Genomic DNA, 72,089 nt, shown 5'->3' on the forward strand with positions numbered 1-72,089 from the left:
TGCGATAATCATATGGTTTTTCTTCTGCAGTCTGTTAATGTAGTGTATTACGTTGATTGTTTTGCGAATGTTGAACCATCCCTGCATACGAGGGATAAATCCCACTTGGTCTGAGTGGATGATCTTTCTGATGTGTTGTTGCATTCTATTGGCCAGAATTTTATTGAGTATTTTTGCATCTATGTTCATCAGGGATATTGGTCTGTAATTCTCTTTCAATGCTTCATCTTTATCCGGCTTAGGAATTAAGGTGATACTGGCTTCATAGAAAAAATTTGGGAGGATTCCCTCTCTTTCTGTTGTTCTGAGTAGTTTGAGAAGAATTGGAGTTAGTTCTTCTTTAAATGTCTGGTAGAACTCAGCAGTGAGTCCATCTGGTCCCGGGGTTTTCTTTGTTGGGAGTGCGTTTATTACTGTTTCACTTTCTGTCTAAGTTATGGGTCTGTTTAGGTTTTCTATGTCTTCCTGGTTCAACTTAGGTAGGTTGCATGTGTCCCGGAATCTATCCATTTCTGATAGATTTCCCTGTCCGCTGGCATACAAGTCCTTGTAGTAATTTCTGATGATTCTTTTTATCTCTGTGGTGTCTGTTGTTACGTTTCCTTTTTCATCTCTGATTTTATTGATTTGGGTCTTTTCTTTTTTTAGTTAGTTGGGCCAATGGTGTGTCAATTTTGTTTATTTTTTCAAAAAAAACAACTGCTTGTTTGGCTGATTTTTTGTAATTTTTTTTCGGATTCAATCCTGTTGATTTCTTTTCTGATTTTAATTATTTCTCTTCTCCTACTAGATTTGGGGCTGGTTTTGCTGAAGATTTTCTAGATCCTTGAGATGAATTGAAAGCTCATTTATTTGGTACCTTTCCAATTTCTTGATCTAGGCACATAATGCTATAAACTTTCCTCTCAACACTGCTTTTGCTGTATCCCATAAGTTTTGGTATATTTTGCTATTATCTTCATCCACTTCCAGAAATTTTTTTGATTTCTCTTTTGATTTCTTCTCCTAGAGAAGATTCCATGTACTGCTGAGAAGAATGTAAATTCTTTATGTGTAGGATGAAAAGTTCTGTAGATATCTGTTAGATCCATTTGGGCTATAATGTCATTTAAATCTACTTTCTCCTTGTTGATCTTCTCTCCTGTTGATCTGTCTATTTCTGAGAGTGGAGTATTGAAGTCCCCCAGTTCCTTTGTATTGGAGTCTAAGTCTCCCTTTATGTCCCTTAACAAATCTTTTAAATAAATTAGTGCCCTCTAATTAGGTGCATATACATTGATAATAATTATATCTTCCTATAGAATTGATCCCTTAATCATTATTAAGTGTAGCTCTTTGTCTCTCTTAACAGTTTTTGTGTTAAAGTTTATTTTGTCTGATATTCAGATGGCTACACCCACTCTTTTTTCATTTCTGTTGGCATGGAATATCTTTTTCCAGCCTTTCACTTTTAGTCTGTATGCATCCTTGTTGGAAAGATGTGTTTCTTGTAAGCAGCAAATAGATGGGCTTTGTTCCTTAACCCAATCAGCCAATCGGAGTCTTTTTATTGAGATTTGAGTCCATTAACTTTCAATGTGACTATTGATAAGTAGCAACTTTGCCCTGTCATTTTCCCAAAGATATTTTCTAACATATGGTTTGAGATTCCTGTGATCTTTTGCTGTGAGGTTTCCTTCCTTTACCTTCTTTCATATTGATGACAGTGTTTCTGTGTTTCTGTGTGTAACACATTTTAAGCATTTTTTGCACGGCAGGATGAGTGGCATCAAATTCTTTCAATTTCTGTTTGCTATGAAAGGGGTCTTTATTTCACCTTCATTCACAAATGAGAGCTTTGCAGGATATAGTATTCTGGGCTGGCAGTTTTTCTCTCTTAGTACCTGGCCTATGTCTTGCCATTCTCCTCTAGCCTGTAGGGTTTCTGATGAGAAGTCTGCTGTGAGTCTAATTGGGGATCCTCTTTCAGTAATCTGATGTTTCTCTCTTGCACATTTTAGAATCTTTTCTTTATGTTTCACTGTGGTGAGTTTTATTACAACATGTCGTGGTGAGGATCTCTTTTGGTCATGTTTATTAGGGGTTCTATGAGCTTCCTGTACTAAGATGTCTCTGTCCTTCTCCAAACCTGGGAAATTTTCTGCTAGTATCTCACTAAAAAGGTCTTATAATCCTTTCTCTCTGTCCATTTCTCCAGGAACTCCCACAACCCAAATGTTGGGTTTTTTAATAGTATCCTGTTGATTCCCAACAATATTTTTTTACATTTCCAATTTCCTCTTCTTTTATTTGGTTTCACTGTATATTTTTCTGTGCTCTGTCTTCTAATTCCGAGATTCTCACTTCTGTTTCACTGACTCTTTTTTTTTTTTTTTAGGCTCTCTAATATGTTTGTCATTTGATCTATTGAGTTCTTCATTTCATTTTGATTTCTCTTCACTATCACACTTTCCTGTTCTACTAGTTACTGTGTTTGATTTTGATTCCTCCTTAAGATTTCATTTTCACGAATGAGATTTTCTATCCTGTCCAGTAAGGATTTCCATAGCTCAAGCATCTGTTTTTGAAAACTTCTTAATGTTCTTATCATAAATTTTTGAAATCCATATCTTGCATTTCTTCTATCTCATCATCTTAATAATCTTGGCTTGGGGTGTCTTGTTCATTTGGGGGTGTCATAATGTCTTCCTTGTTCTTGTTTCCTTGGTTTCTGCATTTGTTGCTTGGAATTGTGGAGATATTCTTTGGATTCTTCTTCCCTCGCTGTGTTGTTTTTTTCTTGTTATACTGTGACTGTATTAAGTGGACTGTCTGCTTTCAGTGGAGTCTTAGAGGCTTGAGATGGTTGTGGCCTGAGAAATCTGTTTGGTTCCTCAATGTTAAGGGTGTGCCAAAGGTGACACTCCCAGGTTAGGCGTGGTAAATCTCTCTCTCTCTCTCTCTCTCTCTCTCTCTCTCTCTCTCTTTTTTATTCAGAAGGGAAGTAATTCCACACAGATGAGCAGAATTGAAGGTAGTTAGTATGCAAATGATATAACCACAGGAGCTAGAGATCAGGAGGTCCTTTCCAAGGACCACACAGGGAATCTGTGCTGCCCTCATTGTGGGCTCAAATTCTCTTGCAGTCTCCCACTGGGTTTCCAAGGTTACCAAATTTTAGCATCTATGGACAGTACTCACGTGAATTCTGTGAGTTCTCTCCCCCACCGTCTCTTTTTTCACAGTCTCAGTTCATTAGCTCCACATATTGACTAGTTCCTAATCTCCTGTTATTTCACCCCCCACCCAAGAGTCAGATTTTTCTGCTTGGCTGAGGGTGGGTGCAGACCTGAGGTCATGCCACTTAGTACATATGTCTAAAATGGCGCCTGCTCTTTGTCTTGCTCACATTTGAGAGGTGAGCGGAGAGAGAGAAACTCGAATCCATACCGATCACCTTTTTTTTTTTTTTCCGTCTGTCTTCTAGTTAGCCTGATGAACTTCCCCCCCCCTGGGGTTTCAAGCCTAGTTCCCTCTAGTCTCCTCTTTCCGCTTTCCCACCAGTGTATCGGGTTATTGAGGTTCAGCTCACCTCACATTCCAGCGCTGGTGCGTTGATTCTTCCACTGGTGTCCCGAGCCGTGGGCTCCCACACCCTCCACACAGGTCCACCATGAATCACTAGTTCCGGAAGAGTTTCCTCTGCTTTTTCTTCCCCTACTCTTCCTTGAACCTGCAGTATCTCCACTTTTATTAAACTGTTTCTTCCCGGCCTATCAGCGTGCTCCCTTCCTATTCCGCCATCTTGCCGCTCTAGATTTATTTACTTGTTTTAAAGACAGAGAGGCAAAGAGAGAAAGACAGAAACAGAATCCCTCCATCTGTTGGTTCACTCCCCAAATGGCTACAACAGGAAAATCTAGTCCATGTCAAACCAGGAGCCAGGAACTGCATGCATGTGCCCCACGTGAGCAGCAGAGGCCCAAGTACTTGGCAATCACTTGCTACCTTGCCAGATGCATTATCAATAAGCTAAATAGGAAAAGCAGCAGGGACTCAAACCTGCACTTCCATAAGGAATGTTAGTGTTGCAATCAGTTGCCTGATACACTGCCATGATATCAGTCCCACCCCAAAAATATATGTTTTAATATTTGGTTGAGATTATGGAGAGAGTTTAGGTCAAAAATCAGGTAAAATGAAAGGGTTTACAATATTAGTAGAAGATAGAAAACTTGTTCCTAGTCATTGTTTAAGCCTAGAAGAAATGATAAGTAAGCCAAGCTGTCAACCACCAGTCATCTATCACTATAGTTCTGTAAATCAGTGATTATAATTGAAAACAAATGTCTGGAGATCATGAGTTCTCAGACAGAATATAAAATTTGTTTTCATGAAAATAGAAATAAAAGACAATTAGATTACATTTCTGATGTAGAATATCAGAACAGAGAACATTAGAATAATCTAGTCAGGGCTTATAAAAGGTACCAATAGTAAGCATTTACAGTATTTTTTTAAAAAAAAGATTTATTATTGGCTGGCACAGTGGCTTAACAGGCTAATCCTCCGCCTTGCAGCGCTGGCACACTGGGTTCTAGTCCCGGTCGGGGCGCTGGATTCTATCCTTGTTGCCCCTCTTCCAGGCCAGCTCTCTGCTATGGCCCGGGAGTGCAGTGGAGGATGGCCCAAGCCCTTGGGCCCTGCACCCGCATGGGAGACCAGGAGAAGCACCTGGCTCCTGGCTTCAGATCAGCGAGATGCGCCAGCCGCAGCGGCCATTGGAGGGTGAACCAACGGCAAAAAGGAAGACCTTTCTCTCTGTCTCTCTCTCTCACTATCCACTCTGCCTGTTAAAAAAAAATAAAAATAAAAAAAGATTTATTATTTATTTGAAAGGCAGAATTACAGAGGCAGAGGCAGAGGCAGAGGCAGAGGTAGAGGTAGAGGTAGAGGTAGAGGCTGAGAGAGAGAGAAATCGAATAGCCTCCATCAGATGATTCATTCCTCAGATGTCTGCAAAGGCCAGAGCTGTGCCAATTTGAAGCCAGGAGCCAGGAGCTTCTTCCAGTTCTGCAATGTGAGTGCAGGGGACCAAGGACTTCTACCATCTTCTACTGCCTTCCTAGGCCATAGCAGAGAGCTGATTCAGAATTGGAGCTGCCAGGACTCAAAACAGTGCCCATATGGAATAGTGGCACTGCAGGTGGTAACTTTACCTGCTACTACACAGTGCTGGACCCACTTTACCTGCTATGCCACAGTGCTGGCCCCAACATTTAAAGGTTTAAAGACAGCTACCTTGTTATTATAGTGCAAAAGCAGTCAAAGAAAATAATGTGTGTAATTATGTCCTAGTAAAATTTACTTTTAAAAAAAATCAGGCCATATTTGACCCAGAGAAAGAAATTTTCTGATTCTTGATCTAGCCCAAACCTGTCTTATTGAACTAAGAAAAGATAAATTGATGTTATAATTAAATGTCAAATAGCTGAAATTTACAGAGACATGAGTAAAATGCCACTCTTCAGAACCCTAAATTGATAGATCTACTCATCTTATCTCTCAAAATATAATGTCTCTGTTTTTGTGAAGACAGTTATTATAAGCTAGCAATCATAGTTCTAACAATTATTTTGTTTTCTTCCCATATTTACTGAGGTATGGTTGAAAAAAAGCTATATATTTTGGGCATATAATGTGATGTGTTTATATACATATCCTTTGTGGAATTATTATATTATAGTTAACATTTATTCTTTGTAAATTTTGGTGAGAGTAAGAATATTTGTGATTTACTTTCAACAAATTTGAAATATATAAGATATTATTTTTGACTAAAGTGACTCTGTGGTACATTGACTCTCCAATTTTTACTGAACTTAAAAATGAAGATTTGTATCCTTAGCCAATATTTTCCTTTTCCTATCACCAAAACAGCAAATACTAACAACTATTCTACTTTCTGTTTCTTTGGATTCAATCTTTTTTTTAGATTCCATATGTAATATCATAAGATATTTGTCTTCTTGTGTCTAGCTTGTATTACTTGTGATAATTTCTCAAGATTCATCCATGGTGCTACAAATAATTGTTCCTCTTAAATGGGGGAATATATATAGATATAACATTTACATATATATAGTGCATATGTGTGTGTATGTGTGTGTGTGAATACTTTTTGGAATGGGCAGTATTTGGGCACAATGGCTAAGATGTTGGTTACGATGCTCATATTTCAGAGTACTTCAATTTGATCCCCGCTTTGGCTCCTGAATCCAGGTTCCAGCAAGTTTGCACCTTGGGGAGCAGATAAAATGGCCCAACTAATCCACATGGGAGATCTTGATTGAGTTCCTCTACTTGGATTTGATTCTGACCTGCTTCTGGCTATTCAGGGTATATGGGGAATGAACCAATGTATGATAGAAATCTCTCTCTAACTCTCTCTATCCATCTCTTTATATATAATATTTATCTCTCAGATACAATTTTAATTGATATTCATTGAACATTGTAGTACATATACATAACTTACATTTCTCAATATGACTTGCATAAAACTTAACAACTTTATTAAAGATTTATTTATTTATTTGAAAAACAGAGTTACAGAGAGGCAGAGGTAGAGAGAGAGAGGTCTTCCGTCCGATGTTTCATTTCCCAGATGGCTGCAATGGCCAGAGCTGTGCTGATCCGAAGCCAGGAGCCAGGAGCCAGAAGCTTCCTCCAAGTCTCCCACACAGATGCAGAGGCCCAAGGACTTCAGCCATCTTTTACTGCTTTCAGAGGCCAAAACAGAGAACTGGATCAGAAGTGGAGCAGCAGGGACTTAAATGGTGCCCGTATGGGATGCCGGCACTGCAGGTAGTAGCTTTACCCGCTATGTCACAGCTCTGGCCCAAAATTCAACAATTTTATAAGTGAATATACAAGCCCTTTAGTCCATCCCTAAAGATCTGACAGTACCAGGAATTTAACTACACTAATTTAGTATTTTTTACCTTATTAAGAAAAATTGATGCCCATTAAATTTTTTTTAAAAGACTAAAAAACAAAGGAGATAAAGAATCAAACCAGGACTGTAAACTCCATACGTAATGACTTTGCATGAAAACTGCCATAAAAATACCCTTGCTTGATGACAGGAATGAGTAGGGTGCAGATTTCTCAGGTATTTTTCTGCCATGGCTTGGTTAACTCTAAAAATATTCTCCTAGTAAGCAGATGTTACCATACTTTGCCATCCAGAAAGTCAAAGAAAATGCTTTGACAGCCCCCTCAAACAAAACAAAACAAGTAAAAAAAATAAGCTATTGCCATGAACTTTGACCATGAACTATTAAACATGTGTTTTGCTTTGTTATACAATATCCATCTCTTGGTATCCACTGTTTGATTATCTTGTGTTTGCAGCACAGAACTGGTAAATTCAAGTTTCATCTCTCATTCCAATTCTTTAAAGATACACCTTAACATCTTCATCTCATTTGTTCTAAGTTTCCATTGAAAGCTCTACTATGCGGCTGCTCTGGGTGAAATATTTTTGGTACCCATTGATTATAAAATCAGTTACACTTTAATTTTTTTAATCTTAATTGTGTAAGTTAAACTGTTTTGACTATTATTTCTGCTATTAATCATCACTGTTCCCCAACTAGGATGCAAAGAAGATTAATTTTTCCATTGCAAACTTTTTGGATGGTCTGTTGCTATGGGTTCATCTTCAATATTGTCCTATCCATTCTTAAAACAAGTTATCTCTTTGTAAACTGCTGATTGTTTTTGCCCTTCTTAAATGCAGTCTTCATCATCAATTTCATGTTTGCTTATTCTTTAGATTTAGCATAAATCATGTTGATCCTATAGGTGCTATTTTCAAACTGATATGTTTTGTTCTGTAGTGCCTCAAACTCTCAAACTAGATCCTGTTCAGATGTAATTACAGATTACTCAGGTTTGTTTTTTTGGTGCAAAATATTTTTAGAGGTTTATTTCTTTATCTGAAAGAATGAACAGAGTGAGAAAGGAGAGAAAGAGAGTGAGAGCGAGAGTGAGAGCGAGAGCGAGAGAGAATCTTTCTTTTGCTGTGTTACTCCTCAAATATCCACAATTACTGGGATTCAGCCAGGCTAAAGTCAGGGGCCTAGAACATCATCTAACTCTCCTATATTGTTGGCACGATCCCAAGTGTTGAACAAACTTATGATGTGTTTTCTGTCACTTTAGCAGGAAGCTGGAACTGAAGTGGAGCAGCTGAGACTCAGAATAGGGCTCTGATAAAGGTTGCTGGTGGCCCCTCAATGCTGTTCCTAGAAAATATGTTTGAAATCTTTACATAATTTTTTATCATCTGCATTTTCCATGAACTTTTAAAAACCTGATGTATATTTGTATATACATATCTGTCAATTAACTCATAAATTACTTAAGTTGCAATAATAGTGAACAATGCTGCAACAACATAGAAGTGATGGTGTCTCCTAAGAATAGTGATTTTGCTTCATTTCAACATATACTCAGATCTAAGGTTACTGTATTATATACTAGCTCTGCATTTCATTTCTGAAGAAATTCCATACCATTTTCCACAATGAATGACTAAATTTACATTCCCCCAACAAAGTACAAAAATTCATTTTCTCCTTATTCTCATGAACATTTGATAGATATATTGTGACGTTTTTGGTAATAAGTATACTAATAGATATGAAGCTATACCACATTGTGGTTTTTGCTTTGTATGTCCTTGATTAGTGGTACTGAATGTCTATTTGTACTTGTTGGCCATTTGTATGTCTTCTTTGAAAAAAAAAATCTATTTGGTCTTTTGTATTGTTTTCCATGTAATGTGAAATTGAATAATTCCTTTACTAAAATTATTTCATTTAATTCCCATAATTTGTTTTTAAAAGAATGGCATAAAATTATCCTTATTCTGTAGAACAGAAATGAGTAGCTACAACTCAGACATCTTCAAGGCATTATCCCAAGTCATATGTCAAGTAAGTTGTAGAGATAGCCTTAACACCAGACAAATTTTTAAGAATCATGTATCTAAGTGTTTATTTGTTAAGATTTTTGTATTGATTGAAAAGCAGAGAGACAAAAGAGAGAGAAAAAAACGGAATGAGGAAGATAGAGAGAACTTTCATCCACTGGTTTGCTCCACAAATGGTACAGGAACTCCATGCAGTTGTCTCTTGTGAGTGGCAGTAGTTCCAGTACTTGACCTATTTTCTGCTGCTGATGCTCTGATAATGGATGACAGTATAGTAATCCATGGCTTAACCCACTGTGCTTCAACTCCAGCCCATGTCTAAATTTTAACATATTATACCTTCCAGTATTGAGTATCTTAGAGAATCAATTATACATAAACATACACACATACATTTAAATGGGGGATATATTTAAGATCATTTTGAAATTTAAAAAATGTCAAAGTGATACTACCAAGTATAAATAATCTTGGTTAACACCAATTGAGATGTCATTTAGAGATACTTTACACTACATTAAGGGAAGACAATATAAATAATATTTATTCTTTATAATTCTTGATAATGAAATATTGACTATTTTAACCAACACATCATTTTGAGGGGCTGATAAACTTTAATTAATAAAAGCAAGAAATAATTAAAAAGAAAAGATTTTAAGTAAATCCCTGTTATAAATATAGATACAATAATTTAAGTAATTTCAAACTAAATCCTTCAATGAAAAGAATATCACATAAATATTATCAGTATTATCACAAAGCAAAAAAACCTAAAACAACCTCATTAATTATATTAATAATTTTATCAAAAATCATAATATCACCCTGTTGGTGATTCTAAAGAATTTATTATTAAAGGAAATGTAGCAAAGATGTTTTCTATCTTTGCCTTGGAAATGGTTATAGGGAGTTTCCTCAGCAGCATTAGAAGAAAAAAAAAAGCAGTAAGATGTAAAGAAAATGAAGGAAATACATTAAATTGTTTCTATCTGCAGATAAAATGACAATATCCATGAGAGTCAACAAAAATTAAGACAGAGAAAATTTAAAGGTAAATAAGTATGGTATATAAATATTTGAATAATTTTCAGAAATAAATAGTGTTTCTATAAGTCAGAAGTACTTTGAAAAACTGCCTATATTCATGCAGGATGTCAGTTTAACGTTCTCCTTTATATTTCTCTGGTTTTGGAATTAAGGTCACGCTGGCTTCATAGAAGGAGTTTGGGAGGATTCCCTCTATTTAAATTGTTTTCAATAGTTTGGCAAGAATTGGGCTTATTTATTCTTTAAATGGCTGGTAGAATTCAGCAGTGAAGCTATCTGGCCCTGAGCTTTTCTTTGTTGGGAGGGTATTTATTACTGATTTGATCCACGTTTTGGTTATTGGTCGATTTAGGTTTTCTATGTCTTTCTGACTCAATTTTGATAGATTGTATGTGTCCAGAAATCTACCCATTTCTTGTGGATTTTCCTTCTTGTTGTCTATAGCTCTTGTAATTCCTGATAATTTTTTTTCTTTGTATCCATTGTAAAATCTTCTTTTTCATCTCCAAGTTTATGAATTTGAGTCTTCTCCTCTCTTTTTTGGTTAGTTGGACCAATAATGTATCAACCTTCTGTATTTTTTAACAGCTCTTTATTTTGCTGATATTGTGTGCCTTTTTTTCTTGATTTTATTTATTCTCTCATTTTCATTTTTTCTCTCCTCCTAACAATTTTGAATTTTTGTTTTGTTTTGATTTTCTAGGTTCTTGAGATGCAGTGTTAGGTCATTTATTTGATGTATTTCCAATTCCGTGATTTAAGCACTAATTGCTATAAACTTCCCTCTTTGCACTGCCGGAATTTTGCTATTTAAATACCTTTTACGACCCTTGTAACTACTGTTGTGAAACAGTGTTTTTGTGTTTTTTTTTTTTGTTGTTGTTGTTGTTGTTGCCTTCTTTCTATTTGTTGAATCTTCTACTTAGTGGAAGGTTAAACATATGACTATAAAATGAACTGAAAGTATGTTATTGTAAAAATTAAAAGAAAAAAAGAATGGAAGGAGGAAAGAAGGTGGTAGCATGGGCAAAAGGAAGGGTAAAGTGGGAAACCACATGAAATTTGTTCACCTTATATAAAATAAAATAAAATAAAATAAAAAAAATAAAATCATCCAAAAGTTTTCACATTTCTTTCAGAAGCAACTTTAAAGAGATTATAGATATCTTTGCAATAGGAATATATTATCTCTTAGAAATGTTTCAGGGTTTTTGAAGACATTTTCTTAATTTTTTTGTTAATTTTTTTAAAATACTTATTTATTTGAAAGACAGAGTGACATGGAGTATCAAAGAGATAGAGACCTTCCAAACCTGGTTCACTCCACAAATGCTTCATGTTACTGAGGCTGGACCATCCCAGAGCCAGAAGCCCAGATTCCATCTGAGTCAACGTCCATGGACAGCAGGTTACCTAAGCACTTGGTCATCAGTAGTTGCCTTCAAGGTGCATTTGCAGAAGGTTGGATGGGAATTGTAGGAGGAAGAACTCAAACCAGTGTTACAATAGGGGACTTGGGGATAATCCAAGTGACAGCTTAAGCTACTTCACTACAATAACCACCCCTTAATGTTTGTTTTACAGTTATGTGCTTTCTGAGTGTCTAATATATCTGACAATTTAAATGTTGACCATGAAACCATGTTTTATATAATATTGTACTTAGTGAAATATGTGTTTACCCTCCCAAAATTACTTCTATGAAGAATGCAGTGCTCTCTTTGAAATCATTGTTTTAGTCTCTGTTTTTTTTTTTCTTTTTACATTTACTCACCATACAATAATGCTTCATGAATTCTACCTTATTCAATACATAACAGAAAAATGTGAGACTGAAAATTAAGTCCATGATCAACTTTTATACTTTTAGGGAAAGTTGCACAACAAAATTCATTTAGGTAGGAGAGACTCAAAAGCAGTTTGTAATCAGTTTCAGTTTAAAATATTTGAAAAATATTTAATCTATTCTGTTAATTAATCTTAATGTGGCAAAAATATATCCACAAGAAACAAATGAATCATTTACCATTGAAGAAAGTTTAATATATCTTCCAAATTGAAGGACTCATTAAAATTTCATAACCAGCATCATCCATAGAATGAATCTTTTTCCTTTTGTCTCATGAAATTACTTAATGCAGTTCTCAAAATGAATATGTTAGACTTCTCTCCAATTAACTGCATGATTGCCTATGCTTTCTTGGAACATTAAGTAAAACAAATATTTTTCAGATTTACTTACTTATGCTTTAAATGTTTGATAGTGGTAAAATAAAACATGTTGCACTAAATGTAATGGATTTCATTATGTAAAAAATTAGTAATTGAGCCAGTGATGGAGACACAAGTATATATAAGTCAGTTGCCATACTGAGTTAGTAAAAAGAATACTTTATCACTACAGTAGATAAACATTTCCATTGAAATATCAAAGCAGTAAATACAAATTAATATAATTATAGAACAAATTATCCTAATTATCCAGGAATTCTATCTAGGTCTCCCATTTGAGTGACAGAGGCCCAAGTATCTGAGCCATCATGACTATCTTGCCAGGTGCATTAGCTGGAAGCTGGATTGGAAATGGAGCAGCAAGGATTGAAACTGGCACTCCTATTTGGAATGACAGAATTGCAAGCAGAGACTTAACTCACTGCACCACAACACTGACTCTGAGGAAAAGTTTAAGAAAACTAAAATGGTTGAGCAATAAAAAATTTCTCATTTTGACTTTATGCATATACAAGACCTAAAGGGAAATAAACTAAAATTACAGCCACATACCAATTAACAACATACATCAAATATTCCTCTATCATTAAAAAAATAAAAACAGAGAGAGAATGAAAAATCATCCATCTGGTGTTTTGAACTTTGTGCTTGCCAATGCAGGTGAGTAGAATAGCTTAAAAAGATTGATAGTTGATTAATGTCATGACACATAATCTCAATATTTAGTGTGTGTTTGAAGTGCTTGATATACAGCCACACAGATAGTAGGAAACACATAGTATTTTAAAGTAAGATAGTCACACTCCCTTAGATTCATCACTTTGAAAACATTCCACAGACATAATGTCTAAATATTTGGATAAATGTCAAGTACTCAACTTTAAATAGTTAAAGTGGAATATATATTCCCTCTATATTTCTAGGAAAGGTGAGCCATCATTCCTCTTTCACACATAAGAGTGGCCAGATTCCAATACTTTCAGTTCAAAAATAGCAACTATGTTATTATTATTTTTATTTATTTATTTATTTTTTTTTGACAGGCAGAGTGGACAGTGAGAGAGAGAGAGAGACAGAGAGAAAGGTCTTCCTTTTTGCCATTGGTTCACCCTCTAATGGCCGCCGCGGTAGCGCGCTGCGGCCGGCGCACCGCGCTGATCCAATGGCAGGAGCCAGGTGCTTCTCCTGGTCTCCCATGGGGTGCAGAGCCCAAACACTTGGGCTGTCCTCCACTGCACTCCCTGGCCACAGCAGAGAGCTGGCCTGGAAGAGGGGCAACCGGGACAGGATCGGTGCCCCGACCGGGACTAGAACCCGGTGTGCCGGCGCCGCAAGGCGGAGGATTAGCCTGTTGAGCCATGGCGCCGGCCTATGTTATTATTTTTATACCCACAGAAATCATATCTATCCATAATAGAATTATTTCCCATTCTAGGTAGATCTGTTGCAAAAATCATTCTCAGTACATTTTAGGTAGCTGATACAATACATCCTAGTTTTTAACATGTTGAATGGACTTGATCATTTCATTTAAAGTGAAGGAGGTCTAGACATTGTAGTAGAGAATTTGTAGGTTAAGGAGAATAGCTGTACATGGCTATAGTTAAAAATTGTTCTACAAGGGACCTCTTAATGATTTTAGGGTATTTTCTTATGTTTATAAACTTGTATTTGATATTTCATTTAAGTAATTGCTTAAAAAGTGGAGAGAATTGATATAATCTATCACTCTAACAATTCAGAAATTATGTATCATTGGGCTTAAATATGCACATCACACACTTGTTACTACTCTGTTACTGGTTAAAATGACAGTCACCCTTTAGGTCCAATTATGTTTCCAATTTTATGTCATAAATTTCATGCAATATTTCATTCATGGGTTGCTATCACTTTGCCATAAACACCAGTGATTGCCTGTCCTGGTGCTTTGCTCATAATTTATAATTCCTTTATGCTCATATACAAGGCTTAAAATTTTATTACACTTTGAAAATTAAATTTAAATGTTAATGACAATTGAATAATTTCTCATAAGACCCTCTTCATCTTTAAACTGTTACTCCTTTAAAATTTGCATAAAGTGTTATATCTATTTTGTTATTCTATTGACAGCATCCATCATGTTATGCAATATGTTTTTCCACATTACAATATAATTTCCAAATGGGAATATTCTCACTAATTTGATATTCTGTTTTCCAGGTTTCCTGTTGAATCGCAGTGAAGATAGCAGTATGAATAAAGTAACAATTATAAATAAATGCATGCTTACAAATATTAATATGTATACATAATAAAATACTATTAAAGCAAAAATGAACCTGGACATGACTACCTTGATATGTTCTGTATAGTTTACTTGGTTTATATTCAATTTCAGCAGATTATCACAGCAAAATTTTCCAAAAAAAATCTCTAAACTTTCTTAATTTAATTTATTCAACAAAATCCCCTACTCTGCTTTCTTACCTTTCATGCCCATTTACCCATCTGTTGATTCCTATAAATTCTTTCTCTTTCTGCCATTTTCTATGTCTTTGTTGCAATCACTAACACGGATGCATACTCCAAAGGAGGAAATTCTAAAAGGACACATGAAGAGAAGACAGTTCCTTAGGGGTAGACCACAAGTAGCTTTCCTCTTCAATTTGTACACTGATTATAACACAGAAAACAAGAGTACCTCAATAGTGGAAAAGAAAATATTTTACAAAATCTGACACTCATTCATGACTTAAAAACAAACTACAAGCTATGGAAATAAAAACAAATTTCTATGAATTAATAAGAATGTGTGAAGAAAATCAACAGCTCAAGTATAATTATTACTAAAAGAAATGTGTTTTCTAAGATTGTGATAAGAAAATGTTGTTTGCTGATACTTCATCTGCTCAACACTATACTTGAGGATCTAGACAAGAAAATTAGGAAAGAAAAAATTAAAATGCATTAATTTTTGCTTAAAAATGAAATTTTACATATTAAAATGACTTTGCAAATAAAAAACCCTAAAACTTCAAAGAAAACATAACAACAATAGCAAAACACATTCACTTAAATAAGAATAGAGGGGCCAGCATGGCGGGTTAGGCCGCCGCCTGCAGTGCCGACATACCATGTGGGCACCAGGTCAAGTCCCAACTGCTCTGCTACCTATCCAGCTCTCTGATGTGGCCTGGGAGAGCAGTGGAGGATGGCTCAAGTCATTGGGCCCCTGCACCCATGGGGCTCCTGGCTTTGGATCAGTGCAGCTCTGGCTGTTGTGGCCAGTTGGGGAGTCAACCAGCGGATGGAAGACCTCTCTCTCTCTCTCTCTGTCTCTCCTTCTCTATGTAACTCTGACCTTCAAATAAATAAATAAATCTTTAAAAAAAGTAAGTATAGACAAATAGGAGACAAGATCAGTATAAAACATCAATTGTAATTTAATGAAAAATCATCCTGAAAACTAAATCGACCAACTGGTGTTATTCGTAATATCATCAGATTGAGGAGTTAAATATAAATTTGAAAGAATATAGCAAAACTTGTACACTTTAAACCCATAAATACTGCAAAGGTAGACAAAATGAGACCCAAACAATCTTATTGAGATGTCATGAAATTACTAAAATATTCTAAATTTTGTTTGTAAATAATTTCCTTAACTTTTCTGCAGACTGTTAGTAAAACATTAGTGTGTATTCAGCATAAGGATAAACATATAAATCAACGAAAGTCAGTAAGTCATTTATTATTATTTTTTTGACAGGCAGAGTGGACAGTGAGAGAGAAAGACAGAGAGAAAGGTCTTCCTTTTCCATTGGTTCACCTCCCAATGGCAGCTGAGGCCAGCGCACTGTGGCCAGCGCACTGCGCGGATCCAAAGCCAGAAGCCAGGTGCTTCTTCCTGGTCTCCCATGCAGGTGCAGGGCCCAAGAACTTGGGCCATCCTCCACCGCACTCTCGGGCCAGAGCAGAGAGCTAGACTGGAAAAGGAGCAACAGGGTCAGAATCTGGCGCCCCGACCAGGACTAGAACCTGGGGTGCAAGCACAGCAGGCGGAGAATTAGTCTATTGAGCCACGGCGCTGGCCAAGTCATTTATTTTTGACAGAGATTTTGAGCTAATTCAATGAAAAGGAAGTCTTTTCTCAAAAAATATGTTGGAGCACTTGGATATCAATATAGGAGACAATGCAAAAACTCTCATAGATCTTCAAATAAAATCATACAAAATATCCCACATATGAATAATACATCTAAACATGAGAACTAAACTAATAGATTGAAAAATGAAAGAGTAGAAAAACTTTGAAATAAAATTGGGAAAATCTTTCTTATATATGACATCAAAAATATAAAATTAAAATTTGTTTATAAAAGTATCAATAAGTTGATAATTTGGACTTCAATAAAATTAGCAACTTTCATTTAAGTCATTGATTAAGAGAACACATTTTCAAATCCATATTGATAGAAGAATTGCATCTAGAATACATTCTTAAAAATTAGTAGTCAATAATAAATGGCAAACTATTTCTTTTAATTTGAAGGTCCAAGCATTTAGCCTAGTGGCTAATATACTTACAATCCACATCAAAGTATTTGGGTTTGATTCCCAGTTTTGGCTGCTGACTTCAGCTTCTTAGTAATGCAAACTATGTAGAGGCAGCAGTCATGGCTCAATTAATTGGATATCTGTTACCCACATGATCTATTTGGTCTGTGTTTGCAGCTCCCAGTTTTGACCCAAACCACTGGGTGTGTTTGGAGAGTAGAGATGCAAATAAAGGTTCTCTCTTTGGGCCTGTTTGGCCTTCTATCTGAAATCTATTAAAGTGTTTAAAATAAAGTTTACAATGGGCAAGATTTTAAAAAATACTCCAACAGAAATGATAATCATATGACATATAGGGCATAAAATACATATAACATCATTCATTATTAGGAAAATAAAAATTATATATCATCATGTACCCTCTGAAATGACTAAAATAAAAAAGCTTAATACCATTTAAAGCCAGGATCTAGGAACCATACTTCAGTCTCCACATGGGTGGCTTAAAGACAAGTAATTTTTAGCTCTCTTCCCAGTAGCATTAGCAGGAAGCTGAATCAGAAGTTCAGCAGCCAGGACTCTTAAATCCAGTACATAACATTGCTGGCCTGTCTCCCTCACTTTTTTACATATGTCCAATCCTTTCTTTATATCATTATGCAATCTCAAATAATCATTTATTTTATACTTTGGATAAATATAAAATTATTAATTGAAAGTTATTTTTTCTTCTCTCTCTCACCCCCCCCCCCCATTTCTCATAGGTCTTCTAATAATCACCTATATATATTTTAAGCTAAATATGAATTAGGACTGATGCCTTGCACGGTAACTGATTCCAACATTTTTTTTTTAATTTTTCTTCTTTGCTTTATCAATGAATTCACAGTCATGTAATTACAATTTGTATGTATGATTGCATGCAAATTGTTAAAACTTATCCTGTTGGAGAAAACTTTATCAAACAGGGATGTATACTTCCTTTTTTCCTAGTCTTAGACTGCAGTCATTCCACAGTCACCTTTCTGTCCCTTACCCAACACCACTCCTTAATGGTTAATGCATTTTCAGTATGCTTAGATTCTTTTGTGAAAGTCTTCATCCTATCCAAGGGCACAAAACTTTTCTTAAACATTTTAAGGTTCACTTTTTGGGTTATAAAGTTCTACAAGGTTGGGGAAATGCAAAATTTCATGTGTCAGCATTTTAAAATCATGTAGACTAGTTTCATTTCTCCAAGCTAAAACTCGCATAATCATTTATTTCCTTCCCCTTCTCCCCCCAACTCTTAACCACTGGACTTTTCCTCATTTCTAATGCTTGTCTATTCCAGGATTGAGCATTTTGGCACAGTGGTTGAGAGGTTACTTGGGGTACCTGCATCCCATATAAGACTGCTGGAGTTTGGGTACCACCTCTGATTCCTGCTTATTAATGTATTCACTCATGGATAGTGCTTTTGTTGTTATATCTATGAGGTCATTGCCATACTCAAAGGTATCCACATTTTCTCCCATGTTATCTCCTAGATATCTTACAGTTTATATTTAGACTGTGACCGTGTGTGTTTGTGTGTGTGTGTGTGTGTGTGTAGAGGGGTAGGGTATAAAGCCTCTGTATTTAATCATTTTTTTAGCTGCAGATGTCCAGTCACGGTACCACTTATTGATACAACTATCTTTGTTTCATTGTATTATCTATTCTTTTTCTAAAACCAGTTGACTATACTTATTTATATCTGTTTTTGGGATCTCTATTCTATTCTATTAATCTACTTAACTATTCATTCATCAATGTAATATATTCTTAATTACTGTATGTATCTATTTAGTAAGTCATGTAGACAGGTAATGTCAGCCTCCAGTTTCAGCCTCTTTCAATTTTGTGTTGATTATTCTGGACTTTGTCTCTATGTAAATTATTGTATCAGTTTACATGAAATCAATTAAATACTTTGTTGGAATTTGTATTAGAATCAGATTGAATGTATGTATTATTTTGGAAAGAACTGATATCTTAACAATATTGTCTTTCTGTCCAGTGAAAATTAATCTCCCCATATAGTTTTTTTTATTTTTTCATTAAATTTTTATAGTTTTATCTATGTAGTTTTTATGTATTTGTGCTAGATTAACACTTTTTTTTTTATTTTGAGGGTGCAATTACATTTGTTTTAGGGAAGTTATTAATTATCGATTCAGTGTTTAAATTAGATATCAGACTATGCATTGATATAGTACACTCTGTGTGAGTTTTGGCAGTCCTTGTCTTCCAAAACTGGTCCATTTCAACCAGTTTATTTAACTTGAGTGCATACAATATTTCAGAGTATTCCACTATGATCCTTATAATATCCATGAGAATGAAATGATGACTCCTTTTTTACTTACACTCTTGATATTCTGTGCAAATTTATTTTTTTTTCTTGATTTGGAATGCAGGTTTATCAGTTTATGTTAAAAAAAAGACTAATATTTCACTATTATTTTTAAAATATTTAATTTAGGGGCCTGCACTGTGGTGCAGTGGGTTAACACCCTGGCCTACAGTGTTGGCATCCTATATGGGTGCTGGTTCGAGACATGGCTGCTCCACTTCCTATCCAGCTCTCTGCTATGGCCTGGGAAATCAGTGGAAGATGGCCTAAGGCCTTGGGCCTCTGTACCCACGTGGGAGACCCGGAAGAAGCTCCTGGCTCCTGACTTTGGATAGGTGCAGCTCCGGCCATTGCGGCCAATTGGGGAGTGAACCAGCAGATGGAAGACCTCTCTCTTTTCTTTATCTGCCTCTCCTCTCTCTATGTAACTCTGACTTTCAAATCAATAAATAAATCTTTAAAAAATAAAAATAAAAAAATTTAATTTATTTGTTTGAAAAGGACAGTGATAGCGATAGAGGGAGAGACACAGAAATGACTCCAATAGCCAAATTTGAACCAGACCAAAGACTGGAGTCAAGAACTCAATACTGGTCTTTCACGTGTGGCAAAGCCCCAAGTATTTGTGTCATCTTCCAATGAGCTCCCAAGGACTTTAGTGGGAAGCTGAATAGGAAGTGGAGGGTACAAGATTGAAACCATCACTTTGATATAGGATGCCAGTGTTGCAAGTAGCATCTGGACTCATTCAACCACAATGCCAGTCCCAATATTTTTCTTGGTTTTTATGTTTTTGATTTCTTCTGTTTCATTATTTCTTTTCCCCTCGTTGCCTAGGACTTGTTTGATCTTGATTATTTATTTTGGAAAGTTAAAAACATAGCTTATTTACTTTAGATCATGTCTTTTTTTTTTTCATGACAAGTGTTTGTACATTGTGCTCTAAAGTTTCCTGTAAGTATATCTTGTTGTATGTTGCAAGAATTGATCAGCTGTGTTTCTATTTTTATGTATTTCAAAGAGTCTTAAGTTTCTTAAGAGATTTCTTCATTGATGTATGCATTATTTACAGGGACATTGTTTTATCTACAAATACTTGAGGATTTTCCAGCTCTTTCTGTTATTGATTTTTACTTTAACTCTGTTTCTGTTTGAATTCTATAGTTTAAATTGATTAAAGGCTGTTTTAGGACACAGAGTATGGTGTATACTGTTAAATGTCTGATGTAAACTCGAGAATTTGTGAACTTTATTGTTGTAGGATGGGTTATTGTGTAAATGTCAATTGTATCCAGTTGATTGATAGTGCTGTTCTGGTCAACTATATCCTTATTGATTTTCTTCCTCCTTGATCTATCAATCGCTTATGAAGAGTGTTGTTGTCTACTGCAATAATGGATTTGTCTTTCTTATTTGCTAATCTATCAGTTTTTCCTTACATAATTATACCTTTTTGTTATACCATATATATTTACAATTTTTATGTATTGTATTTCTGACCCATTAGTTATTTTTTGTTATTTTTTGTTTTGTTTTTTCAATTCCTGTTTATTTTTGGCTCTTGGGGCAATGTCATCTTTTCAATACAAAAAAAAAAAGCAAGTTCAACACAAAATTGAAATCTGAAGTGTGGGACAAAACTAAAGGAACAGAGGAAAGAATAGCCAAGGAAGGGCTGAGATGTCGCCAACAGGAGGCTCACCTGTCCCCTTTGCTCTGGGGAGCAGACTCACTCCTGCAAGGGGCAGAGCGAACCTCTCATGCACGGCAGGGATGGATGGGGGGTGGGGGTGGGAAAAGGCAGGAAGGCTTTCTGGAGGCTCAGGGACCACGGCTGGCCTTTCTCCTTGCATCCCCTTCCTTTCATCAGGGGAAAGGCAGGAATGGAGCATGTGAGACAGGGAGAGCAAGCTCAAGACAGAGCCTGGAGGGATACTGGGAGTGGAGATAATACTGTTAACACCCCCAAAGCTGAGACGGATCCTGAGATCCCTGAAGCGAAGATTTCCTCCCTGGCAGGGGCTCTGACCTCTTTTCTTTCTTGTCTGGTACTTGGGCTTGCGGAGAATTATTTTGGAAACAGAAGGGAAATATTAACTGGTCAGATGGGAGCAGTGGGCACCAGAAAGAAACACATGGCAGGATTTCGGTTTCCCAGAGCGGAGAGAGAGAGAAGATATTCAACAAACAAAAATTTATTGAGCTCCTACTATATTCCAGGCACTGTTCTAGATCCCCCTCCCCACAAAGGAAAAACAGAGAGAGAGAGAGAGGCAGCAACACAAATTCTGAGGGAGAAGACAGGGCAGCTGTCCTCAGGACAGGGCCAGGACGCCTGAGGCAACATTATTTATTCATGTATTTAGTTAAAGGGAAGGCTTACAGAAATGGAAAGAGACAGACAGAAAGATCTTTCAACCACTGATTCATTTCCCAAATACTCAAAGCATATAAAGATTTCCAGGAAATAGCCAGGAACCAGGGGTCCCATACAGGTATTTCCTGTGGGTGGCAGGGACCAAGAAATTGGGCCATCATCCACTGCTTTCCCATGTGCACTGGAAGTAAGCTGGATTAGTAACAGAGTAGCTGGGTCTTGAACTGACACTCTGATGTGGGGTGTTGGCACTGCGATACCAGATGCTAAGCAATGACCCTTTAATCACATATGCTGTTTGCCTATTTTGTACTTCTTTGATGTTATTATGAAATATGGAGTTTGCTCTCTCTCTCTCTCAAAAAGACTTATTTACTTATTAGAAAAGCAGAGTAACAGAGATAGAGATATCTTCCACTCACTGTTCATTGCCCAAATACAATAGATGGCAGAAGTTAGGCAGAAGTTAGACAGAATCCAGGAGCCAGAAACTCAGCCCACTTCTCCTACATGGGTTTAGGAACCCAAGCACTTGGGTGATCACATGCTGGCTCCAAGGAGCCTTACAAGGAAGTTGGATCAGAGGCAGCAGAGTGAACCGGGCACAGTGATATGGTATGTTGGCTTCCCAGGCAAAATCTTAACCCACTGCACCGCAGAACTTGACTCTAAAGCTCTGTTTTGTTTGGTAATACATCTTTGCTTATATTTTTCTTATAATTTACATAACAGATTATCTATATTTAAAATGACTTTTGTATATACACTACACAGTTTATACTAGGAACAGCAAATATAGAGAAATGTTTGGAGACAGTTTCCTGCTGAGGTAAAAAATGAAATGTGGGAGCATCTAACATCAGATAGGTGAAAATTATTTATTGTGGTTTTTGATGACATAAATTACAGAATATAAGAAATACCTATAGTATGTTTTGGTTAAACTGTAGGAAATACTAAGAGTGACATTCCATCTGTTATTAACCTAGCAAATATTTATTCATGCTCATGCAAAGTATAGCTGATTATTTTCATTGTTTTCCAAGAGATCTGTGGTGGTTTAGGGTGTGAGAAAACATCAATCTTACCATAACTCCATATCAACAAGCAGGTTTAGGTGTGCCTACAGCAGCTAATAGGAGAAGGGAGAATCATTGAATGGCTCTTAAGTGCTTCATCAGGGATGATTTGACCAGTCATTTCATTAAGGGGAATATCTGGATGATAAACAAGCAGATGAACAGATGCAAAGCATCATTACTCATTAGAAAAATCAAATTAACCTGTGGTGAGATCCCACCATGCAAGTGCATTAGTCAGTTTGGGCTGCGACAACAAAATACTGTAGACTTGTCAAAATATTGACACGGCACAGAAATCTGTTTTCTCAGAGTTGTGAATCTGAATATATAATAAGTGTGTGTGCGTGTGTGCAGGTGTGTGTGTGAGAGAGAGACAAAGAGAGAGAGAGGGAGAGCAAGAGAAAGAGAGAAGAGAGATTTTGCTAAACTTATGAGTTTTATCATATTTCCATGAATCAATGATTCCAAGCATGAAACCCTTCTCTTTTTAATTATTGTGAATGTTTATAAAATTTCTTGCTGAAACTTTCAGAAAATTACTCAAGAATTTAGAGCAATAAGGGAGATTGTAGGTGGTATGTTGCCAGTGGGTTCCATGAGACGACATGTGTAAATCAATATAGGCTCAAAGATAAAAAGTACTACTGTTAATGCAATCTTCATATTACAGAACTTACATATCAGATATGATTGATTTTAGATTTCATATAATATATTCAGACATTGATTATACCAATGGATTACATCACAGGAGAACTACATTACGCCCAGAATGTGCAAGAGTGAGGAAATATGAAAGCGGATCGTGAAGATCAAATATTCTTCATTACATCTCCGAGAAGGCTATATGTGCTAAACATAAGGAGAGTAAATAAAAACAAGAATATTCATTAAGTAAATTATTACTGTTGGTTAAAATTATCTTGTGAAATTTTATCTTCTTCAATCAAGAGTAAAGAAAAATTAAACATAATTTTAAAACATCATCATATCCTTAAAATTTATATAAGAAAATGAATCCGCTTCCTCTATACACATGATTTTGTTGAACAATAATGAGTATCATGAGAAGAACCCCAATGAGAAGACAGAGCAGGATAACTTTAAATGGAAATTGAGAAATGTAATGAGGAAGAAACTTCAGAAGCAAAAAGGGGAAAATACTCATTAAAACTCACTTTGGTGTTGTTAAAGAAAGTAATTTATTTTGGACCACTGAGTGAGTAACGTAAGGGAGAAGCACTGGAAAGTATCTTATGATTTAAGAAAAATAGCACCCTGCCCAATAACCATGAAGAAGGTAAATAGAGATATAAAGACAAATCAGAACCAGAATAAGAGTGGGAAGGCATTGAGCATACCAGTTAAGGTGGCCGCATTGTACATTAGAGCACCTCAGTGACACATAATTTCTTACCTCCACCTCCTCACACCAGCTGCTCCCAATGCACACTCTGGGGGTGGCAGGCATTTTGGGAATTTGGAGGATGAACAAGCCAATGAAATATTCTCTCTCTCTCTCTCTCTCTTTCTGGTTCTTTTTTTTTTTATTTTTATTTTTTGTTTGACAGGTAGAGTTATAGACAGAGAGAGAGAGAGAGAGATGGAGAGAAAGGTCTTCCCTCCATTGGTTCACTCCCCAAATGGCCTCCATGGCCAGCGCCATGTGCAGATCCGAAGCCAGGAACCAGGCACTTCCCCCTGGTCTCCCATGCAGGTGCAGGGGCCCAAGCACTTGGGCCATCCTCCCACTGCCCTCCCGTGCCACAGCAGAGAGCTGGAGTGGAGCAGCCAGGACCAGAACCCGGCACCCACATGGGATGCCAGCACCGCAGGCGGATTAACCAAGTGAGCTACAGCACCGGCCCCCACTCTCTTTCTAGTTCTGCTACAAAATTAAACACTTCTTTAAAAAATGATATTATCTCACTCCAGTTAAAATGAATAAGATCAAGAGACAAAAGATAAGCTATGGTAAGGATATAAAGTGAAAATTTGCACACCATTAATGGGAATATAAATTAGTATAGAATTGTGGAAAACTGTTAATTTCTTTCAAAATATTAGAAATAAACTTCCATACAATCCAGCAACCCCACTACTGGATATTTATATACATATTATAAAAAAAAGGCAATTTGATCAGTGTGTAGAAGAGACATCTTCTCAAGGTTTATTGTAGGTCTGTTCACAATAGCTATGAAACCGTGACAATCTAAGTATCCAACAATTGATGAACGGATAACGAAAATACTGCACATATATACAATGGGATATCACTTACCCATAAAAATAAAGAAATTTTGTAATTTACAACACATTAAAAAAACTAGAGGTCATTTTATTAAATGAAAAAAGCTAGTCACAGAGAGTTAAGTACTGAGTGATCTCATTCTTATCTCAGGTATAAGAAAGTTGATTTCAGAATTTGAGAGAATTTGAAAGAATAATGGTAGTTACCAGAGGCTGGGGAGAGTAGTGGAGAAGAGATGAGAAAATGTTCACTAATGTATATTAAGTTATATTTAGAGAAAGATGCTGTTCTGGTATTTCTTTTATTTTTTTTTTTAGTAAATATAAATTTCCAAAGTACAGTTTATGGATTACAATGGCTTTCCCACCCCATAACTTCCCTCCCACTCACACCCATCCCATCTCCTGCTCCCTCTCCCATTCCATTCACATCAAATTTAATTTTCAACTATCTTTATATACAGAAGATCGATTTAGTATATATTAAGTAAAGATTTCATCAGTTTGCACCCACACAGAACATAAAGTGTAAAATACTGTTTCAGTACTACTTATAGCATTAATTCACATTGGACAACACATTAAGGACAGATCCCACATGAGAAGTAAGTACACAGTGACTCCTGTTGTTGACTTAACAATTTGACACTCTTGTTTATGGTGTCAGTAATCTCCCTAAGCTCTTGTCATGAGTTGCTAAGGCTATGGAAGCCTTTTGAGTTCGCAGACTTCGATCTTATTCTGACACGGTCATAGTCAAAGTGGAAGTTCTCTCCTCCCTTCAGAGAAAGGTACCTCCTTCTTTAATGGCCCCATTCTTTCCACTGGGATCTCACTCAAGAGACCTTTTATCTAGGTCTTTTTTTTTTTTTCCCAGAGTGCCTTGGCTTTCCATGCCTACAATACTCTCATGGGCTCTTCAGTCAGATCCGAATGCCTTAAGGGCTGGTTCTGAGGACAGAGTGCTGTTTAGGACATCTGCCATTCTATGAGTCCACTGTGTATCCCACTTCCCATGATGGATCGTTCTCTCCCTTTCTGATTCTATCAGTTAGTATTAGCAGACACTAGTCTTGTTTGTGTGATCCCTTTGACTCTTAGACCTATCAGTGTGATCAATTGTGAACTGAAATTGATCACTTGGACTAGTGAGATGGCATTGGTACATGCCACCTTGATGGGATTGTATGGGAATCCCCTGGCACGTTTCTATCTCCACCATTTGGGGCAAGTCCGATTGAGCATGTCCCAAATTGTACATCTCCTCCCTCTCTTTTTCCCACTCTTATATTTAACAGGGATCACTTTTCAGTTAAAATTTAAACACCTAAGAATAATTGTGTGTTAATTACAGAGTTCAACCACTAGTACTAGAACAAAACAAAAAAAAATACTAAAATGGATAAAGTATTACATTGTACATCAACAGTCAGGACAAGAGCTGTTCAAGTCACTGTTTCTCATAGTGTCCATTTCAATTCAACAGGTTTCCTTTTTGGTGCTTGGTTAGTTGTCACTGATCAGGGAGAACATATGATATTTGTCTCTTTGGGACTGGCTTAATTCACTCAGCATAATGTTTTCCAGATTCCTCCATATTGTTGCAAATGTCCAGATTTCATTGTTTTTGACTGCTGGGTAGTATTCTATAGAGTACATGTCCCATAATTTCTTTATCCAGTCTACTGTTGATGGGCATTTGGGTTGATTCCAGGTCTTAGCTATTGTGAATTGAGCTGCAATAAACATTAAGGTGCAGACCGCTTTTTTGATTGCCAATTATATTTCCTTTGGGTAAATTCCAAGGAGTGGTATGGAGATTGAACAACATGCTCCTGAATGAACAATGGGTCATAGAAGAAATTAAAAGAGAAATCAAAAATTTTCTGGAAGTAAATGAGGATAACAGCACAACATACCAAAACTTATGGGATACAGCAAGAGCAGTGTTAAGAGGAAAGTCTATGTCAATAGGTGCCTACAACAAGAAATTGGAGAGGCACCAAATAAATGAGCTTTCAATTCTTCTCAAGGATATAGAAAATCTGCAGCAAACCAGACCCAAATCTAGTAGGACAAGATAAATAATTAAAATCAGAGAAGAAATCAAAAGGATTGAATCCAAAAAAAGATCACACAAAATCAGCCAAACAAAGAGGTGGTTTTTTGAAAAAATAAACAAAATTGACACCCCATTGGCCCAACTAACTAAAAAAAGAAAAGACCCAAATCAATAAAAATCAGAGATAAAAAAGGAAACGTAACAACAGTCACTACAGAAATAAAAAGAATCATCAGAAATTACTACAAGGACTTGTTCTGGTATTATATTGCATTGTAGGTTAAGTATAGATAAAAATAACATTCTCTCTATATATATATTGTATAAGCTATATATTATATATATTGTATATAATATATAACTGTGGATAAAATAATATACTATATGTGTTTAAAAAACTAGAAGAGGCAATTTTGATTATTTGCACTATAAAGATATGATAAATGATTGAGGAGAGATATGTTTATCCTGGTTTGAACACTATATAATATATACATATACCAAAACATAATACCCCATAAATATGTTCAGTTTTTATGTGCCAGTTAAAAATTTAAAAATAGTACAATGGAGAAGTTTCCTGAAGAAAAATCTACCTTTACTTCATAATCTTATAAATTTTGTGGTAGCATGGAAAAAGTACTTCAAGCTAAATCACTTAAAAAGACAAGCATCCTACTTTCCATTATCTGACACATTGCCTTCAATCCCCCCACCATCACACACAAATATAGACAGCAAAAGGCAAGCAAGAGGCTGGTGCCCTGGCTCACTTGGTTAATCCTCCCCCTGCAGCGCTGGCATCCCATGTGGGCACCGGGTTCTAGTCCCCGTTGCTCCTCTTCCAGTCCAGCTCTCTGCTGTGGCCAGGGAGAGCAGTGGAGCATGGTCCCGGGGGATTGGGCCCCTGCACCCGTGTAGGAGACCAGGAAGGGGAACCTGGCTCCTGGCTTTGGATTGGTGCAGCCCTGGCCGTGGCGGCCATTTGGGGAGTGAACCAACGGAAGGAAGACCTTTCTCTCTGTCTCTCTCTGTCTATAACTCTACCTGTCAAATAGATTTAAACAAACAAACAAAAAAAAAAGGCAAGCAAGAATGGATTATCATCATAGGGAAAAGAGGCAGCTCCTGGACACACTGCTGGACTGAGGCAGGTTGCACATGCAAGAGGAAGTGTGGCATTTACTTTGTTAAAAAGCATTATAATCATACAAGTATGTCCCTATATATTACATAAATTGTATAACAATTTGTTGATAAATAACAGAATTTGGCTTAAAATTTGGTTAACATTAATTTGTGTGCTATTTGTGATTTTTGTTTATATTCTGAGAATTTGTCAACTTGTATAAATGTCACATAGGCTTAGTCCTGACTAAGATCATTTTTCAAAAATATTTCAAAAATTGTTGTTTATTTGAGCATATGATAGACACACAGAGAGAAAAGAAAAAAGTGCCCATCTACTGGTTTATTTTCTAAATGCTTGCAGTTGGGATTGTACTCAGTTGAAGCTACTAACCAGGAATGTGATTCAGATCTCTCAAATGGGTGGCAGAAACCTAGCTACTGAAACCATCATTGCTACCTCTCACAGTCTGCATAGACAGGAAGCTGGAGTCAGGAAACAGAGCTGAGAATCAAATTCAGATTCTCTAATATCGTTTGTGGGATGCTTCATTCCTAGGCTAAACATCCACTGCCAAATAATAATTTTAATGAAAACTAAAATGTATGATTTACTGTTTGGCTATATGTATACTTTATGTATACTGGATAGGAGACTTCACATGTCAATTTACTTCCTGGTTTGTCAGAAACATTAAGCAATTGTATCAACAAAAGAGCTAAGAGTTATTAATCATTATAAAAATTTCCCATCTCCATTGAGTCACATTCGTTCATAGTATTGGCATTTTTGCTAATATAACACCACATAAATGAATATTTAATAGTGTATGTCATGAAATTGTCTTACTATACTGAGCACAATTATAATATTTTACTCATGAGAGAATTCTATATTATTTCATGAAATTGCTTTTATAAATATATGTACAATATTATTTATTAAAACTATTTTATTATTTTAAGGAATAGGAAAGACCACCTCTTAAACAGGAAAACAGAAAATGTGGTTTTATTTAGAAGATAAATATTGTACCACATAATCATGTCTCTCAACAGCTTTGCAACACATTTAACATACATATTTACATCCATATTCAATAATGTATAAAGTAAAATATTTGTAAGGAAATAACAATTTTACTAGAGAGATTTCTTTTCCCATAACTTCCTTAAATGCCTGTTACTCTTACAAAAATATTTTTGTATACGTTCATAACATTTATTTATCATTGTTTCATTTCATAATGGATTTATTTAAATATTACCTTGTTTCCACAATCTATTTATCCATGTACATACTATATATTTTAATATCATTGCAAGTAAGACTCATAGAATGAAGTCTAAACTTGTTAGGCATTAATTTTCAATAATATTTTTTTTCTCTCAAAAAACTATGTTTGTCATTCTATTCTAAGGTCCAAAGGAGTGTTAGCTAGCATAGCATTTGTTTATCACTATAGGAAATGTTACCAAACCACCTACCTTTTCAACTCCTGTATCTATAAATGTAATTGCATGCAGTCACAATTTGCCCTTCTCTTATGAAAATGATACTACAAAGACATTAAAATTGCACACCTTTGAAAGAGATCCTATTTTACTACTTTGGAAAAGATCCTTGAGATTTTTCTCCTTTTATATCTTAAAGAATGAATGACAATTAATCCTGATTCTTGCACTAGGGACAGGTTATATTTAATTGTCGGTACATTGTATGGTATTGATAAAAACAGAGAAGAGAATACAAATTGGGAAAAAAACACATTCTTTCTGATTGCTATTCCAAATTTACTCTACTTTGAGGAATAACAATGATTTTTATCTTTCTTTTAAATGCATCATTCCATATAGCAAATGCATATGCACATTAAAGTATATGATTATGTATCAGGGATTGATAAATATCAACATTGAACAAAAATAGAATAGTAGAGTGAGAGAGCAATGGGGAGGCAGAAAGAGAAGTAAAGTTTAGAGGGGAGAAATGTTTGTATAGATACAGAAACACACACACACACAGGGAGCAGCAGTGAGTAGCAAGCTTCAAGAGGTGCTGAGGTCAGATGCTTGTGTCCTCATTGACAGAGATGATAATGATGCTCCTGACAGCAGTGAGATCCACACGCTGTTTGACAATGGACTTGAAAAGGCATCACTGAAGGTGATAATAATGAAGACCAGCAGGAGGACATATTTCAGACTAAGAAGCTGGGAAGGTATTATCAGTCTGATGGCACAGGCTGAGATCTGGATCCATGTGGATGTCATTCTTTTATTGAAAATCCTGCTGAAATAGATATCTGGTATTCTGGGCTAGGCTTTTTGCAGCAGGAAAAGTGACTGCAAAATATTTCTGCATGCTACAGCAAGTATAGAAAATGCTATAAAATAATAAAACAGAAAGAGATGAGAAATTTTCTGAATATTTTAATTTTATTATAAAACAAACACTTTAAATGATGCTACATGGCATATTTTAGTTTTTAGATATTAAAACAAAATTAATTATTGAATTTCTTGAATTACCATCCATCCTTCTAAAATTAATGTTGCATATGCCCATTATTTTTTTTAAAGATTTACTTATTGATCTAAAAGTCATATTTGCAGAGAGGCAGAGGCAGAGAGAGAGAGAGAGAGAGAGGGAGATAACTTCCATCAGTTGGTTTACTCCCCAATGACTGCTATGGCTGTATCTGGGCAGATCCAAAGTCAGGAGCCTGGAGCTTCTTCCAGGATCCCCCACGTGATGCAGGGACCATGCTCCCTGACTTTCCTAGGCCATTATCAGGGTAATAGTTTGGAAATGTAGCAGCCAGGACTTGAGCTGACACCCATATGGGCTGCCAGCACTGCAGGAGGCAGTTTTACCCACTATGCCAAAGCACCGCTCCCCATTATTACTTTTAATTTAGAGGTTACTGTTTACTAACAATGTTCCACCAGCATGAGATTTATGATGGAGTTCTGGATTCAACAGGGGTATTATCTAAAGAGGGTTGGTGATAAGACCTCTATCAGAAAATTGCCTCAAAGTGCTGACCAAGAATGATGAAGAATGACATAACATCCTTGCAGGGCAAACTTTCTGGATATAAGAGACGCTCTAAACTTACAACTTGATATTTAGGGGAAAAAACTAGAGAAAAAGTAGACAGGAAAACAATCCCAGCTTCAGTATATGGGTTCATATTCTGGGTATAATCCTAAGAGATTCTGAATAAATTCCTTATACTCACATTTTTTCCTTGAAATAATTGTGCAGCTGGTCCTAAATGAATCAACAGAGACACATCCTGATATGTTTTCTAGGAGAAAACTTATCAGGCTAACATTGTGAAAAATGTTGTGATTTGGGGAACATCCTTTTCCTTTTTAAAACCATATGATGGGCCGGCGCCGTGGCTCAAAAGGCTGATCTTCCGCCTAGCGGTGCCGGCACATCGGGTTCTAGTCCTGGTCAGGGTGCCGGATTCTGTCCCAGTTGCCCCTCTTCCAGGCCAGCTCTCTGCTGTGGCCCGGGAGTGCAGTGGAGGATGGTCCAAGTGCTTGGGCCCTGCACCCCATGGGAGACCAGGAGAAGCACCTGGCTCCTGCCTTTGGACCAGCGCGGTGCGCCGGTCGTAGCGCGCCGGCTGCGGTGGCCATTGGAGGGTGAACCAACGGCAAAGGAAGACCTTTCTCTCTCTCTCTCTCTCTCTCTCTCTCTCTCTCACTGTCCACTCTGCCTGTCAAAAAAAAAAAAAAACACACACACAATCCATATGATAGGGGTGGCACTGTGGTGTAGCAGGTAAAGCTGCCACTTTCAGTGTTGGCATCCCATATGGGCACTGGTTCAGTCCCAGCTGCTCCACTTCTAATCTAGCTAGCTCTCTGTTTTGGTCTGGGAAAGCACTAAAGATAGCCTAAGTCCTTGGGACCCTGCACCCATATGGGAGACCCTGAAGAAGCTCCTGGCTCCTGGCTTCAGATCAGTGCATCCCCCCCCCCCCCCCATTGCAGACATTTGGGGAGGGAACCAGTGGATGCAAGACCTCACTCTCTCCATCTCTCTCTGCCTCTGCCTCTCTGTGATGCTGACTTTCAAATAAAAAAAAAAAATTTAAACTATGATGATCAATTCACCAGAACACACTATGTATTCTGATTAGTTATACATTTCATTAAGTATGAATTCCTCACAAATGAAATCAAATATGATGAGACAACAATTAGCTAATATTCTAGTTCAGGATACCATTGGAATCTGCCTTCTATGGAAAAAAAAACTGTGAAAATATCAACAACAGGGTTGGCATTGTGGTGTAGCAGGTAAGGCTGCCACCTGTGATGCTGATATCTCATTTGGGTGCCAGTTAGTGTCCTGGTTGCTGATCTTCCAATCCTACTCCCTGCTAATGCAACTGGGAAAGCAGCAGAATATGGCTCCAGTACTTGGCCCTTTGCTATCCATGTGGGAGACCTGGAACAAGCTCTTAGCTCCTGGTTTCAGCCTGGCTCACACTGGCCATTGCAGCCATCTAAGGAGTGAACCAATGGGTGGAAGATCTCTCTGTCTCTCCCTCTCTCTCTGTAATTCTGCCTTTCAAATAAATAAATAAATCACAATCACAATACACACACACATACACACATATCAACAGCAGGTGGGCATTTTACTTAGTAAAAACTCCACTTGGGACTCGTGCACTCTGTATCAGAGTGACTGGTTTCAAGTCCTAACTCCATTTCCAATTCAAACTTCCTGCTAATAAAGACCCCAGGGAGGTAACAGTTATGCTCTCCTCACTGTGGCTTGGCCCAGCAGGTAGGTATTTGGGAAGTGAATCAGCGTACCTTGAGTCTCTCTCTCTCTCTCTCTCCCTCTCTCTCTCTCTCTCTCTCTCTCTCTATCTCCCTCTCTCCCTTTCAAATAATTTGTTAAGAAAGAAAAGAAACAAAAGAAAAAAATCTGACCAAAGTGTCATCAGAATGAAAAAATCCTGCAAAGGAAGTGAGATGGGGAAATGCCAGAGTTCCAAACAAGGACAATCCACAGTGGCTAGGGTATGGAAAATACTTTCTTATGTCCTAAAGTCTCATGTGTTAAAGTCTTGATACCCAGAAACTTAGGTAAATGGACTCAGGATGAACCATTATCCAATTATGGTATCTGAAGTTAGGGCCTTCTAGAAGTGATTGAAGAAGCTTCCTGGGAAGTGGAGCGCATGATCCAATTGTGATGACTTTATAAGCAGACACCATATAGTACATAGAAGAAGAGTGTGCTGCCTGGGTCTCTGATTCCTGACTTACTGTGCATCATCCCTCCACCATAATCTGGCCTCCCAATACCTAAACTAATAGAGCCATAGAATCCTGGACTGTGAACCTCCAAACTAATTTAAAATTGAATATTCCTTTTTATTACATAGCATCTCTCAATTATGTAGTGAAAATAACAAAAGAATGACCAACATAATGGCTAAAAGTCCATCCATTTATTTGGATGATCAAAATGGATCTATTGCAGGGAACTAAGAATGAAGTTGCCATGCACACTAAACCTCTTTAAAAATTATGTTTTCTCTATTTCTTTCCCTTCACTATCTTTCTTCACCTACTATAGCTGACTTTTGTTTCACCTACAAATTTTAATATTAAAGTTCCCAATAATCTCTTTGCATTTTAAAATCATAAATGGGTATAATTTGTTCTTAATTTTATCAGCATTCTTAACACTCTTTTATGTAGATAATCATTCCTTCCTTTAACATTTTTGCTTATTTCCCCACAAGCTACCAAAGGCTACCATACTTAGTTATTTATATTCATTTTTTCAATGTATTTTGTTATCTCTCCTCATCTACCACTTAAATACTAAGATTTCGCAAATATTTCACTATTAACTTTTCACTTCAATAGTTCTGCCCAAACTCATTCCAAGTATTCTATACTTTGTTGTGTGTGTTTCCCTCTGCAACTCCTGGCATTCTTTGATTTTTTAATACCATTTTGAGCATTATTCCTCATTTACTCTCATATTTCTCCTCTATTTTTACTTCAAATTCCAAATGTTGGACTTCCCAATATTCTGCTTTGGACCCTAATTTGCAGTTTTGACATACTCCCTGAATGACATTACTTAGGCTGATGCCTCTCAAGATTGTAGTTCTACTTTCTCTGTCTCTCCTCAGCAATAGTATTATTTATCCAACTTCATTACATATTGCCACTGGATTATTTGGAAACTAATTGAAAATAATATGTTAACTACAAAAGTGTTGGTCCTTCCAAATCTCATAGTTTGTCTTTCTCACTGTTCTCAACACTATTATCTTTCTAGTTGTTCAAATCAAAAATAATTTTAGGAAATGATTTTATCTCCAAAATTATCTTTGTTTCTCAACTTATATTAACACCAGTTCGGTCCTCTCACTCATTCTCCTTTTCTCTTATGTGTGTATTTTTTTTCCCTATTTTATGCTAAACTCTACTTTACCCAGGCAAGAAAAATGAGTTTTCTCTTGCAAGTGAGAATTATGAAGCATAACTATTCTGATGGTAAACAAAATAGAGTAATATAAGCAAATAATTAGAGTGATATATATTTCTACATTTCTCTCTATATTTTAATTTATTCAGGCCTGTACAAACTGTACTTGTGAATTTGCCTCTATTTGCTTTTATCCAATTTCTCTATGATTGAATGATACATTGGGTAAATAGCTCATCAAATTTTAGATTTATGAGAACAATGTTTTTGTATCTTCTTAACACTACATCTCAGCTTTTAAAATTTCTGGCAAATAGTACCCAATAAGGAGCGATGGAAAAATAGAAGTGGCTGGAAAAAGTCCATAGGAACCTATAGGAGGACAGCTAACCAAAGAACCAACAACACTTTAGTTTTATGAGCAGCAAATCATATATAACTGTGGATGACAAAAGACTTTAAGTCGCCATGTTTAAAATTATAAACTCATCAGCCAAAAAGAGGCACTTGCTTACTTCACAGTATTTTTGAAAGCACCTGTAGGATTTTACAAGTATTTAACACTTTAGGCCTCTGGGCTTTCTCATTAAAATAACCATCATGTCTAGTAACACAAAATCATTAGACTTTTTTAATTCTCAAACATTTGTATTAATAGCATCTTCCATTACAGAAACTTAACATTTAGTACCACGTCACATCTTGACAGTACTTCTAATATAATCCAAATAGCCTGATTAGTTGGTGTCTCTATAAGATGAGAGACATAGGTCCTTCGGTTTTTTCAGTTGGGCCCAAACTGGAAAAACCAAAGTCCAGGATTTACTGGAAATTTTAGAGTCCGGATTGTTTGAAACTTTGATTTTTTGAATGCCTATCAAGAATGCCAAGAAGGCTCAAAATCCAAAATATCTGGTTGAAATAAGATTCCTTAAAATCATGACATAACATAGACCAAATTTGATCATTGTTAGAAGGTGATTATTCAAATCTTTGAAAATAAGCACATATTTAAATAACTCATAGCTCTTAATAAAAATTCAGCTGTTTTTGAACATTAGAATTTAACAGACATCTAGAGAACATAATAGATTACTTTAACACATTGCTTTAACAGAGAATCAGATTTTACTTCTATGTCAAAGAGAAATTGAGCTTCCTGTGATCTTTTGCTGTGAGGTTTCCTTCCTTTACCTTCTACATATTGATGACTATGTTTCTGTGTTTCTGTGTGTAACACATCTTTAAGCATCTTTTGCCGGGCAAGACGAGCGGAAACAAATTCTTTCAATTTCTGTTTGCTATGAAAAGTCTTAATTTCACCTTCATTCACAAATGAGAGCTTTGCAGGATATAATATTCTGGGCTGGCAATTTTTCTCTCTTAGTACCTGGGCTATGTCTCACCATTCCCTTCTAGCTTGTAGGGTTTCTGGTGAAAAGTCTGTTGTGAGTCTAATTGGAGATCCTCTTTCAGTAATCTGATGTTTCTCTCTTGCACATTTTAGAATCTTTTCTTTATGTTTCACTGTGGTGAGTTTTATTACAACATGTCGTGGTGAGGATCTCTTTTGGTCATGTTTATTAGGGGTTCTATGAGCTTCCTGTACTAAGATGTCTCTGCCCTTCTCCAAACCTGGGAAATTTTCTGCTAGTATCTCACTAAAAAGGTCTTATAATCCTTTCTCTCTGTCCATTTCTCCAGGAACTCCTAGAACCTGAATGTTAGGTTTTTTAATAGTATCCTGTAGATTCCCTACAATATTTTTTAGATTTCTAATTTCTTCTTCTTTTCTTTGGTTTGCCTGTTTCCTTTCCTGTTCTCTGTCTTCTAAGTACGATATTCTCTCTTCTGCTTCGCCCATTCTGTTTTTAAGGCTCTCTAATGTGTTTGTCATTTGATCTATTGAATTCTTCATTTCATTATGATTTCTTGTTACTATCACAGTTTCTTGTTTTACTAGTTGTTTCATTTCATTTTGGTTCCTCCTTAATATTTCATTTTCACGAGAGAGGTTTTCTATCTTGTCCATTAAGGATTTCTGTAGTTCAAGAATTTGTTTTTGAGAAATTCTTAATGTTCTTATCAATTTTTTGAGATCCGCTTCTTGCATTTCTTCTACCTCATCATCTTCATAATCTTAAATTGGGGTGTCTTTTTCATTTGGGGGCATCATAGTGTCTTGCTTGTTCTTGTTACCTCGGTTTTTGCGTTTGTTGTTTGGCATGTTGGAGATATTTGGTTTCTTCACTGTGGTGTTTTTTCTTGTTACACTATGGCTCTATATTAAGTGGACTGTCTGCTTTCAGTGGAGCCTTAGAGGCTTGAGATGAGTGTGGCCTGAGAGCTCTGTTTGGTTCCTCAGGGTTGAGGGTGTGCCAAAGGTGACACTCCCAGGTTAGGCATGGTAAATCTCTCTTTCTTTCATTCTTCTTCTTCTTCTTCTTTTTTTTTTTGATTCAAAAGGGAAGTAATTCCACACAGCTGAATGGAATTAGAGGTAGTTAGCAGGCGAATGATATACCCACAGGAGCCAGAGATTGGTAGCTCTTTCCTAAGGACCACACAGGGAATCTCTGCTGCCCTCAGTGTGGGCTCCAATTCTCCTGTAGTCTCCCACTAGGTTGCCAAGTTAGATCCTAATCTCCTGTTATTTCATCCCCCCAGAGCCAGGTTTTTCTGCTAGGCTCAGAGCCAGTGCAGACCTGTGGTCGCCCCGCTTATGACATATGTCCAAAATGGAGACTGCTCTTTGTCTTGCTCGCCTTTGAGAGGTGAGCAGAGAGAGAGAAACTCGTGTCTGTATTGGTCACTTTTTTTCTCTCTCTCTCTTCTAGTTAGCTTGGTGAACTTTTCCCCACAGAGTTTCAAGCCTCGTTCCCTTTAGTCTCCTCTTTCCACTTGCCCGCCGGTTTCTCGGGCTATTGAGGTTCGGCTCATCTTGCGTTCCAGCGCTGGTGTGTAGAGTCTGCCGCTGGTGTCCCGAACTTGGGCTCCCACGCTCTCCTCGCAGGTCCACTGTGAATCACTAGTTCCAGAAGAGTTTCCTCTGCTGTTTCTTCCCCTACTCTTCCTTGAACCTGCAGTATCTCCACTTTTATTAAATTGTCTCTTCCCGGACCATCAGTGTGTTCCCTTCCTATTCCGCCATCTTGCCGCTCTCAAAATAAATGAAATGGCATACTTAAGCAGAAGTTATATTACTAAAATACAAATTAAGTAGCTCATTATGAATCAAAGCAGTGCAAAAAGCAATTATTTTTTCCATTCACATTGTCAAGGCTTCTAAACAAGTCGTTCGATCATCCTTAATTCATCTTTCTTTTCTACTTTCATTGAGGAGCAAGTGCTCCATGCTCCCACAAATAATTAACTTTGTAGTAACAGATATATAATATTTCATAAACTTTAAAATTTTCCTGAGATCTGAATTGATATTGTTTTGAAGAAATGATTGGTTTACATAGATACAGTTATAATATCTTACTGTGTTATTATTTAGTATAACAGTAAACATTTTATAAATATCACAGAAATAATAAAAAGAATCATCAGTAATTGCTGCAGACAATTATATACCAACAAACTGGAAGAAGAAATGGATAGATTTTTGCACACATACAATCTACCAAAATTGAAGCATGAAGACAATGAAAACCTAAACAAACCAATAAACAATATAGAGATTGAATAAGTTATAAAGACCCTCCCAAAAGAGAAAAGCCTAGAATTAGATGACTTTACTACTGAATTTTACCAGACCTTGAAAGAAAAACTAATCCCAATTCTTCTCAAGCTATTTAAAACAATTGAAAGGGAGGGAAGCCTTCCAATTTTTTTCTGTGAGACGAGCATTACCTTAATTCCTGAACCTGAAAAAAAAAAAAAAACTATAGCAGAGAAACAGGACTATAAACCAATATCCCTGATGAACACACATGTAAAAATCCTCAACAAGGGGCCAGCGCTGTGACTCAACAGGCTAATCCTCTGCCTAGCGGCACCAGCACACCAGGTTCCAGTCCCGGTCGGGACACCGGATTCCGTCCTGGTTGCCCCTCTTCCAGGCCAGCTCTTTGCTATGGCCTAGGAGTGCAGTGGAGGATGGCCCAAGTGCTTGGGCCCTGCACACACATGGGAGACCAAGAGAAGCACCTGGCTCCTGCCTTCGGACCAGCGCGGTGCGCCGGTCGCAGCGCGTCGGCTGCGGTGGCCATTGGAGGGTGAACCAACGGCAAAGGAAGACCTTTCTCTCTGTCTCTCTCACTGTCCACTCTGCATGTCAAAAATTAAAAAAAAAAAAATCCTCAACAAAATACTAGATAATCAAATCCAACAACACTTCAGAAAGACCATTCACTCAGTTCAAGTAGGATTTATCCCTGGTATGCAAGGATGGTACAACATTCACAAATCAATAAGTGTGATACATTGTTTCAACAAACTGAAGAATAAAAAATATATGATTATCTCAATAGTTGCAGAAAAAGCATTTGCTAAAATATTTCATAAAGAAAACCTTAAGCAAATTGGGTATAGAAGAACATTACTCAACAGAATTAAGGAATGTCATGAAAAAACAATAGCCACCATCTTACTGAATGCTAAAAAGCTGGAAACACTTCCACTAAAATTTGAATCAGATAAGGATGCCCACTTTCACCATTGTTATTCAATATACTCCTCAAAGTTTTAGCCAGAGCCGTTAGGTAAGAAAAAGAAATCAAAGAGATGCAACCTGGAAAGGGAGAAGTCAAGTCATCCCTATTTTCAGAGGATGTAATTCTATATATAGGGTAACAAAAAGACTCTGCTTAGACATCATTGGTATGGGTCAAGGGTCTAAATCTACAACCTGTTACCATCAAATTTTCAAAAGAAAACATGGGGGAACCTCTTCATGACAATGGAATCGGCAAATATTTCTCAGAAAAGACTACAAAAACATGGGCAATCAAAGTCAAAATTGTCAAACAGGATTATATTAAGCTGAGAAGCTCCTGCAATGCAAAAAAAAAAAAAAAAAAAAAAGAAATCACTCAATAAAGGGAAGAGGCAACTGACAGAATGGGAGAAAACATTCTAAAACTATGAAACTGATATGAGATTAATCTCCAGAATCTATAAAGAGCTCACAAAATAAACAACAGAGCAAACAATCCAGTTAAGAAATGGGCAAAGGATTTAAAAGGCCCAGACCTATCTATCTCTTCACATGGGGTACATCCTAAGGAAGGTGTGAACCTCCTAGGGGAAGGCACTCTGTTGACTTTCATTACTTAGCTGGCCTGGGAGTACAGCTGGACAGGTAAAGGCAGGTGGCACCTCTAGCAAGAAATTTACAGTTCTGCCTGCAATGCTGCTGACCCTACTTGGCCGTCCCCTCAGCTGCAGTGGTCACTTTGGAAGTTGGGCTGAGTGAAGGGCTTTTCAGCTTAGAGCCAATAAGATCTGTGGCTCTGACCTGGGCATCCTTCGACTCAAGACACAAAAAAGTTCAGAATCAGTAGCCATCAGGAAAATGCAAATCAAAGCCATAACAAGGTTTCACCTCACTGCAGTGTGATTGGCTCTCATACATAATACAACAAGCAATAAATACTGGTCAGGATGTGATGAACAAGGTACCCTAATCCATTGTTGGTGGGAATATAAATTAGTACAGCTATTATGGAAACAACATGAAAATATCTCAGAAAGCTGAAACTGGAATTACTATGTGACTCAGCAATCCCACTACTGGGAATTTAATCCAAGAAAATGAAATCAACATATGAGAGAAGAATCTGTACCCCTATGTTTATTGCAGATCAATTCATAATAACTAAGATAAAAATCAACTCAGGTGTCCAACAACTAATGACTGGATAAAGAAATTATGGTATATGTACACTATGGGACACTGTTCAGTTATAAAAAAAAATGAATGAAATCCTATCTTTTACTAACAAAATGAATGCTACTGGAAAGCATTATACTTAGTGAGATAAGCAAGTCCCCAAAAAGACAAATACTATGTTTTCCCAGACCTGTGGTAACTAATAGACTACTAAAGATGTGATGTGTAGGAGGGAACTTGACATTTTGAGCTTGATAATTGTTTACAGTTCTTACCCCTGTGTTAGGAACAGTGTTTCTTTCTTTAGACTGTTGAATTTTTTACTTACTGTAGGGTTAATCTTATGAGTATAAAGCAAACTGAAATAAGAGCATTGTAAAAATTAATCTATTATGTTCTCTTGATGTCTGTTAAATTCTAATTGTTCAAAAACGGCTGAATTTTTATTAAGAGCTATGGGTTATTTAAATATGTGCTTATTTTCAAAGATTTGAATAATCACCTTCTAACAATGATCAAATTTGGTCTATGTTATGTCATGATTTTAAGGAATCTTATTTCAACCAGATATTTTGGATTTTGAGCCTTCTTGGCATTCTTGATAGGCATTCAAAAAATCAAAGTTTCAAACAATCCGGACTCTAAAATTTCCAGTAAATCCTGGACTTTGGTTTTTCCAGTTTGGGCCCAACTGAAAAAACCGAAGGACCTATGTCTCTCATCTTATAGAGACACCAACTAATCAGTCTATTGGGAGTATATTAGAAGTACTGTCAAGATGTGATGTGGTACCAAACTTTAAGTTTCTGTAATGGAAGATGCTATTAATACAAATGTTTGAGAATTAAAAAAGTCTAATGATTTTGTGTTACTAGACATGATGGTTATTTTAATGAGAAAGCCCCAGAGGCCTAAAGGGTTAAATACTTGTAAAATCCTACAGGTGCTTTCAAAAATACTGTGAAGTAAGCAAGTGCCTCTTGTTGGTTGATGAGTTTATAATTTTAAACATGGCGACTTAAAGTCTTTTGTCATCCATAGTTGTATATGATTTGCTGCTCATAAAACTAAAGTGTTGTTGGTTCTGTGTTTAGCTGTCCTCCTATAGGTTCCTATGGACTTTTTCCAGGCACTTCTATTGTATTCAGTACTTTGGGATGGCTCTGTAAACAGATGAAGCCAATAATGTATTAACAGTACCAACTGAGAGAAAGTATGGTTCACTGAGGTTACTAAAAACAAAAAGCAATTCAAATCAATTGGCAATCTACAAAAAGAGTTAAAGATTTTAAAAGCTATTATTAAAATTGCTATATTGGTCTATTATGCTATGTTATATGTGTGTACATATTGTATGTCCACATGGGGAAATTTTATTAAGAGTTTTATTTTAAATGGCTTATAGATAAGATTGTCCATAAATTTAAGCTGCTAAAATCAATCAAAGATACATTTTAATTTGTGTGACCTGAATCTATGTATCATATGTTTTAAACTTGTTGGTAGAAAGAAACTAAAAACATTTTAGATGGTTGTGCTTAAGTTTACTGGTTAAACAAACTACACCATGTTAGATATTTAAGAGGTGTTTTCAAATACATGATTCTTACAATTTATAGAAGGCATTGGACCTTCTGGTAATGTTTTCTTAAGTTGTTATCTAATGGTTGAAATGGTTTGCTAAGTACTCATGTAATATTGCTATTGTCAGCAAGCGATCTAGGACTTACCCCCTCATTTCTCTATTCTAAGCCCAACTTGTTCTTTCATTTCTCTATTCTCTTCAAGGTAGGAAACTAATTCTATTATGAAGGAATCTGTAGGATGCACAATTTAATCTTTAGACCTTATAAAAGAGATGGCTAACATTTTTCTGTAATAGCATAGCCAAAATAAGAACTTAAATAATAATCTCATAGCTAGATTCACTTCTCCATCAGCCAAGTATACAGTAAGTAGAAAAAACCTCCCTTTCAGAACAAAGGGAAAGAAAGTTTTAAAGTGAGAATATAATTTTCCTCATGGGCATTGTCTACCTTAGAAAAACTACTACAGAACATGCCTGTGACTATAGACTTTTAGTTCAGGCCACCGAAGATTAGAGATGGGCCTTGGGCACTCCCTTGACTTGCATCCTCTGGTCTGCTTTAACACAAACCAGGAGGAAAAGAAAGCTCGGCATCAGAAACAATGGGTGGCAGGCCTATTAATGGCTGATCTGTACAGTGATCTGCCCTCAAGGAGACCCAACAGGCCAGTCCACTGCAGTGGCTTTCAGTGTGGTTAGCCTGGGCTTCAGCAGAAGTCAGCTTGTGAAGAGCCCTGGCAGCTCTGCCAAGAGTTGGATCACTGGAAATGGACCTGCCCTGGAGTCGAAGGATGCCCAGGTCAGAGCCACAGATCTTATTGGCTCTAAGCTGAAAAGCCCTTCACTCAGCCCAACTTCCAAAGTGACCACTGCAGCTGAGGGGATGGTCAAGTAGGGTCAGCAACATTGCAGGCAGAACTGTAAATATCTTGTTAGAGATGCCCCCTGTCTTTACCTGGCCAGCTCTCCTCCCAGGCCAGCCAAGTAATGAAAGTCAACAGAGTGCCTTCCCCTAGGAGGTTCACACCTCCCTTAGGATATACCCCATGTGAAGAGATAGATAGGTCTGGGCCTCTTAACTTACAAGGCCTAAAGCCCACCAGATTATTATCAAGCCCCTTCTGTCAGGTTCTATTTGCCTCTCAATCAGAAAACTTAATTGTAGCTTAGACAGCACCTTTCTTAGCTCCTCTAATAATGACTCTGTCCTTTGTTCTAGACCCTGTCTAGCGTACTTGGGCCTCGATCCTTCGTAATCATAACCTCTACTCTACCACCAATGGCTCTACTCCCAACCTGTGTGTACTGATGGTCCTCTTCCCCACTCAATGCTGTATAATTTTTCAAACCTGGTAAATGCCACTCTTAGGATCATTGGTTACTATCCTCACTCTGTCTTTTATGACCTTGTCTAAATATGATCAGAGTCGGCAAACTTGGAAGGCTTCCATAGCCTTGGCAACTCATGACGAGAGCCTAGGGTGGTTACTGGCGCCATAAACTAGAGTGTCAATTTGTTGGGTCAACAACAGGAGCCACTGTGCACTTGCTCCTCATGTGGGATCTCTGTCCTTAATGTGCTATACATTTTGATTTAATACTATAACTAGTACTCAAACAGTATGTTTCACTTTGTGTTTCATAGTGGGTGCAAACTATTGAAATCTTTATACGAAATTGATCTTCTGTATATAAAGAGAATTGAAAATGAATCTTGATGCGAATGGAAGGGGAGAGGGAGCAGGAGAGGGGAGGGTTGCGGGTGGGAGGGAAGTTATGGGAGGGGGAAACCATTGTAATCCATAAGCCGTACACTGGAAATTTATATTCATTAAATAAAAGTTAAAAAAATAAAAATAAAAAATAAAAAATAAATTAAGAGAGGGGATGGGAAAGAAAAGAGGAGGACGTCTGGGAGCATGTGTGAGTGGGAGGATCAGGTAGGTAGCATCACTATGTTCCTAAATCTGTATACATGAAATATATGAAATTTGTATAACTTAAATATAATTTTAAGTAATAACTAAAAATAAAACTCAGTCTTATTTAAGGATAACACCCTGTTTCACTTGTTGCTTTCATGTAGAGTTATAGGCCCTTTCCAATTGTCCTTGTGTTTACTGCAGCTCACATAGCTAGTCACATAGCCAGAGAGAAAGCTTTCACCAGTTAGGACTGTTGGGTGGTCTTTGAGACCAACGCTGATACTCTAACCAAAATTGTGCTTCTGCTTTGGAGCTTACCTGGGACTAGAGCCTCATCAGTTGTGATTTCCACATCTATTTGTTCTTCTCAATTTGGCTCCCTTGAGTCATTCTGAAGAAATATACATTTAGACAAAGTGATCAAAATATGTTTTGTTAAATAAATAATGCATCATAAATTTAATAAATCACTGTATATCAAATATTACTCAGTTATGACAAAGATTACCGATTTTGCATTAATATCATCAGAAGGACTTTAAGTTCTCTTCCATTCATGAGATATTCCTGATATCCCATTAAAAGAAACTTTTCCAATTATGCTCTATAATGAAAATGGTCATATTTTTAAATAAACATATTTAAAATGTGAAAATATGAAATACTATAAATTCTGGTAACAGAATATTATAATAAAGATTCAAACATCTATCATCTAAGGAAACATCTACCATGAGTCTGAGTTTTGAAATATATTTCCCATTGAGATTAAAAAAAAGTATCTTTTTTCTTGCAGAACATTGGAAACCTTAGGCATTAGTTGACCTTCCATTTTCAACAATAGTTGAGATTTTTTAAATGGAGTCTGTTAGAGCAAATTTAAGATTTACCTGTCCCCCCAACCTTGCTTATTTTGGCAATCTAGGGGAAATACATTTTACATTTTACTAGAATGCCATTATGAGATCACATTTACATATATATGCTAAGCATAGCATATTCACAGGGCGGATAAAACCTTACAAAATTCTTCTAATCACAGCTCAATGATATTCCTCTATTCAGTAAAAATTATGAAATATGGCATTTAGCCTCACATATAAATTATCCACCAAGGTCATTGTGATTGCCTCAAAATTAATTATCTACAATTATCAGGTTCTATTTTTGTTTCTTATAAAGATGTTTAGTATGCTGCCATTATAACCTATTCTTTGATGATGAAGCTTCTAAAATAAAAAGTATGAATTCTATATCACCACTTAAAATTTAAAAGACCAAACTTCTATCACTTTTTGTAACAGAAGTTAAGTTACCTCAGCAACTGATGAGAAATTAAATGTCAGTCATAAAGGGACTTTCTCCCCCAGTGTCAGGGAGATAGTCTCAAGCTGTTCAGTGAGACCTGTTGCATTTCACCAGCTGCCTCTGCTGCTACCATTTTCTAAATGTTCAGTAACGCTTAATGACAGTTCCTCTGCTTTGGGTTCAAACTAGGGTACCAGGGATCTTTCCAGATAACTGTATTCCAGACTCCTTAAATGAAGGCATCTTATTTCTCTAGACATTCTCAAACCACCACAAAGAAGTGGGTTACATACCTCTTCAGTCTTGAGAAGAGTTATAAAAACAATGCAGGGCCAGAGCTGTGGCGCTGTCCTGCAGCAAATTAAAGCCACCGCTTGCAGCACCGGCATCCCAAATGGGTGCTGGTTCAAGTCCCAGCTACTCCACTTCTGATCCAGCTCCCTACTAATGTGCCTGGGAAAGCATGCAGGATGGCCCAAATCCTTGGTACCCTGCACCCATGTGGGAGACTGTAAGAAGCTCCTGGCTCCTGGCTTCAGATGGGCTCAGCTCTAGCCATTGCGGCCATTTGGGGAGTGTACCAGTGGATGGCAGATGTCGCTCTCTCTCTCTTTCTCTCTCTTTTTCTCTCTCTTTCTGTCTCCCTCTTTCTCTCTACCTCTCTCTGTAATTCTGTTTTTCAAATAACTAAAATAAACCTTTAAAATAAAATCAAAATGACATGGCCTAAGTCCCTTCTGCATATTCAATATCATGGTCCCATTTCTCATAGTTCCACCTACTGAAAGCATCGGTTATTGTCTTTTCTTTACATATAGTAAAGGCTTATTAAATTTATAGGCTTTGAAATATTATTGTAATAATAATTTTTCTTTATTTTGTTTGTATATATATATATATATATATGCAACACATCAATGTTTACAATTGACTCAGATCATGAATTGAATGAGGCAGATCATGAATTGAAATTTGTACTCTAACATTATTGGCAAAAACTCTGCAATTTTCATTGTCATCTCAGTTGTAAAACTAAAATGACTACAGTATGATTATAAGAATTGAAAAATAATGTTTATAAATGCTATAGCCAAGTATAAGAACAACTTGGTACATTCACATTAACAATTACTGTAATCACTACTGCTAACATTCCAACTCTAAATAAAAGATGTGTATTATATGTGAAAAGTTTCTCTTACTTTTTGATAGTAACTTAACAACCTGAATTCTTCTTATTATTTTTATTATCACTTTTACTTTTGTAGTAACTTAATTGTCTGTTATCTTTTCAACTATTATCCCCTCAGTCTCCAAATAAATTTAGTAAATAATAATTAAATGTTTACTTTTGGTGACTAGGCATTCAATAAGAGAAATCTGGGTGAAGATTGGAAGTAATGAAAAAGGGTGTTTTTTTAATTTTATTTTTAAATTTTATTTTATTTTATTTTTTGACAGGCAGAGTGAACAGTGAGAGAGAGAGAGACAGAGAGAAATGTCTTCCATTTGCCGTTGGTTCACCCTCCAATGGCCGCTGCGGCTGGCGCGCTGCGGCCTGCGCAACACGCTGATCCGAAGGCAGGAGCCAGGTGCTTCTCCTGGTCTCCCATGGGGTGCAGGGCCCAAGCACTTGGGCCATCCTCCACTGCACTCCTGGGCCACAGCAGAGAACTGGCCTGGAAGAGGAGCAACCAGGACAGAATCTGGCGCCCTGACCGGTACTAGAACCCAGTGTGCCAGCGCTGCAGGCAGAGGATTAGCCTATTGAGCAGCAGCGCCAGCTTTAATTTTATCTTCAGATCATAGTTATGATAGACCCTGAGGCAAGAGCACATATGTGCAAGTCTATCACCTCTGAATGGACGAGGAAAAACCCTCAGTGCTAGTAAACAGAACACAGTTTATGCTTCTAAATTATCCTGTCACTATGATGAACACTTTAAAAACAGAAGGGCATGACACCAAATAAATCAAAGTCCAATTTGTCATTCATGAAGAAATTGGCTTTGACTTTGTTTAGGTCAGTTTTCAGCATTTGAATTTTTCTTGATTCTTGCTTCATTTACACCCAGATTGGGGACTGAACATCTAATTTTCCAGCAGCATCACTGTTCACAATTCCGTTTCTATGATAAAGCTTTGCCTCCTCGCAAATCCCAACACATTTTGAAAGTGAAGAACATTTTATGGGAAAGTAGTGGAATTAGTAATGCAGAAAAAGTAAAGCAGATTTCAGTGTGTCAGCATCAACTGTCGGTAGTGCAAAAGTCCAAATCTGGATTGAGCTGCATTCAACAGAAAGACGAGCTATGATACCCAGATGATGTCCTTTTGCCTCTTCTCACAGTAAGCGATTTTGACAACAGATACAATAAGAAATGGAAACATTGATCAGTGGTAAAAGGGATAGCAAGGACAGAAGCAGCCTTGTACTCGATGACGAAGGATGACAAGAGGTCGGTTCCCTCAGAACATGACAAATGATTCTTTTCTTGATAAAATGAAAAGAAGCTTTGGCTGATATCCTGCACCATGCTTTCATTTTTCTGACTTTTATTTCTTATAGAACTTCAATTATCATAGCATATTTTAGAAATTTGTATTTTAAGTGTTTTTTTTTATTAGCTGAATGAGAATGAGTGTAGCACTTTCAATCTAAAATAGTAACTTTTTAAAAATGAATAAAAGAGCAGGGGATTGACTCAAATGAGACTTTCACTTAAAATATAACTAACTGATTTTCCTAGAATAATTTTAAAATAAATATACAAGTGCTTTTAAACTTTTTAAAAATTGTTACAAAGAAAAAATAGTGTTTATAGTACATGCACATGTATATAAAAGTAATTTAACTGGAATTGAAAACCCTTGCCATTTTAGCTACTATTCATATAGAAAATTAATCCCTTTGTAAATGTTTTATACAATGTAGAAGTGCAAAATTAAGAAAATATTTTTCTACCCTAGCTTCCCAATGTCATTTTAAAGTTATTATTACCATTCAAGTAATCTAACACCTACACTTTCACATAATGCAGAAAATTTGGTGACTTCAGATTATGCTATTAGCATAGTTTCTCATGTATAATTTATGACTCTGAAAGTTTAACTTTTTTCTTTCTCCCTTGGACTGTAGGCATAGTTTTCAATTTCAGCTAATCCTTTCATCTTCTTTCAATCTCGATTGTGAAGGTCGAACTGAATATAATATTCCTTATAAAATCAGAACCAAGGTCAGTCTTTGAATTTTATGATGAAATTTCCCACAGGAGAAAAGACTAAGACCTGGGAATCAATCCAGCATCCCGAACTACCATGAGCTAATTACTGAGCACTTTTCTCTAAAGGTTCTGGCTGAAAAATAAAATAAACTCCTGATTCCAGTTTTGCAGCTGCAAGTATAAGTTAAAAATAGAAACAAATAGTTAAAGTTTTGTTAATTTAATGTAAAGAATTCTGTATGAAAATGATAATACTGTGTTTCTGACAATTGTCATTTCATCTGGACTCAATACACATAAAACCAATGTATAGTACTTTTACATAAAAACATGTCCTATAACAATCTTCACTTATGTATCTAAGTCATTTAGTCCATGAAAATTCAGAATCAATCTTTCTTAACATACATGCATATACACATTTGGTATATATATTTGGTGTATATATATATATATATATATATACATATATATGAATACTCACTCTGATATTCATACATGCCTAAATTGAGATAATATGTTGTGTGATTTATGTAATTTGTTCTATTTACATTAGTTTATTCAAAAGCTAACACTGTTTTTAATACTTGCACATTATATGGAAGCAATATATTTCAATTCTTGTTTCTTCCTTGCTTATCGTTTAAGTTGTTTTATGTAGTTGAGAGTAAGAAATATCTTTGTACATAAATCTTTTTATATAAATAAACGTTTTTCTGTAAGATAACCACCTCTTACTTCATTGATTTTTCTATTTAAATCAACATACTTGATTATTTTTAGACTTGAAATATTTAAAGTAAAATAATAAAAACAATAAAAAGAAGAATGTAACAACAGCACTGTTAATTTCCATATTTACCAACTATTAACCTTAAGCCCTACTTTTGGATCCATTAACAATGAGTTATCTTTTTGATTGAAATGCAATTCCCTGTTTTAAAGGAAATCTTGGTCTGGAGTGTATTTTCTCATGCATTGCCAATGCTTTTATATTACAAAATATGTGTACATAAAAATCATGGTTTAATTTTTATATGTGCTGAATAATAAATGGTTTAATTTTTATATTGCTGAATAATATAGTAAGTATCTTTCTGAAACTTTTTCACATGAGTCATCCACATGGATATACAGAGGTCATTGTTTTTAAGTACCTTATGAAATTCAAATTTCAAACTACTTCATATTTTATTAATGTTTTCCCCTATTGATGTCACTTGTTGTATTTCCATTTTTCACAAAGAGTTGTGTCTCTTCAGGACAAGTATTGTGGTGTAGCATGTTAAGCACCTGCACAGACAGTATCCATATAGTCGATGGCTCAAGTCCTAGCAGTTCCACTTCCAATCCAGCTGTCTGCTAATGTGCCTGAGAAAGCACTGGAAGATGGTCAGAGTATTTGGGCCCTTGCCACACACATGGGAGCCCTGGATGAATTTCTAGGCTCCTGGCTTCAGCATGGCTCAGCCCTGGTATTTGTGGCCATTTTAGGGGTAAACCAGTTCATGGAAGATTCTCTCTCTCTCTCTCTCTTTCTCTCTTTCTCTCTCTCTGTATGTGTCTCCATCTCTCTCTGCTTGTCTGCCCTTTAAATAAGAAATAAATAATTACAAAAAAGAGAAGGAAAACTTCACTTACTAATGAATTAATATTTTCCCAAATTATGCTCTAATTCTATAACTATGTGTGATTGTTTCCTAAATATAAAACCTTACATTTATTTATTTTTTTTATTAAACTTTTATTTAATGAATATAAATTTCCAAAGTATAGCTTGTGGGTTACAATGGCTTCCCCCCTCCCATTACTTCCCTCCCGCCCGCAACCCTCCCCTTTCCCGCTCCCTCTCCCCTTCCATTCATGTAAAGATTCATTTTCAATTCTCTTTATATACAGAAGATCAGTTTAGTATATATTAGGTAAAGATTTCAACATTTTGTCCCCAGAGCAACGTAAAGTGAATAAACTACCATTGGATTACTAATTATAGCATTAAATAGCAATGTACAGCACATTAAAGACAGAGATCCTACATAATCTTTTTTTCAAATTAATTAATTTTCTATGCCATTTCCATTTTAACACCAGGTTGTTTTTTTTTTTTTCATTTCCAATTCTCTTTATGTACAGAAGATCAATTCGGTATATAATTAGTAAAGACCTCATCAGTTTGTGCCCACTCAGAAACACAAAGTATAAAAATACTGTTTCAGTACTAGTTATAGCATCACTTCGCTTTAGACGACACATTAGGGACAGAACCTTACATTTATTACAAATTCAATTTAATTACATTTATGAGGATTACCCTTGTATAATATATTTTAAAATATCAATGCATAGCTATTTGGAGAGTATAGGAAATTAAATTTCATTTATTATGTGCAGTTTGATTATTTTGAAATATAACTTCAAATCATATGCAAAAATTCTGGTCATTATTTTAATATTTTTTGTCTTATAGAGACAGATGGATATACAGAGAGAGTTCCCATCTTCTATTTCACTTCCCAAATGTTAACAACAGCTGAGAGTAGGCCAGTGAACCCAATCCAGTTCTCCCACATAAGTGCCAGGAATCCAACTATTTTAGCCATCAGTGCTGTCACTCAGGGTTTAAATTTACAAGAAACTGAGGTGGAAATGGAACCCAGGTACTCTGATGAGAGATGTGGATACTATAACTGTTCTCTTACCCAGACCCTTATAATACCATTTTAGATGGGCTGATTCATGAGTAGTAACAACCTTTTAAAAATCTAAAATGCGGGGCCTGCACTGTGGCATAGCAGGTAAAGCTGCCACCTCAGTGCTAGCATCCCATATGGGCACCAGTTCAAGTCCTGGCTGTTCTATTTCCAATCCAGCTCTCTGCTGCAGCCTGGGAAAGCAGTGGAGATGGCCCAAGTCCTTGTGCCTCTGCGCCTACATGGGAAACCCGGAAGAGGCTTCTGGCTCCTGGTTTCAGATCAGGGAGCTCCAGACATTGCAGGCATCTGGGAAGTGAACTAGCAGATGCAAGACCTCTCTCTCTCTGCCTCTGCCTCTCTGTAACTCTGCCTTTCAAATAAATAAATAAATCTTTTAAAAAGTAAGATGTATGCAATAAGTAATGACATTTATATTCTCTCTATTCACAATAATTACCAAAATATGGAAGTTTTTTTTTTCCATTTTTGTGTCCATATCTTCTATTTCTTTCCTTAATGCTTTGTGATTTTAATCGTATAAATATTTCACATACTTTGCCAAATTTATTTCAAAGTATTTAAAATTTTGTAGCTATTGTGAATGGGACTAATCTTACAAGTTCTTTCTCAGCCTCCACATTATTTTTGTGTATAAATGCTATTGACTTTTTTTTTAAAGATTATTTGTTTATTTGAAAGGCAGAGAGTTACTGAGAGGCAGAGACAAAGGAAAGAAATCTTCCTTCCGCTGGTTCACTCCCCAACTGTCCACAATGACTGGAGCTGCACCGATCTTAAGCCTAAAAACCAGAGCCAGGAGCTTCTTCTTGGTCTCCCACACAAGTGCAGGGGCCCAAACACTTGGCCATCTTCTGCTTTCCCAGGCCATAGCAGAGAGCTGAATCCGAAGTGGAGCAGCCAGAACTCAAACTGGCATACAAATGGGATGCTGGAACTGCAGACAGAGGCTTTACCCACTATACCACAAAAACAGCCCCACTGTTGACTTTTGTGTGATGAACTATATAAATACAATTTTGCCCAACTCTAAGTTCCAATAGATTCTTAGCAGAGTATTTTGGTTTCCCTGTAAATAGAATCATATCATCTGTAAACAGAGATAATATGACCTCCTCTTCTCCAATTTGTATTCTTTTCACTTCTTTTTCTTGCCTAATGGCTCTTGTTAAAATCTCCAGATCTAGAACAACAACAACAACAACAAATACTAAAAAGGATAAAGTATTACATTGTACATCTAGAGTCAGGACAAAAGCTGATCAGGACATTGTTTCTTATAGTGTCCATTTGTTGTTGTTGTTCTAGTACTAGTGGTTGAACTCTGTAATTAACACACTGTCGGGGCCAGTGGCCCTGGCCCGACATGAGATGCAGCAGGCTGAGGCTGTCCCTTATCTAATCCTGTTTCCTGCGCTTATTGTCCTGATGGCTGAAGGCACAAGATTTTTCATCCCACATTCCTGCAGGCAGGATGTGACTTCTGATGAAGGTCTATGATGTTCTTTGCTCTATCTGCAGAGCTTGTACCCTGACCATTGCTACTTTGTAAACTTGCTCTATTCCTGTGCTATGCATGATTGCACACAATGAATGTTATCTGTATGGGGTCTGGGGTATATATCCTTGTCTTTCTGTGTGCTCGGGGCTGGAGACTGAAGGGTTTCTTTAGGGAGACTGCCTCCAGTCCCTCATCGCCGGGCCCCCTACTTTGGCTTGGAACGCGACGAGGCAATAAACGTGGTGATGAATTGACTGAGTGCTGCGTGTCTCCGTGTGGTTTGTCAGGTGGCCTCCGACACACACAATTATTCTTAGGTGTTTAAATTTTTACTGAAAAGTGATCCCTGTTAAATTTCAGAGTGGAAAAAGAGAGGGAGGAGATGCACAATTTGGGGCATGCACAATCAGTCTTGCCCCAAATGGTGGAGTTAGAAATGTGCCAGGGGATTCCAATACAATTCCATCAAGGTGGCATGTACCAATGCCATCTCACTAGTCCAAGTGATCAATTTCAGTTCAAATTCGATGGCTTGGATAGGTCTAAGAAACAAAGGGATCACACAAATAAGACAAGTGTCTGCTAATACTAACTGATAGAATCAAAAAGGGAGAGAAGGATCCAACATGGGAAGTGGGATACACAGCAGACTCATAGAATGGCAGATGTCCTAAACAACACTCTGGCCTCAGAATCAGCCCTTAAGGCATTTGGATCTGGCTGAAGAGCCCATGAGAGTATTGTAGGCATGGAAAGCCAAGATACCATGGAAAAGAAAAAAAAAAAAGACCTAGATAAAAGGTCTCTTGAGTGAGATCCCAGTGGAAAGAACAGGGCCATCAAAGAAGGAGGTACCTTTCTCTGAAGGGAGGAGAGAACTTCCACTTTGACTGTGACCCTATCGGAATAAGATCAAAGTCAGCGAACCCTAAAGGCTTCCATAGCCCTGACAACTCATGACTAGAGCCTAGGGAGATTACTGACGCCATGAACAGGAGTGTCAAATTGTTAAATCAGCAACAGGAGTCACTGTGTACTTACATCCCATGTGGGATCTGTCCTTAATGTGTTGTCTAATGTGCAGTGATGCTATAACTAGTACTGAAACAGTATATTTACACTTTGTGTTTCTGCGTGGGTACAAACTGATGAGATCTTTACTAATTATATACTGAATTGATCTTCTGTATATAAAGATAATTGGAAATGAAAAAAAAAACTGGTGTTAAATTGGAAATGGCATAGAAAATTAATTAATTTTTAAAAAATATTATGTAGGATCTCTGCCTTTAATGTGCTGTACATTCTTATTTAATGCTATAACTAGTACTCCAACAGTATTTTTTTTTTCACTTTGTGTTGCTATATGGGGGCAAACTGTTGAAATAGTTACCTAATATATACTAAACTGATCTTTTGTATATAAAGAGAATTGAAAATGAATCATGATGTGATTGGAAGGGGAGAGGGAGCGGGAAAGGGGAGGGTTGTGGGTGGGAGGGAAGTTTTGGGAGGGGGAAGCCATTGTAACCCATAAGCTGTACTTTGGAAATTTATATTCATTAAATAAAAGTTTAATAAAAAAAACTCCAGATCTATACTGAATAGTAATGTGGATAGTGGGCATCCTTGTTTGATCCCAGATCTCAGTGGAACTGCTCCCAGTTATTCTCCATTTGAAATGATGCTGGCTGCGGCTTTGTCAGATATCGCCTTGACTGACACCTATTATATTTCCTTCCTTTTTAATCTCAAACATAATACACAAATTTAAATGAGACTTTTGTTTTGGTAGACAATTAGTATAATATTTTATACATCATTTGCAAAGTAGGTTTAATGCAAAAATTTTCAAGATACAAAAATAATTCTTACATTTTCCAAAGTCTAAATATATAATGGAAAATGACTTATAAATTTAACTATCATTATGGCAATATTTAAGGTGCATATTTCTAGCTTAAAAATAATCATCATGTTTCTGTTCAAGCAATATTTGCTCAGAACTCTTTAAGTATTTATTATATCTACAATAAGAACACGAATGTGAATAACACATAGGGCCTAATATCAAAAAGATAGGCCATTTGGGAACTTATGCTAATAACAGAGTATAGCATTCAATATGAGAGATGAAATCTAGGTGTATGGAGATGGATAACACACAATATGAATAAAGCAAAAAATAATTTTTCGGTCATTCAGTAATTTTTTCTTAATCTCTCACTTTGTGCCAGATATTTCCATTGTAAAGGCTAGATTGATCAAAAATGGATATCTGTCTTCATGAACTTTACACTTCACAATGGGAAGATAATAGGAAAACAAGCACAGGTAAGCTGAGCGTCAGGCAGTGATAAGTGCTTCATGACACAAAAAGACTTCTAAATTTGAACTGGACAGCCATGTGAGGTGAGGGAAAAACTTGCTAAAGGCCACGTGAGTGGGATCAGAAATCATGTCAGTTGTCATTTTTCTTATCCACAATGTGGAGAGAACAGAACGTAAAAAGTCAATGAAAATATGTTTTTCCAGTATTGTTTTGTTTCCAAGTCTATAAAAAGAACAGGAAGCATGACAGTGATCAAGAGTGACTAGATAGAAATGTAGCATGTTAGAATAATAAGTGAGTACCTGGGAGAGAAAACAGAGGCAAAGAGCTGACTGTTAAGTAATCCATGTGAATGGAAATAGGTTTCAAGATTATGGGGTATTATGGGAGCAAAATGTTAACCATTTTCAATTCTCTCCATCACCTTGTAAAGAAGCAGTCTTCCTTTCATTCTGCCATCCAGCCTCTCCTGAAACAGGAGATGGGGTAGAATTATAATTATTTTAATCTACATGATGCAGAAATTTAATATCATTGTGATGTTTTAAAATCACAGGACTGCAATTAAGGAAACAAATGTAGAAGAACAATTATTTAATTTAATGTCTTTCATTGTGATGGATATAATGATCCCCATTCTTTTTTTGTTAGTATTAAAGTTAAAATTCATTGACATATAGGAATTGTGAAAGGCTGTAGCCATTGAAAACATTCCGATGATTCCAGCTCCTATATCATCATGATTTTTTGAGTGAACATCCGCCTTACTTTTATTAATGTATCTGTTATTGTGTTGAGAAAGATGAAGAATAATTCTTCGAGAAAACTCAATATTATTTGTAGAGTGGAATTGAAACTGACTTTGGGCTGTATAGGAGAGCAGACTGCTTAGGTTTGTAGGCTCTGGAATCAGAGATTGTGTTGACATACTGGCTTCAGCTTTTATCAGTCTCCTGCTTTTGAGCATGGTAATTAACCTCAGTGTGCTTCAGTTTCCTAATTTGTAAAATGGAGAGTACAAATGAAAACAGGATTGTTTTGAAGATTAAATAGTAGTTTAATGAAATAAATTATCAGCAAGGGATAACAATTTCTATTAGTCACCTCAAAAAATTTATAAGACAGTGTTACTCCATTTTATCTGATTCTACTTACAATTTGAAAGATACTAAATGAATTAAAATATTAGGACTTTTAAAAAAAAATGGTTACAATGGGGGTTGGCATTTTGGCACAACAGGTTAACCGATTAACTGAGATGCCTGCATTGCATAACAGACTGAGACCAACTTCTGTCTCTGTTTCTGATCTAAATTCCTTCTAAAGACCCTGGGAGGAAGATGGGGGATCAAGTACATTGGTTCCCGCCACCCACCCATATAGAAGATGAAATTGGAGTTTGAAGGGCTCTTTACTTCAATTTGATACAGACCCATTGGTTTTAGACATTTGGGGTTTGAGCCAAGGAATGAAAAATCTCTCTCTCTCTGTCTCTCTCTCTCTTTCTCTCCGAGTGAGTGTGTGTTACAAATAAATAAGTAAAACTTTAAAAAAATTTTTTAAAAATGAAAATGAACTAATCTTGGTAATATAAAGAATTTTAATTCATTCATAAAGATTCTCTATATTAAACACTTCTTACAATTAGAGATAAGATTTAATTGTCTGATAATATTTCAATCCGAACATCATAAAGTAAATAAGTATAAAAAAATCTGTGGTAAGACATATCATAGGGAACATCATTAAATCATTTATATACAAATCTTGGATGAAAGTACTGTGGAGGATAAAAATGGATAATTTCTGAAATGTAGGAATGTATTCTGTATTATATAAATATTATTATATCTGTGTTTATTGTATTGTATGCTGTAGGATGTGACTATATGACTGTTTATTTTTCTAAAGATTTTTTTCTTTGTTTCAAAGTCAGAGTTACACAGAGAGAATCATTGTGTATTTTTGAGAATGACCTTCGTCATAAGAATCAATTGTTGAAATTTGAAGTGGTGCCTCTCTATGTCTTGGATCCACAAGGTGTGCTATAAAACAGGTTAACTTTCTTGATATATACTCACACCCATTTTTTCTAAGATAACAACATATTTATCACATAACTTTAGGAATAGTTCAGCAAATAAATGTTTTCAGTTAATCAAGAGAAGAAATCTCCAAAAGAACACTTAAAAGTGTCATTGAGGGGCTGACATTATGGTGCAGTGTGTAAAGTCACTGCTTGTGATACCAGCACTGGTTCACGTTCCAGCTGCTCTACTTCCTATCCTGCTCTCTGCTAATGTCTCACGAAAAGCAGCAGAAGATGGCCCAAGTGTTTGGGGCCCTGCCATCCCTGAGGGAGATCCAGTTGGCGTTTCTGATTCCTGGCTTTGACCTGGCCCAGGCTTGGAGGTTATAGCCATCTGGGGAGAAAACCAGTGGAAGGGAAATCCCTCTCCCTCTCACACTCTAACTTTGGCTTTCAAATAAATAAATCTTTCTTTAAAAAGCTGTCATTGAAAAGAAGCAATTTTACATCTTATTAGAATATTACAGCATGAATATAGAAGAGCTAATGAGAGGTATTAATAACCTTGAATAGTCTCATGCTAGTTTTTTTTTTTTTCTGATAGAACAAAAGACACCTGAAAAATTCTAAATTACAAGAAAGAGATTTGGCAAGTTAGTCCTCTGTCTTACTCCATTTTCTGTTGCCCCAACAGATTACAGCAGACTAAGTAATTTATAAAGAAAATGAATTCATTTCACACAGTTCTGGAGGCAGCAGAAGTCCACCATCAACATGCCAGCATCTGGTGAGGGTTTTCTTTATTGACTAGTAACAGGGCTTAGGGAGATGCACAGTGAGAACAAGGGATTGTGTGTGCTTACATGTCTCAGTTCTAACAAAGCCATTAATCTTATCTTGGAACACCACCCTCATGATGTGATCTAATCCTAATTGTTTCCCAAAGGCCCCACCTTAAAATATCATCTTCATGTGAACATGGTTCCAAAACATGAACTTGGATTACACATTCAGATCATAACAATTCCATTTTTAACTTAGAGGGTGAAATATCTGCAAGACAAAGGGATTTCATAACAGTTTGTGGAGGGGCTGGTGCTGTGGTTTAGCAGGTAGAGCAACACCTGCAGTGCAGGCATCCCAAATGGGAGCCATTTCAAGTCATGGCTGCATCACTTCCAATTCAGCTCTCTGGTATAGCCTGAGAAAGCAGTAGAAGATGACTCAAGACCTTGGAACCCTGAAACTGCCTGGGAGACCAAGAAGAAGCACCTGGCTCCTGGATTTCGATCAGTCCAGCTCCAGCTGTGGCAGCAATTTGGGAAGTGAACTAGCAGATGGAAGACCTCTCTCATTCTCTCTGCCTCTGCCTCTCTGTAAATCTACATTTCAAATAATAAATACAGTGAAAAAAGTTTGGGGAAAAATTGAGTTATAGATATTTATTTTTTGCACAAAAACTTTTATATACATACATTTTCTTATTCTTTTTTTTAAGATTGTATTTATTTGAGAGGCAGAGTTACAGACACAGAGAGGAGACAGAGGGAGAGGTCTTTCATCTGCTGGTTCACTCCCCAAATGGCCTCAGCAGCCAAAGCTGGGACAATCTGAAGCCAGGATCCAGGAGCTATTCCTGAATCTCCCATTTGGGTGCAGAGGCTCAAGCACTTGGACCATTTTCAGCTATTTTTTTAGGCCATCAGCAGGGAGCTAGATAGGAAGTGGAGTAGTCTGCGCAGGAACCTTGCCTCTGTGGGATGCTGACACCACAGGCAGAAGCCTAGCCTACTATGCCACAACAATGCCCCCCATCCAGTACATAACTTTTACACAACACTTATTTTCCATGAACTTCTTGAGGGTACCTGATAAACTGAGGGTTTTCATTTAATTTTTTTTTTTTTTTAGACATAGTGAAAAGTGGAGTTACAGAGGAAGAGGCAGAGAATGAGAAAGGGATAGAGAGAGAGGGAGACAGATATTCCATCCACTGCTGGTTTGTCGGAGGCCACCCGACAAACCACATGGAAACACGCAGCACTCAGTCAATTCATCACCACGTTTATTGCCTCATCGCGTTCCAAGCCAAAGTAGGGGGCCCGGCGATGAGGGACTGGAGGCAGTCTCCCTAAGGAAACCCTTCAGTCTCCAGCAGCGAGCACCAAGAAACACAAGGATATATACCCCAGGCCCCATACAGATAACATTCATTGTGTATAATCATGCATAGCACAGGAATAGAGCAAGTTTACAAAGTAGCAATGATCAGGGTACAAGCTCTGCAGATAGAGCAAAGAACATCATAAACCTTCATCAGAAGTCACATCCTGCCTGCAGGAATATGGGACGAAAAGTCTTGGAAACAGGATTAGATAAGGGACAGCCTCAGCCTGCTGCATCTCATGTCGGGCCAGGGCCACTGGCCCCGACATCTCCCCCTTCTTGTTTGTACAAGAATGGCTTGGTGTTTATGGTAACCGGTGTCTACACTGTCCAGAGGGCCACGGGGGAGGATCCATCCCCCACAAGTCCCTCGTGTTAAACGCTGAATGGCGTGGACTCGTGCCTGTCTTAGGTGCCCCGCAGCGCTTACTCTGCTTACCCGTCATCAAGGATATAGGAAGCATGTCCTGCCCTCTGTCTTAGGTTGCTAGAGAAGCCTGAGAGTGCTTACCCGTCGTTGACTACCGGTCCACCCTAAGAACAGTGTAGGAGCAAGCGGTCAATGAGGCAGTTAGGAAGAGAGAGACCGAGGCTTCCATGGCATATCACATACTGCAGCCCCCTGTTTCAGAGTGTCCTAGAGGGTATGTACTGTCCTTTTGATAGCCTCTCTGTTTGCGCACATTGGAACGGTGGGAACGTTTGGTTGTATTACTTCACATCAGTCTACAGGCAGGCAGAAGACAGAGGTTGTGGGGGCCGGCTCCCCACAGCTCCACCTTTTTTTACTTTAGGACCAGCGCCTGTCTTAGGCGCCCCTGAGCGGAGTGGCAGTGTACCCGTCTTTGCCAGAGGGTTGACTTGCATGAGCAGTCTCAGCCCTCCGCTGTCTTAGGTTGCATGCCATCCCTCAAGGCACTTACCCGTCTCTGGCTACTGGTCCAAGAAACCAAGCAACACCTGCTGTATTGCAGGGGGCGGGGAGGTTTTGCAGCGATGACTTCTAATGGGGACCAAATATCTGTGTCCAGTTGTGTTAAGAACCCAAATCTCTTGCCGTAGTTCACGCAGCAAACGAGTAAAATTACTATCCCAGTTATGGTTCAAGATGGCACCTAAAGAGCGAGACAAATTAGCAAGACAAGTATAGTTATGCCAGGGAAACGGAGTAGCGCAAAACGTGACAGATTGAACCAAGCAGGGGGTTTCCCACATCCCCGTCTAAGATTCAGTTCTTCCTGGAGAATGTTGACCCGTTGGTTTAGTAGTAAGATTCCTGAATGGATATGCTGATCCACTGCCACTCGGAGCATTCTTGTTTGATCATTCTTCTGGAGCATGGGAATAGGTGACCTTTTTTCCTTTTAGGAATTTCACAAGCCAAGACTGACCTTGACTTGTCTATGACTTGTTTGTGGGCTGCCTACATCTCCCCCTTTTTTATTTAACTGAGAATGGCCTCTGTCTTAGGTTGCCCTCAGTCATCCCTGTTCTTACCCGTCATTGGTAACTCTGGCAGCTTGGCCTAGAGCCCTATCTTAGGTTGGTACAGGATGCTGAGCGTCTTACCCGTCTGAGTACCATTCGGGAGATGTCGGGGCCAGTGGCCCTGGCCCGACATGAGATGCAGCAGGCTGAGGCTGTCCCTTATCTAATCCTGTTTCCAAGACTTTTTGTCCCATATTCCTGCAGGCAGGATGTGACTTCTGATGAAGGTTTATGATGTTCTTTGCACTATCTGCAGAGCTTGTACCCTGATCATTGCTACTTTGTAAACTTGCTCTGTTCCTGTGCTATGCATGATTACACACAATGAATGTTATCTGTATGGGGCCTGGGGTATATATCCTTGTGTTTCTTGGTGCTCGCTGCTGGAGACTGAAGGGTTTCCTTAGGGAGACTGCCTCCAGTCCCTCATCGCCGGGCCCCCTACTTTGGCTTGGAACGTGATGAGGCAATAAACGTGGTGATGAATTGACTGAGTGCTGCGTGTTTCCATGTGGTTTGTCGGGTGGCCTCCGACACTGGTTCACTCCCCAAATGGCCACAATGGCCACATCTGGGTGGATCCAAAGCCAAAGCCCAGGAACTTCTTCAAGGTCTCCCATTCGGTGCAAGGGACCAAGGACTTGGGCCATCTTTTACTGTTCCCCAGGCCATAGCAGAGAGCTGGATCAGAAGTGGAGCAGCTAGGACTCGAACTGAAATGCCAGCAGGTGACAGCTTTACCCACCATGCCACAATGCCAGCTCCATTTTTTACTCATGTTCAAAAGTTGTGTATTTAATGTGCTGTACACTGTTATTTAATGCTATAACTAGTACTCCAACAGTATTTTTCGCTTTGTGTTGCTATGTGGGGGCAAACTGTTGAAATCTTTGCTTAATATATACTGAACTGATCTTCTGTATATAAAGAGAATTGAAAATGAATCTTGATGTGAATGGAAGGGGAGAGGGAGTGGGAAAGGGGAGGGTTGCGGGTGGGAGGGAAGTTATGGGGGTGGAAGCCATTGTAATCCATAAGCTGTACTTTGGAAATTTATATTCATTAAATAAAAGTTAAAAAAAAATTGTGTCATCCTTATAAAAATATTGTTGCTTTCTTAGCATTTGTAAATAAGTCGGACTTTTTAGGTCAAATAATGTTTTTCTAAACTGAATATTTCTTTTAAAAATCTGTGAGGTTGTTTTTGAAAGGACAGCAATATTCCTGATATTGAAATTTAAACATTTATATTAGACAAGTATTGCATGCTTTTCTCAAGTAGAAGAAAATATAACTAAAAGTCATTTACATAAACTGTGTATTCAAATTTAATTCCAGAAGTAAGTAGTCCAGGACTGGTACAGAAGATTTTTTAGTTATGAAATATCTGTATTTTACCTCTCTTCTTGTGCAGTTGCCTTTATCTTATGGGTTTATCATCTGAAAGCTACAAATGGCTACTGTACTTCTAATACCATGACAATGTTCTAGAAAGAAATGAGGAAAAGAAGGGCAATGACAAAATGTATACTTTAAGTCTTGTAACACATTTTCCCAAAACCAAACCTAGTATTTCCTACTTTTATTTATTGTTCATAAGAAACCGAATTCAATTAGTATTCTTTCTAAGGACTAGGATGAATGAACATTTTATAGTTGTCTAGTAGTGTCAACCTACCCAAATAAAAATATACAGTCTTCTAAAAATTCATGAAAAAAAGTACCTTGTGAAAAAATTAGGCATTTCAAAATTATTACCTAAATAAAATTATCTTTTAGTTATATTTTACACAAAACTTTTGAGCCTTCTTATATATATATATATATATATATATATATTCATATTATAAATAATGTTTTTAGTTTTGAATTTTTATTTGAATTAATTCTTAAAATTATTTCCATTTGTAGAAGTCTCTGAGAAAAACTCAATGAGTTTTTATAAGTTGAATACACAAAATAGCAATTATTTAATAGTGGTAAGTATAATTTTAAAGTTCAATAGACTAATAAAACATATGTAATGAACTATAGCATTGATATATATTCTGCTGATTAATTAAAATAAATATTTATAGGGATGAACTATTATAAATCTTTCAGCATCATTTACCAAATTATTTCTTGATTGTCTTTGGACACAAATAAACATTTTTTAATCTACTCTTCTATCTATTTGCTTAGAAACAAAGGCAGGCCTATTTAGCAAACATTATAAGATAAGCTCAGGTATGTAAAGCATCATTAACCTACCAGAGTTGACCTTGAGATAGTAAATATGCCATATTGAATTAGGAAATTAATTAATCTATTTCTTCTTTTATCTCACAAATATTTTCTTTGAGCCAATTAGCTGGAACATTATGCAATGTGTAGTGTCATAATTGAAAATATATGATTAAATATAGATTTTAAAATCTGTTACAACCAAATAGTTATTTTTGGTTAGCAATAGTAAAAATTCATCAACTTATTTGTTGAAATTAATTTTGTCTTATTTGCTCGAAAAATCTATTTATGAGGTGTCAATCCCAGATTTAGTACAATAAACTTGATAATGTGAAGTGTTTTATGCAGGTCATATATCACAAAATATGACAGAGACTAAAATGGAAGACAAAAATATAATGACCAGTTAAAATAATCATTCACTAGACTCTAGCAAGGGTGCTTTACAAACATCTCTGTCAGTGTGAGAGCAATTTAAAAATGCAAAAGGTCAAGAACACCTCCTCTTCCAGTGCTGACCTAGAATAGATTTTTTGTGGATGCAACCAAGTACTTTTACTGGGGAAATCAAAGCCTTCAATAACCAAAAAAAAATTCAAAATATATTAAGTTCATGTAATTACAACCTTCTGGAATGGACAAATGGTTAGTTCCAGTGGTTATATTAAGTTACAATGTGAAGGTTGAAAGCATTATTCAAAAATAGGGAAAAGCCATGTTAATATTGACCAGGAAAAGATAGCAGAAGTGGAGGAAATGTATTCTCGGGAGAGTAGAAGAAACATTGCAGAGGAAATTCTACAGAAAGAAGAATGCCCTGAAGTAGCATGGAAAGTGCAGACACACAGAAATGAGTGTGGAGGCTGGAAGAGATGATAGGTTCTGCAACAAGGTGGGGGTAGACGGTGGGAGCCCATGCTGTGGGTGATATTGCGTAAGGGAGAATCTTGTGAACCACACTGTCTTTGAGTCTGGACTAGAGCCTTAGTGGGGGACAGAGTACCCACCTACTCCAGTGACTCCTACTACTCCACAAGGACACCTAGCAATCAACAGAGAGATGGCACCATCTTAACACAAGTAGAGCCTGCAACAGCTCTCACATGCATGACCAATGGATCTTACCAGAGGGGGAAAAAGCCCTACATTTCCCACTGACTTTGAGTCTGGCTGGGATGGTGCACAGGGGCTGAGCACCAATCTAGGATTGTGAGGTGCTCCCATCCTTTCAATTTATCACAGGCTATGGAATTCAAACTGCCAATGGAGAGCAGCAACAGGCAGCTAACTCTGGAAACAAATCTGCTCACTCCATAGAAGAGGGAGGGTTCATGGACAGAGCAGATCCTTGGTACCCTCTGAGTGGAAGTCTTGTATGCTATGATTGCAAATCCTGTGACTGCACAATAGGGGAGACAGGTGTAGCTGGGTCTCTGGCAACAGAGACTCAGAAGTTTCTGACTTCCTAGAGTGGGTCATTGCAGAGGATTCTGTGATCAAACTAAGGACTGCACAGATGCTTTCTGCAGTTCCTGTGCCAGCATGGGTGAGGATTATACCCTCTGTGGGCAAACCCAGAGCACTGATCACCTTAGAAGAGAGGATGTGACTTTCTGATCACGCATGATCATACCACCCCACCCCTCCACTGCTGACAAGAAAGAAATCTACCATGCTCAACTTGGGTGTCACCCTGGATTCTCACCCCAGGATTGATCACTGACCATAGCTCCCTGGCCATACCCAGCATTTGCCTCTTGGTCTTCACTGAAGGAGCAGATATTCTACTAAGTCTCAAAGGCGTCAATCATGGAGAGAACCCATCAGAGGATAAAACTAGACAAGTATTTCCACAAATGCATAAAAACAAATGCAGATACACAAGAAATAAGAACAAAGAAGACAGCATGACTTTCCTAAAGGAACACAACAACACTCCAATATTAGGATGTAAGGATGAGGAGATTGATGAAATGACTGAAAAGGAATCCAAAAGAATGATCACTGGATTACTCAGAAGCAATGGGAAGCAAATTCAACAGTTAAAGAAATCCATACATAATATGGAGAAAAAAAATTTTCTGTGAGGTACATTTTGAAGATAAATCATATTGAAATTCTATTAATGAAGAATTCAATATTCAAAAACAAAGGGAAGCCTTAACAGCAAACTTGGTGAAACAGTAGAAAGAATATCTGAGTTAAAGACAAATGCTTGTAACTGTGTAAGACCAACCACAAAAAAGAAGAAATTAGAAAAAAATAAAAAGCAATGCTGGTTGGGAGACCAGGAGGAAGCACCTGGCTCCTGGCTTTGGATCAGCGTAGCACACTGGCTGTAGCCACCATTTGCAGGGTGAACCAACAGAAGGAAGACCTTTCTCTCTGTCTCTCTCTCTCACGGTCTAACTCTGCCTGTCAAAAAAAAAAAAAAAAAAAAAAAGCAATGCAGGAGATTTATGGGATACTATCAAATTTCTCAGGTTACAGATCTTGAGAACTTTTGAAGGTATGGAAAGAAATAATTGAATAGAAGGCCTATTCAGTGAAGTAATAACAAAAAACTTCCCTAATTTGGAGAAAGAAAAAAAGATTTCCAAGTACTGGAGGCACATAGAACTTCTAATAGATATGGCTAGAAAAGATATTCACCACCACATTATAGTCAAACTCTCAACAATAAAACATTAATGCATGGAGCTTTCTTTAAGATAGACCATATGCTAGGTCATAAAAAAGTCTCAAATTAAAAACAAAATGAAATCATATCATACATCTTTTCTGATACATAGGATGAAGCTGGGAATTAAAAAACTAAGAATCTCTAGAGAATATACAAGCACAAGGAAATTGAACAGCATGTTCCTGAATGAACAGTGAGTAATAGAAGATATCAAAGAGAGTCAAAAAATTCCTGGGAACAAATTAAGATGACAATATAATATATCAAAACTTATGGGATAACACAAAATCTTTGTTAAGAGGAAAGTTTACAGCAGTTAGTTCCTACAACAGGAAATTGGAAAGGTATCAAGTGAATGAATGATCAATGCATCTCAAAGATCTAGAAAAAAGAAAAACAGCAAACCACACCCAAAATTAGTAAGAAGAAAGAAATAAACAAAATTGAAACAAAAGAACAAAGACATTACAAAAGACAAGTAATATGAAGATAAAGTGTTTTGAAAAAATAAATGAAATTGATGTAGCATTGAACTAACCAACCTAAAAAAAAAAGGAAAATAGAAGGAGAAGACCCAAATCAATAAAATCAAGGATGAAATAAGATATGTAACAAGGATACTACAGGAAAAAAAGAATCATCAGGAATTTGCTACAGCTATATGTCAACAAATTAGAAAATCTAAGAAAATAAAGAAATATATACCATAAGTATGATAGATATATATTAAATAATTATAACTCCTCAGTTAATGTTAAATATTACATACTCAATAAAATGGGTATTAATTTCAAAATTCACCAACAATATTTTTAAAGATTTATTTATTTGAACGAGTTACACAGAAAGAGGTGGGGAGGAGAGAGATCTCCCCTCCATTAGTGTCATTCCTGGATACTGCAGTGACCAGGCTTGGACAATACTGAAGCCAGGAGCCAGAAGCTTCACCCAGTTCTCCCACTTGGGTGGCAGAGACCCAAGCACTTAGGACATCTTCCATTGCTATTCCCAGGTCCATAGCAGAGATTTTGACAGGAAGTGGAATAGCTGGGACATGAAACAGCACTCATATCAAAACTGTTACAGGCAGCAATTTTACTAGCTACACCACAATGCTGGCTCCCTGTTTTTGCTAATGTGGTTGGTTGATTTGATAAAATTAGTATTACTCACATTATAGCAATGGTTTAACTACATTTTCATTAGAAAGTTATATTAGTGATTGAAACAAAAAGTTTAAAATATAATGGACTGATATCAATGAAGTATTTATTCTAATGATTCACCCTAAATTGAAAGCCATCAGATTATTGTCATTACAGTAGCTTGCAATGAGACAACAACAAGAAACATTTTGGTAAAGATAACATTACTACCAATGTTCCAACAAGTCAATTAGTGATAGGTACTATTTATGATAAATAGCACAGGTGTTCTTGGAAGTTTATTTCAGAATGAATTTTATGACTATGATTAATATTCATTCTAAATATTGTTGCTTTCATATGAGAAGAACCAAGAAATAAACATATAGACTACTAGTTTCTAGCAATATTTGAATTGCTTCAATATAAATACTAATATTTAATTAAGGTATAATGTAAAATTTTAACAATTAATTAAAAAGAGAAATGATTGGAAAAATAAGTGATAGACTTATTGAAACCACATCAATTGTTCATAATAAATATAAATAGGACTATTAAGTATATTGTGCTTATTTTGCTAATTGTGATTTAAAGTTTTATTATAATAAAACTATCATATATATAGACTAGAATACAGAATTTATGCAAATTTTTAAAGAAACCATCAGATTTCAGGAAAATATGTCCTTACAAAGATATTGTGGTTTATAGTTTGTTAAATAATAATCTCTTATATGTGTTTCATCTCAAGTTGTTAAATTTGAAGGATATATATCAATCTTAATAAGTGGAAATTCAGGTCACTTTAAACTATAGAATAATTGATATGGATTATACAAATTCATTGATTTAAATTAAGACTAGGAAGATAGCTATGACTAAAGATATGGAAAATTTATAAAGAAAATGGATGCATGGTTGTTCAAAACATCAGTTCCTATATCTTAGAGCCATAGCTTGTTGGAAAATACACACTCACCAAAGATCTCTATCTTTTATTCTGAATATATAGTTCTATGCATCCAATTAGTTACAAGAATTTATATAATTAATTTTTGTTATCTTTTGACTAACTTTTAGAGAGAAAAGAAAGTCAACACGATCTATATGAATAGAGCTAATAGAACAGTGTTGTGTTGGATTCATCCTTGATGTCCAAGCATGTACTGGATGGAAGTAGATGAATAGTAGGAAACAAACTCTGAACAACATAAAATCCTTAGATAAGTAAAGTAGACACAGTAGTGTAGAGATAACTGAGTAGAACAATAGAACTAAAGCATAAGGTCATTTTCATTGAAGCAGTAGGAAAGAGAAGGGATTGATAAAAGATTCCTGTGATAAGATATAAAAGATTTGACAGCCAGGAGTATGAATGTTAGTTCAGGGAATCACAAAATAACTTCATATTGTATGGTTTTGTGATTTCTCTGGTGAACGGAAATGACTTTGTGAAAAAGCAGACATCATTTGGAAGTAGATTTCAATATTTTTAAAGTGTTTCTTTAATATTTATTCTTATTTATGAAGGGGAGAATAGGAGAGGAAAGATAGAAAGATAGGCAGCTAGAGAGAAGAATGCAAGTTCAAACGCTAATCATCTGGATTATTCTACAAATGCCAGCAATTGCCAAGGAAGGGCCAGTTTGAAGCGAGGAGTTGGGAAATGGGAACTCACTCCAGGCCTCCCAATTGGGTAGCAGAAACTCAACTACTAACACCATCAACACTGATATCTGTTCCACACATTAATGAAAAGCTAAAATCCAGAAAGGAGACAAGATTTAAATCCAGGCACTTTGATATGGGATGCAAGTTTCCCAAGTGATATCTATCTTAACCACCCTCAGATAAGCTGAAAGTGAGACATTAAAAGAGGAGATAAGCAAACTTATTGAATTATATTGAATTTCATCAAGAAAACAATAAAAATTGACAATTTCATATCACAGTGAAGATGGTATGTGGAGCAGAGATAAATTGGTTTCAAGGGTGTACATTGAGATTTGCTGCTTCATTGAGAGGAGATATAATCATATTAGGCTATTATAGATTCAATAAATATTTCAGTATTTGACTTATCTGTATGCAATAACTAATTGGAAGCTAATCTATTGAGTGAGAAGATAGATTAAGAGAGAATCATGTTTTTGGCCTGAGCAATTAAAAACAGAGTGTCATTCTAAGATATACCCGAAAATTGGCAGTGAAAGCTTTCTCATAGTAGAGGATCCAATGAGTGTTGAGCTGACTTCAGAACAATTTTTTTTTTTTTCTATTGGATCTATGTCTAACTGACTGGAGGTTAGATGACCATCTATGCTGGATATATGGGTTTGCAGTTAAGGAAGCATTTAACATATATAAGGTTTAGGGAATAATGTTAATGACAATGAGAGTTGAAGACAAAGATAAAGGAGTGGAACAAGAAGAGTTAGTATAAGAGCAAATAGAGAGAAAAAAAAATCATAGTTCAGAGCTAGAAGTGAAATTTGATATATGTTAGTTCAGCTATTATCTAAAGATTTATTGTAATATAAACTTTAAATGTGAATTTTCCTAAAATTTGCTAGACTTAACACCCATCTATTTTTATGTACTTGAAATAAATATGTGATCTTATATTTAATCTAAGGAATTTATTCAACAATCAAATTAAGAATAGTTTACAAAAAAAGAAGGATTGAAATAAGGAAAGATTATCTGACAAACCCAAAGCTATCATATGACTTAAGCTGAAATATGCCATGATGAAGTTATTCATACTTATATGTAAACCACACTGGAATTTTATTCTTAATTACTACCAAACAGAGACATAAACACATGTGTGATCTTAGGAAGATTTACAATCTGTTTGTTTGTTTATTTGTTTGTGTGTTTATGCACATTTAAAAATGTATTTTAGCTGATTTATAAAATTACATGAATCTATACCTATATCCAGATCTCACAAAATAGGGAAAATTAGAAAAAAAAACAAGGATAGAAAAATCAATCAAAAAAACTAATAAATTAATCAGTAATAAAATGTTATGAACTTTTGCAAAATATGTACTCTGTTTTCTTTATTCATTGCATGTTGATAAGAAAATTAAATATGTTTTTCTAAGAACAATAATGATTCTTCCAAGACAGTGTTTACTATAGTAAAGTTTCTGATTATATTATCTCAAAAGAGGTTCAATAGAGTTTTGCTTACTGGCCTCCTATCTTACATTTTCTCTAAATCGGACTTATAAGGAATTTTACAAAAGCAGCTCTGCGGTGGGTTAGGGCGATAAGATGTAATCCAAGCACTAACTTCCTGTTGACTAGATTTAATGCAGTGGCTTAAGGCAACATTATGAACTCCATATGAAAGACTCCAGGTACAGATTTGACAGTGAAGTAAATGTGAAATCAGACAATCTTTCCACTTCAATTCTCTGTTGAAACCAAATTGTCAGTGAACATAATCATCCATGTATTCAGACAAAATGAATATCTCAAACTTAGAATGCATAAGCATTTTGTCCATCAGGGAGGAGTTCACAGAGTGAAACATGGAAAGAGGCAGGTAAAGGCATACTTCAAACTGGAATCTTTTGTGCCTTTAGTTTATTGTGGATTATATGACCATATGAATCTTTTGGAAAAGTACTATCTATGCTTATACTAAAGAAAGAAATTTATTTTAAACTAATCAAAACACTTACATGTCAGAACGTGGAAAAATGTTGTTGAGCATAGACTTACGTCATCATTACCAGCTTCACATACTTATAATATAATGAACTGTAGCTGGCAAATATAGCAGAATCAAATTGCTAGGCTGTACATACAAGTGTTCTGTAGATAAACATTTTAACATGTAATTGTAATCTCCAACTTTATTAATACCATAAAAAACATAGAATCTTTAAATTTCATTTTATTTTTAAACTTTACTTTTATTTTTGCTGTCTTGCTATGTATGTTAAAAAATAAATAAGAATAAATCACTTCTCAAAAAATACACACAATAATAGTATTTTCAAAAGTAGATGCCTTAGGGGTCACGCTTTGGCACAGTGGGTTAAGCCTCTGCCTGCAGCACTGGCATGCCATATGGGCGCTGGTTCTAGTCCCCACTGCTCCTCTTCCAATTCAGCTCTCTGCTGTGGCTTGGGAAGGCAGTAGATGATGGCCCAAGCGCCTGGGCCCCTGTACCTGTGTGTGAGACCCAAAGGAGGCTTCTGGCTCCTGAGTTCAGATTGGCCCAGTTTTGGCGATTGCAGCCATTTGGGGAGTCACCAGTGGATGGAAGACCTTTCTCTGTGTTTCTCCTTCTCACTGTCTGAAACTCTACATGTCAAATAAATAAATAAAATCTTTAAAAAAAAAAAAGAGTAAATGTCTTAGAAATTAGGAAGATCATAAATCTGATTATGCGAACTCAGTCATGCTAATGACACATGGAAATAAACTCTAAACCTATCTTTCACAGATTTTTAATACTTCTTAGCAAAATTCCACGGAGAAATATAAAATTTATTTTTGCTACATATAGTCAACAACCTATCACATTTAGACACAATGATAAATTCTAATGCCAATACTGAGTTCAATTTTTGGCTCATTTGGTTAATTCTCTGCCTGCGGCGCCGGGTTCAAGTCCCTGTTGCCCCTCTTCCAGTCCAGCTCTCTGCTGTGGCCCTGGAAGGCAGTGGATTATGGCCCAAGTCCTAGGGCCCTGCACCCCATGGGAGACCAGGAGAAGCACCTGGCTCCTGGCTTCGGATCAGCGCAGCTCCGGCTGTAGCGGGCATTTTGGGGGTGAACCAATGGAAATAAGACCTTTCGCTCTGTCTCTCTCTGTCTATAACTCTACCTGTCAAATAAAAAAAAAAAGATAATATCTTTCATATCCAAAGCCTTCAGCAATAATTATCTAATGTATCTATGATTCATTTAAAGTAATGAAAAAATTTCATGATGCATTTAAATAATACTTGTGCTTTCTAGTTCATGGACTTAAGTATCACACAGGACTGGTTATCTTCTTCATAAACAGGGTTCATGTGGTGTACATCTGACATGGCAGTTAAGTCACTGGTTAGGACATTCATATTGAACTGTCAGAGTTTGATTTCCAGTTCCAGCCCATGACTGCATCTTCCTGCTAATGTGGATCCAGTAAGGCAGCAGTAATGGCTCAAGTACGTGGGTCCCTGCCATCCACAGTCTCTGAGCAATTGAAACTTTGAAAACTTTAAGGCATCATCCTGTGTTCAGGGTTTCCTATTGCTGCATGTTGGCTGTATACCAAGCTATTTCAGCCGACAAGTCCTCATAGAAGCCCTTTTGAAAAAACTTATTTTGGTTATTGT

Source organism: Lepus europaeus, chromosome 2, assembly GCF_033115175.1.
Source record: "Lepus europaeus isolate LE1 chromosome 2, mLepTim1.pri, whole genome shotgun sequence".
NCBI lineage: Eukaryota > Metazoa > Chordata > Mammalia > Lagomorpha > Leporidae > Lepus > Lepus europaeus.